A 72,089-nucleotide genomic window follows, 5' to 3' on the forward strand; every position below is an offset into this window, starting at 1 on the left:
ATCAACTGGACATCTACAATATACTAGTGCATAGTTTGGCGTTATAAATATTAATCCCTTCACACTATGCGTGTCTATCCAGATAGTTCGTCTGAAACATTGCTTTAAATCAATATTGAACATTGAAGAAATGTTCGTGCATAGTGTTGGTCACACCAACATATATTTAAAACCAAGACCTTATTACGCGTTACACACATTAAATCAATATCTAACAGAGTAAATAGTAAATCGGTGTAGTTGCTCGTCATATTTACATTCATCAAAAACAACTGATAAAATACCATTGAGTCAATATTTAAATGCGTAAACATTAAGAGGGACGGATGACCTTTTGCGTCACATTTGCATATATCTAAAGATGGAGAGAAGTACATATACATATAAATATCTAGATGAGTGTACAATTATGTCCCATATCTAAAATACAAGAGAAGTACTTCAGATAAAAACTTATGAACAGGACCAATTCCATTTTTTGCATCACATCTACATGTATCAACATTGCGATTTTTACATTGAGTTAGTATCTAGATGAGTGTACATGTTTGCGTCAGACATATATGACAAGAAAAAAATTATTCAGATAAGTCAACATACAAGAACTACCATGACAGTTTGCATCATATCTACAGTTACCTAACGAGATAGAAACGTACATTAAGTCAGTTTTTAGATGAGTGTACATTTATGCATCATACAACGTTTTTATATCTAAAGAACAAGAAATATACATGAAATAAATATTCAGATAAGTCAACATACAAGAACTACCATGACAGTTTGCATCATATCTACAGTTACCTAACGAGATAGAAACGTACATTAAGTCAGTGTTTAGATGAGTACATACATCTATGCATCATGTGTATATCTAAAAAACAAGAAAAATACATTAAATCAAATTTGAGATGAGTCAACATACATGAACGACCAATGCAAGTTTTGCATCATGTCTTCATATATCTCAAGATAAAGACACGCACATAAAGTCAATATCTAGATAAGTATACAGTCATGAGTCATAAGTATATGTGACGAACAACATTTAATCAAAATGTAATTGTGTGAACATACAAGAAGGACCAATGACAGTTTTGCGTCTTGTTTACATATATCTAATATAAAAAACAAAGACAATATCTAGAGGAGTGCACATTTATGCTTCATATCTAAAGACAGAGGAAATACTATAATTACTTTACATCAACATAATTAAATGAAAGAAAATATAAGAAGGACCAATGACAGTTTTGCGTCATATCTACATATGTCTAAAATCAAAACAAAGACAGTGCACATAAGTGAACATTTTGTGAAGTGTCAGCACTGTTTTGCGTCACACGTTAAATCAACGTGTAGATGATGGAACACTGAATTAGTCACTTCAGATCGTGTATTTTTTTATGTCATTTGCTGCTCTCAATATACATTTTGTACTGGTTTTCAACATATGTCCTGCAGAATCAACACATTATTAATTTGCAAGCTTAACTCTTTCGTGAAGGTATAGTTCAGCATTTGCCCTCTCGAATTCATCCAGATTCATTTCTCCCTTTCTTTTATTTTCATCATTTTGTGTTTCTGTTCCTTCTTGACTTCGAGCGTATTCCATGTCCATGTCATCGTCAGAACAAACTTCCGAATCACTTCCATAGTAACCATAGTAGTCTGAAAATAAATTTCGACTTTCGTGGATAAGGATCAGTGAATTAGAAGCCAGTGAATTGTCTAATGGACACAGAGTCAGCAAGCAAACTGATGGAGATGATTGGAAGCCAGTGGATTAATTGGTTGGACAAAGGGATTTAGCAATTAGGAGATGGTAAGCAGGCGGGATGTAGTAGCCTTGATCTCTGTTTATTGCTGGCTGGATCCTTTTGATGTAGACGGCTTTTAGGAGTTTTCTGATTTTGTAGTCTGACTGATTGTTGGCCAGGATCTTGATGTTGTTCCACTGGATGTTGTGGTCGGGGTGGGTTTGGGTGTGGTCGGAGATGGATGATTTTGAGTCATTTTTTTGTACTGAGGTCTTGTGTTCTTTTATTCTAATGGGTAGGGGCCTGGATGTTTCCATCACCTAATTGCTAAATCCCTTTGTGCAACCAATTAATCCACTGGCTTCCAATCATCTCTATCAGTCTGCTCCAGTCACTCCAAAACAAACATTATGGATGCATTTCTTTGTATCAGTAACAATGAACAGTATGGTTCATATCAACTCTTGAATTACACCAGACATACTATTTCCTATACTATTTCGGCTGTTCGTGCATCTACATGATAACCGCCAAATATGGATAGATTGTATTAAATATGAAAACATTAAAACCTAGATTGTCCAGGTTTTCGGGATATTGAACAGCCTTTCCTACGACTGTTTACTTGTAACTGTGCTTGTGTTAACTGAGGAGGGTCAATTATGAATTTGACCAAGATGTACAGCATTTAATAATCTTTCGGATACGTTTCCGTTAAAATAACTTTCACTCAGAATTTGTTCCCACCATGTCTTCACGTGAGAGTCATCTGCACTCTCTGGACGCTTAGAAATAAGTACTTAACCAATACGCATCACCTTGATCAACTGGGTATCAGCAGAACCGGGATTATGCACTCATTATGTTGTATCCGTGCAAACAAACAGTACGGATTCATCAAACGGTTCATATCTGGAAGTATATTGAATGATTGGAAGACCAAATTTACCTGTTTTTGAACCTCTGTCAGTGACTCACCATTGTTACCCCCATTATCATAGTTTTCATCTTGCTGAGCCTCCGACGTCTGCTGGTTAGAGTCATCTTCGTGATCCACTTGAGCATCCACATCTTCGGCTGTGGCATCGGTTTCAGTAATTTGAGTATCTACACGGTACCAAAAATCACATGTCAGGACTTTAGGCTTTAAACCAAACTCACTCACTCAATTTCAGGACATTCTGACGACCATTGAAATAAGCCTCATGCACATTATACCTGATTGCTCGCTGACGCCTTCCTCATTCAGTTGACTTTCCTCATCACAACCAACATCTGCAGCTTCCAGGTTTTGGTGGTAACCGCCAACACCATCTCCATCAGATGTCTCAGCTAGAACAATTATCCGACGTATTTGTTAATAAATAAACGTAGCACTTGTCGATGACTTATTGGAATAAATATGAAAACTTTGATTAACATTCAGAAAAAAATGTGCTGCGGTTTTATCTTGCGGTTTTATCATTTCAGCCTCACTCTATGGTCACACTAAGCGACCTGTCGCTTATTAAGGACGATAAAAGCATGGACACATCATAAGCAAGAAAACTTTGGGTGAAGGGTTATTAGATAATATTATTAATAAGATTATTAAATACACTGCATTTTAATTATGTAAAACTAAATATAACAATCCTCGTCAAAATGCATAAATAAACAACATGAAGATATGATGATGAGTCACATGGGTAGGAACAGGTTCCCAGCAACCTACGCTAATCGTAAGAGAACGACCAAATGGAACGGGTTGTCAGGCTCGGTGACTTTCTTTGAAGGCGTGGATAGTTGCTCACAATATCAATCACTCGATTATTCACAGGCTGCAGCCATACGGCTGGAATACTGCTGAGTGCGGAGTTAACCAATGCAATATAATGACACATATATATCTCTGACAATCCGCTTAAACATACATTGTGTTTATGACATCAATACTTACATATGTTGCACTGGCCTGGAAGTATTGTAACAGGTGGTTCAATTGGCCCTTCCCCCTCGCTATAGTCTATACTGAGCTCTTCCTCTGAAAAAAAGTGAGTGAGATGACGCTTTCACCAATATTGGAGATATATCGCCATTTGTCACATTGAATTGAACCCACCGGCATTTGAAATGGTTGAAAAACAAGAAGCTATTCTCTGCTCAGCAGCAGCTAAGGGTCTAAATCTGCCTACGTTGGTAAAAGTCAGAATACAAAGGATTGGAGTTTTTATGAATTGGCATTACTTTATACATATTCTTTCTTTGTATGTGCTATGTAAATAATAAGTGCCTACTGAACCGATGTCTTGCACCTCTGTGATAAGCAGCATGCCATTCTTGGAATGAGGAATTTCGAAAAGGACACAATCCCCTCTCAAAGCGTTAACCACGTAACATTACATTCATACATTCACCAGTTTGCCTGGATATCTATCTTCATGCATCTATGTTAACAGTAGCCTGGTGTTCCCGTGGAACTTATGATATATGTTAATAATAAAAAAGGGATAGGGATATCAATTCTTCTTTGATCGGATCAACTCGGTGGCCATTTTGTAAGGGGATGTAAGTATATTCTTGCAGTAAACATGAATCTTACATATCAGTGACATACGAAAAAGAACAGAGAAATGTTTCAGATAAGTAGAAATAGTTTTGATTCTTTATTGTTATAATGTCGACCATTCTCTGAACCAGGGTTGATGCGGATGAGTAAGTTCATCTTTTGTTGTTTCATGCATTACGCCAACCCTAGTGACATAATTAAAAGCACTGTTAGCGAACTTTACTTTTACCGTGGGTACCTAACCACCGGGGTGAACACGCATTTAGGGCTGCATGCAGCAGCAGGGATGGACATTGACCTGAGAAGACGAAACCAAAAGAAGACGACTATGTTACACATTGCTATCTGGTTAATACATTCACGAATGATTTGGGTTTGAAGGCAAATGCATCTACATGTACTACCATGATTTGGAATGTTTAAATCTGTCGTCAGAGTGTCACAGTTGTCTTCGTTGTAATCCTCCTGCGGAGGCGTTACAGCAACATCCGTCTTATCGTCACCTGGGTGTTGTTTCATTTTTCCACCTGCAACATACCGGTTCTATATACCACAGTCACATGGTATCGAGGACAACATTGTTGTTGCTAATAATGTCTGAGATATCATGAGTGAATTGAGTTTGAGGTCGTTTTAAACACTGTATAAAGTATTTCAGTCACACCACGGTCTGTCGATCGAAGTAAAGCCCTATGAGATGCAGCACATGTATATTCTCTTTGGAACATCATAAATTTATATCATCTATCTAAGGTTTCTCTTTACTTCTGATGGCAGTTTACCACCTTCGTGGTCTCGTGGTAGAGTGTCCGCCCTGAGAGCGGAAGGTCCGCGGTTCGAGCCTAAGCCGCATCATACCAAAATACCAAGATGGTACTTGTTGTTACCCTGCCTGGCGCTCGGCACTAAGGGGCTAAAACAAGGACTGGTCGGCTCGGAGTCAGTTTACTGTGTCTGATTAGGGAATTGATGTTAAACTGCGTCATGATGTCTCAGTGGGCTAGTACTTCAAAATCGGCATTAGTCCGGACTAGTACAAGCAGCCCCCCACCCCCCAGCCCCACCCCCCACCCCCCCACCCCCACCACACACACACAAACACACACACGTGCATGCACGTCGCTATGTAAGTGCAATAATCTTGGAGACGACGTTAAACCCCGTTTCACCTCACCTCTGATGGGCTTGACGTTCGATCGAATGCCTACCCTTTACATTACGTTTACAAACTACGGTGATAATCCGATCTTAATCATTTAAGCTATAGTAATCAGAAATTTTCTGCAATTTCCTTTCAGTTTTCCCACAACAACATTCACACAGAGAAATTATTGAGATATCGTATTATTGAAATATTCCGCATTTAGCGTTTCAGAAACAACAACAGTTTGGATGAATGTACTTACGGTTGCTTTTGCACCGACAAGAACAAAGGCGAGAAATCAGCCTCCACAAAATGGAGAAGGGAATAGGTACAGGTGGTTTACTTTCATATTCCAACATGAGACTGCACCTCTGTCTTGCCCATACTTCGTCCGTGTTTCCTCTTACTTCCTCGAAAATGTGGCTGAATGTAAAGAAAGACAAACACATAAGTATGCAACAATTTACTTGGTAATTCTTTGTAAGGTGAGTTACAAAAAGGAAATTCAGTAAACGTGTTCTATCCCGATGTTCACAAAATATATACCCACGCATATATAGTGATGCGTTAAAACAAGTGACCCTGAATTGATTTCATGAAACTGGAAAGGCATATATAACAAAATCCCTGTGACAAATTATTGCCTACACTCCCCCATGTACATAGACAGAAATATGAGTAGAATAGAAAGACATACCAAAGTATGTGTGTATGACAACACTGCTGTGAAAGCAACGTAACAGCGAGAAATTGGCATGCCACTCATTGAAACGACAGGCCACGATGCATTGAGATAACGCAGCTACTTTTACTTTGTACAGTAATGGGTAACACATTTTCTAAAGAGTAAATATGAATTTGTGATCAGTGTTTCAAACTAATCGCCAATAATATATCCTCATTATGTGATATTTCAAAGCACTGATTTGTAAATGTATACTCACTTGAATCGTGCGATTATGAGGTTCAGTAACAAGACGTTGGTCATAATCATGTACACTGCCGTGAAATATGGAACCCATCTTCTTCCAATGTTCGAGGGACATATTGGTTTGGTACAGGCTGCAAATAGGGGGAATTAGTTATTCATTTTGAAGCAAATGGTCAATCATTTTTGTTTCGGTATATCTAAAAAAGAGTGATAGAAAATGTGAGATTCCACGATACACCTAGTCACACACAATTAACTAATCATACTTTCAAGTTCTCCCAAGAAGTCCAATTCTCCAAATATCAACCAGAATGCGGTTACGGGGATTTGAAGAACAAAGTCGATTGTCCAAACTGAATTCGGGTAAAGGATAGCTTCCGTGCAAACTGCATAGGAAAATAGCGCCACACACAAGATCACCAGGAACGGCAGAAGGTCTTTCACCTGTAACATTTATCGTGCAGGTGGTTAGTCAAATAATATTTATAGTGGGTATTTTGTCTCTCAACAAAACATGCTCCCTCTTTTAAGATGTTAAGTCGCGCTGTATGAAATTTTGGTCACGTTGAACTGATAGTCGTTTGATGAATGCCTACCATTTTGAACATCATGTATAACATTGGACCGATCGTCTTGCTCAAAGTGAAAGTTTGAAAGAATCGCCAGATAAAACACATGCAGTTAATGCTGAGGAATAAACGTCCATAATCGTAGGTGGCTGGAACGCAACGCAAAGTGTAGCCAATGATGAATCCAACAACACAAACACTGTCCAGAATGTTCCATTCATCTTGAAAGTAAAGTCGGATAGCCTTGTTATAAGACAAGCGGCTAGATGATTTTTCTCTACGCTTTTTCCTTGATCTTTGCTGTTGTTCTTCCGTGAGTTGTGCAATCTGTGAACAAGTATAACGCCAGACTCACCAAGAGTTTTCAATAGTTAATGACATACGATAACTTACATTTCAGTGATTATTTTACTTGTGTAATCATCACTGGATGCACAGTGGGGACGCAACAAAGTTAAACGTTAAAGTTCACATCTTTTTAAGGGACAATTTACGAGCGTTACTGTGTGTAACATTGCGGAAATATGTAGAATTGTGACCTAAATTTGATTAGATCTTATTATTTATAGTAATTCAATAAGTGAGTATGGTTTTACGACGCTTTTAGAAATATTCCAGCAATATCACGACGGGGGACACCAGAAATGGGCTTTACACATTGATTGTACCCATCTCGGGAATCGAACACGGGTCTTCGACGTGACGAGCGAAGGCTTTAACCACTAGGGTACCCGACCGCCCCTATAGCAATTATTAGTAATTGTGCATGCCATTAATTGTAAGATGTGTAGTTCACCATTGTATCATACAGAGGATATGGCTAAATGTCTAGAAAAGATAATATACTCTTGGTTTCATTTTAACAAAATTCATATTTAAGCGTATATATAATTGCATGGTAATGCATATTTCCCCATGCAACTAATCTAGATATCGTATAATCAGCACATTCGTACATACTTCCTTCCAAAAGGTTTAAACTAACGTGAGACTATAGATCCCGCTTATATATTAATTGTTCTACTCATTACACCAAACCGTTGTCCATGACCATTTACTCTTGTTAACGTATTTAGTTTATCATCATGTATTATCTTGTTGAATGCCTTCATGACTATAACTTGTACTGGATAGGTATTAACATAAACCTTTCGGCTTGTTTACCGATCCAAATTCATTGAATAAAAATATGTTAAATCATATTTAAGCGGCTATGAAAGTATCGTAATGGCTAATTACAATGTCGTCAGCATACCTGTATGACTTCCTCCACAAGAAAAACTACCATCCAAAAGAGCAGGGGGATCTCCCAGTTCCATTTGAAATCCATTGTGAGTACAATCAGCATGAAATGGGCATACAGACCGAGGAAAATACAGTGGATCAGCTGCAAAGCAACATGTTACATAAGTTTATGTATTGTTCCAAATATTGTGTCAGGAGGTTAACATGTTGAGCTCCAGGAAATGGCAATATTGCAGGATGATATCTGTTACATTCATAACTGCTGCTGTTTAACAATCATTGTTCATTAACGTAGACAGGAATTATTCGAAACTACACTTGTTACGCCATCCAAATGCGTACACCGTTGTGGTATTACTTGCATGCTTATATGCAGGATGGTATAGCTTGTAAATGCACTTTTGTTAACAAAACCTACATTTGAGGGTGAGAACACGTTAAAGCCAAATCTTCACTATTGTGACAATGACATGTCATTTATTTTTCATATCATATAAAATGTTTGAGGCGAAATCCATTAACATCACCAGTGATGTATGACATATCACATACAGACAGAAACCATAGTTCGCCCTAAACAAGAAGCTAGTACTTTATTATGTTCAGTAGATAAAAAGTGACAACTCCCTTTCGACAATCAAAGGAAATCGATTGTGCGATTCCAACAGTTTCACGACCATAATTACTCACTATTAAATAGCTCATGATATAATCGCAATCATAAAATGGACTCTGCTTTTTGAATTTCGAATGTTTATGATAATGTATTTGTCGCTCTTATCTTCAAGGAGATTGTCTCTTCAAGATCTGATTATTTATATAGGTAGAATATCGTTGGGTGCAGCGTTAAACACACACACACTTACAAGGTTCGATGTGTACTTGATCACTGGGGTCGAATAATATGCTCCGAGACGAGAGCAGCCAACACACGCTTTCTTCCTTGAAAGTAAACAGCCTATGTTATATATAAGAAGACATGCAAATACAGGGCAGGTAGATCTTCATTCACTTTACCAAGGTAAAACTATCACCAATTTTGAAAATGGTGACACTACTCAGCAGTTCACCTGTAAATGGAAGTTAGCAGTCAACAAGGACAGTCACCAGTTGCTGCCAGCATCGATACTTTTCTACGCTATAACTAATGGACAAATATTGAATAAATAACATGTAGCAACGTTTCCAAACGAATGTTTTGTGTAATATTGTTTGACATTCTTGCAATACGCAAGGGTTATATCTACTTCAAATATTCCACATCTTGGACTTATATGTCATCTGAGGAGATTTGACTGACCTTGACAAAAGTCAAACCTTATCAACCCTAGAAAACTGAAGTTGTTTCAAACAGACTTGACCACTTATTGTCCTTTCCAATGACATCAAGTTTTGAAAACAGTACATGGTGCTATACATGTCATTACACTTTGTTATGAATATCTCAACTGATACAAATGTTTCTGTGCAACAAGAGAATAACTATTTTTGCAAAGTCGAATGCCAATCCTAACGCCTTGAAACAAAAGCAAGATGAGCGAAATATCAATTGTTTGGTTAACTTGGTTCAGTGAGAGTACTCAAAAACGAATGTTAATCCTCGATGCTTTTATGTGCAAACGTACGTGGTAGAAGTCTTCTCTGGCGCCCCGGGTTGGCCCTCATGGCTGTCATATTTTCTGTCTGTGTCTGATTTCTTCTTCAGTAAGCAAAACATGAAGGCTGGACACAACGTACATACGATGAGCTGTAATATGGTGAAAGATATTCAATGATTAATGCTCGATGTGACAGAAATATAGCACTTTTGAGACCTCATTCACGAGTACATTCCACAAAGAAGCGAAATATCCAACACACTCTGTGCTCACATGGCCCGCTGTATGGCCCGTAATATGTCGTCATACTATTTCACAAACTTATGTTGTAAACATATACAATTGTTTTAAGGCCAATTAATCAACTTTTTCTAGACTACATAGAAAGCACATTGTGATGTTCTATATCCAACATGGTTGACTGTGAACCTCTAATGCTAAAGGCATTCAAGAAAAAAAGCTGAACCAACCTTCAGTATAGATGTAGATTTGGGAATGTCGCCATACCACTTTGATAAGGTATAGAACACAATGCCTTCACTTTTGAATATACTCGAGTTTTTACTTTCGAAGGCGAGGGCGAGGAAATCGATATTCCAGATGTTGTCTTTGATTCTCTTTTCGATAAGCTTCACCGACGTCTTCTTGTGATCCCAATAACACGCATCCATTGTCCCGATTGTCAGTGATCGGTAGAAACTATAAAATAGATGCGCACTGATTCATATGCATTCGTTATGATAAATGTTTAATCATACAATTTGAAGTGTACAATTATGAAGCACTTAAGGTACACTCCACCACTATTTTGTGCATAATATTCATCCGTTCGTGGTGAATATTGCTTCTGTATTACCAAATATACATTAGTCAGTATGTTCACAGCTAATGCTATCAGTTGGTTAGAACATTTTACCAACAAATACACCATTAAAATACCGTATGTGTGCAATCTCTTAAGCATGTGTATAACTGATATGTTTCAAATCCAATGGGTATTTAGAGGAATCTTGAGATTGCGTTAGGCCTCTAGAACATGGTGAATGGTTGTATCAAATGGTCATGGTGAAACGATAGATCAGTAAAACATAGAAACGGCTTTACGCAACCTGTGAACCAGACAATGATTCGCTCTGATAATAAGTCTCTGTGTGACAGCATCAAACAGATGGTCCTCGAACATCATATAAATAGCTGACCTTGCATTTGCCTTTCGTATAGCTTTCTTCTTGCTGTTATATGTTTTCTCTGCAATGGCGTCCATGATGGTGCCAGCTATCAGAGCGGACACCATGAGGTCCTTGATACGACAAAATAAAATATCAATTTTACACGATATGTCTGACCTAAGAATTGTTTTAAATGTTTTGTGACATATGGAATTTGAGATACGGTCTGAACCATGATGCAGTGTAAACTAATTGTTTGAAATAGAATTTCATAAATTGATTCTCAGATCTATTTCTACCCGAAGCCGATGAGATAGAATTAACATACAGAGATAACAATATAATGATGAAGCCAATGAGATTAACAGAAGAGAAGTAAACTGAAGGTATAGTGTTTGGGCTGGATGTAATAACGAGGAGTTGGCTATGGTGACACAAGCAATAAAGCAATAAAATGTCCATTTGTGGTTGATGATCTGATTAAAGCACAGTTGAGTACACGCTGGGTAGGTAGATAACATGGTGTCTGTGAACGGCGTGCTTCTCTCTTTGGATTTCAATAGTTCCTGAATGGTTGGGAGTTACTCATTTTCTTGTGTCTGAAGTTGGTGTCGAGAATCTTGGTTTACAATCGTTCAATCGACTCTGCTTTTGCCACATATTTCTTGTATATGGAAAGGGTTTTGTCGCTCTTATTCACTCATATTAGCAGTACAAACTTGCATTTACACTGATGCGTTTATAGTCTATGTCACCAGATATCCTTATGAATAAGACGCAAGCGTCAAGACAATTTAGTTTAATTCACAAAAAAAACAACTTACAGACGGGAAGAACCGCTAATATCAAAGTAGTCCATTCAGTATTTAGCATTTAAAGGTATTTCATTACACAGCAAGTGCGGATCACTAGTCTAGGACTAACTTTCTGATTTTGGTCTCCATTCCCTGATTGGATATACGGAAAACACTTGAGGATTTTATGACGCTTCCTTTTTTCCTCACAGGCTCTATGTGGACATTATCTAAAATGTATGCTATTGTGTTCAAAACGCTGTGCGCACACTAGTGTGAAACCCCCTAGTGTTTTTTTGTTTTATCTTCGATAACGCCTATGTTTATCATCCGATTACATGGATTATTTAAGGATTAACCTATATGAGTGTAAGTAATTTTAGTTTACTTCTTAAGTCTGCAATTAAGATGCTATTTACATGAATGCTTATATTACCTCATATCTTTACTTACTGATATAAATCAATAATTTTATGGCCTTGTTACCAAACTATGCGGAACAATATAGCAATTTCCACAATCCTTGAGCTGCAAACATCGGTCTTTCTTTGTTTTCATTCTTTCCTTTCCTTTTATTTTCATGTAAAACCAAAGAAATCAGTCATTACACAGACAAGATATGTATCCCTTGTATATTCTGTTGTTAAAACTATAACTCCAATATGCAATGTCAATACAATCTAAACTATCCTTGCTATCTGCAAACTGCAGAGGCTTAGCTGATAAACTAAAAAAGAAAAGAGGTTTTAATATTTGGCGCAAACGAAATTTTGATGTCATCTGCCTTCAAGATATCCATAGAGATAAAAATCAAGTGAACATTTTTAGGAATGACTGGGTCCTTGAGTGTATTTTTGCTCCCTTCAAGTCTAATGCCCGAGGGGTCGCTATTCTTTTCAATTCCATTGAGATGTCTATTCATAAGGTTATGAAAGATGATGGTGAAAATTTTATAATTGCTGATATAACCATATGGGCAGAAACTATATGGGCCGAAATCTGATCTCCCAAAATTTTATCATGATATCTTAAATGCCATCGATTATAATTTGTGGGGATTGGAATCTCATTCTTGATCAATCTATAGATCTGGAAAAGTATAAAAATATTAACAACCCAAAAGCTAGAAAAACTGTTTTAGATTATTTATCTCAGTTTAACCTATATGATGTTTGGCGTGAACAGAATGCAGATGTTAGAAAATTTACATGGTGGAAACATAAACCCAGACAGCAAGCTAGGCTAGACTTTTTTTGGGTTAGTGAAGATATTTTAAACCTATCCTCTGCTGCTGACATTCTCCCAGGTTATAAACCTGACCATTCGGCTATTTCTTTATGCCTAAATGATTCTCAGATAAATAATAGGGGCCGTGGATATTTTAAATTTAACACTTCCCTTTTAAGAAATAAACAATATGTGGATATGGTTACGACTGTTTTTGATGAAACAAAACAACAATATGTTGATCCATCTTATAGATCAGACCATTCTGCTCCTTTTGATGATTTGGATTTAAACTGAATATACCTCATTCCCTATTCTTGGAAACCTTTTAATGAATTTGCGGGGTAAAACAATCTCTTTTTCCTCATATTTGAAAAAGAAAAGAGGAAAGAAATTGGGCGATTTAGAAAAAGAAATAAACCAATATGAAAGTAAAATTAGAGAGGATTTTCAAAATATCTCTGAAGAAGCTTTAAGTAAATTATCTGAATCAAAAAAGGATTATGAAAAAAATAAAGAATAAAAAAGCAAGATAAATGCTTTTAATAAGAGATTACAATGGTATGAAGAGCGAGAGAAACCAACTAAATACTTTTGTCGTCTTGAAAATAGAATTTTAACAAATAATATCATCTCCTCCTTGATCGATAATGATGGTGAGGAACTAAATGATACAACTCTCATCATTAAAGAACAAGAATCATTTTATAGAAACTTGTACCAAAAAAATAGTTCAGTAGATACTGATCCAAGCTTGATGTTTAAACAATATTCCAATTCCAAAACTAGAGAATGATATGCAACAGGCTTTTGAGCAGCCGTTATCCTTAAACGAAATTGGTAAAGCTACACTTGCAATGAAAAAAAATAAGAGCCCAGGTGATGGCTTCCCAATTGATTTCTTTACATTTTTCGGGAAAGATTTAAGAGTCTGGATATGGAAATACTTTAATCACGCTTATCATTCTAACTCTTTGACTTTTACTATGAACTGGGGCGTGATTACTTGCATTCCAAAAGCAAATAAAGATAGAAAAAGATTAAAAAATTAGCGTCCCATTACTTTATTAAATGCTGTATATAAGATTTTAAGCTCTTGTATTACTAATAGAATCAAGCAATCCTTAAACAAATTATTTCATTGTAATTAATCAGGATTTATCCCTGGGAGATGTTTAAGTGAAAATACTAGATTACTTTACGATATCATTTTTGAAACTAAGATACTTGACAAAAAAGGTAAGTTGATACTCATTGATTTTAAAACCGTGATTAAAGATTTTATTTTCCTCGTTCTGGAAAAAAATGGCTTTGGGCTCAATGTGATTAAATGGATACATATACTCATATCAAATGCCTCTTCTTGTATTGTCCAAAATGAACATCTCTCTGAATATTTTATGAATGAAAGGGGTTGCATACAGGGTGACCCAATTTCCCCCTATTTATTTCTTTTCGTTTTTGTCCTCACTTAAAGCTAGATTGGCATGACGGCAACTTTGAAGTTTTGGGCATATGTTTTAATGTTGACTTAAAAGACCTTTGGGTAATCAACACTAAAAAACGCCTTGATAATATCTATGGTATTATAAGCAAATGGAAAAAAACGTAATTTGATGCTGGGTAAAATAACAGTTGTTAAGACTTTAATTCTCTACCCTACTGCTTTTATTGATCAATTGAATAGAATTCTTTTTAACTTTATTTGGAGTGGCAAAAGAGATAAGATTAAGAGGGATTATCTGAAAAGGAATAATAGTCTAGGTGGATTGAAAATGACTGATTTACCCAAATTTATATCATCTTTGAAAATTTCATGTTTAAAAAGATATTGCGAAAAAAACATTAAGTATGACCTTGCTAGTGTTCAGCTAGCTCATATCTACATTTTAGGTGCCAGTTTGTAATTGTATTAATGAACCATTTGATTGTAGCTGCTAAAGATTTATCTTTATCCAGTCTATTCAGAATGAAAATGTTGACTTTGTTGCTTTTAAGAACACAATCAGAAGTATCTATGACTTCTCTGCCTTTAACAGTAGATTGGATTTGTTTACTCAAATTGTAAAATAACTTATGCACTTGATGCTTGCAACATAATTTGATGTACCATAAATACCGCACCTTCTTAAATGTATACATAAATATGCCTTCATCTGTACCATGCTGTGGATTATGCCTTATGCCTCCTCTGTACCACATCCTTTTGCGAATTACCTTTATACATGAATTTGTACTGTGGTACATGACTGAAGAATAAAAAAGAAGAAAAAAAAGTGCGGATCACGCTCTCATTAACATAGCAAAGCTCAGGAGACTTGCAGGCTTGAAGTGCAGGGGGGCATGTATCCAGAAGTGATTAGATTGGGAGAATATATCCATTAAAGCCTTAATGAGGGTCATACTGGATTATGGAATTACAAAATAATCCGTGTATTAGAGACGATTTTGTGACTACTAGATTTTTCTATACGGTTCAGAGGCAAGCACATTCCGTAACATGAAACACTGTCAACAGACAGGAAGTGTTATTATTTTACCCTTGAGGAAACTGTAGTAGTTGTTTTTAAAGGTATTTGCCCATACCTTTCTCAATATATGTGAATGAGTATGTTTGAGACTGCATTTATTAATATTCCAGCAACATTACGGTGGAGGACACCAGAAATGGGCTGCACACATGTTATCAATAAGACAAGTCGACCCCGGGCCTTCGGCGTAACAAGCGAATACTTTAATCACTAGGCTACCCCTCCTTGTTAGCGGGTGGTTGAATTAATGTGAACTTAAGACAATACTGACCTGTCCTCGAGTCCAAAACTGTTGAGCCACCACTTTCCTGTTTGTTAAAACCGCCCACAAGAACAGCTGTGTGAATTTTTCTCTTCCAGCTGTTTTCCCTTCCCTTCCATCGTGATCAGTGTCAATTTCCGTTGTGCTCTGAAGAGAATTAAGATACAAGATATTATATTATCATAATTTTATGACGACACATATCAGTTTACACTTCTATATCATCGATCTAAACAGGATTCCTCACTTTTTTTCATTGCTCTAAATCTCACTTGACTGGTGTGTTGAATCATGCGTATCCGGTTTGGTCAAATACCTTTCGTGTGCTGTCGGTGTTCTGTTCGTTGTCAACAAAAGCGCTTGGTACAAACTGCTCGAGAAGTCTATCCGTGAATGAGTGTATTATCTATAAGAGACAAAAACAACACAGAAAATATATGTCCGACAGTGACCTAAAATAAACAACATATGACAAAATGTATAATTATTAATGATCAATTGACATCTAGAGATAAAACATATTTTGTAAACATATATTGTTGATTAATAACATTATATCCCACCTACATTTCTTCCGTGGAGTATGGGTGGCTAATGTGCTGCAAATCACTCTGCAGAGATGCGTCCCTGGGTCGTGCCAGAATCCTAATATGATCGTGGGTTCAAATCCGATATTCGCCCTGATAATGATTTTCTGTTTGCCAGCACCATACATGTACCTGTGCTCATTGGTATTACCAAAGTAGTAAAGACCTGACTAATCTTGCGGTAAAATATGTAAGTACTATTAAAATCGGTCAATTATATCAAATCTGTTGAGCCCAGTCGTGAATTGCCTGCCCAAACCATGACCTTTCTACCTCCGACCTCGTCCACGTATTTAACACAGGCATCTTGGTTATGTGTCCAACCTGACGGTAAACTCGGATACTACTGATATGTTCATGTCATTGGGCATCTTCCTGTGTTATTACTCCTGAATTCTTAGGAGATACTCCATCATGTATAAGTTTGTAACATAGATGGCCACGCGTACGCAGTTCCTCCCAATGTGATGCTCAGAACTTATCCACCAACCCTCACACACACACACACACACACGCACGCACGCACGCACGCACGCACGCGCAAAATAGCGATTACAAATATCTGTAACACACCTCATCAGCTTCTTGCTGCCTTCTGCTGATCTCTGAAGGATCTACCTCTATCTGAAAACAAAAAAAATGAAAACGTATAACTTGTAAAATGTTTGGCTCCACATTTTATCACTTTGGTAAAGATCTCAAAACACCTTCAGATGATATGTACATGTAGGAGAAATAACTTACTTCTGTTCAAAATATGTTTAATGTTACAGGAACATATACTTTCTAATTATAACACATTTCCATTTAGTCTATATGTAAGATTCCGACCATATCAGAGGCATGTGTTTATGAATTGACAACTTCATCAGCCTACGTCTCATTCAATAAACGAAAATAATGACTATGAATCACCTGGTTATCTTTCATCTCTGACACCTTCCTGTTATCTTTCTTCTGTTGCTGTGAAAGACATTGCTCTATTAAATCTATGTTAAAAGAAGCAGAATTATCCAATATATTAGTTATCAATTCTTATGAAATAAGAATTTCATGACATAAAATTATGCTACAAATAAACCGAGTTTGTTAACCGAGAAAGAAATCTGCCAGACCCATGCATCTGTACTATCAACCTTTGGCGTGACTCTAAAACCTGTAGAATATCCATTCTTGTTTTGTACTGGATTCCAAAGCTTCATAAATCCGTACAAAGAGATATCTATAGGTCCAGTAAATTTACCACCCAATCCGCGCCAAATTAACTTACAAGGCCTCCGTAAAGCTAATTGTTTGATTGGCATTCTAGAAGTTGATGAGTTAATTAGAAAACATACAACTATGTGGAGAACTTTGGGGATTTAGCATTTAGCGATGTTTCGATGAAGATAGATTTTTTCACCGATATTCAGTTGGAGTGACTTCAACCAAGTAATGAGAGGTATATACACGATTTGTAGTGATAAACAGCACACTAAAATTAACAGCAACAGGTAATGGATAACAAGTTGCACACAAATACTTGGAGGAAGTAAGAAAAACAAATAGCACAAGGGAATAATGCCAAATATTCAGTATGACTAAGAATTTGAACAAGCTGAAAGGAAGGAAGGAAAGGAAGAGTATATTGCTTGATTCGATCTTCATAGGCAGACGTTATGTAATACTCTTGATTTCTGATGATCAAAGGTTTGTGAAGGCGGATTTCCCTGGCTTCCGTGATCTTCTTTTTATGAAGTCGTGATGTTTGTCAAACTTAACTTGATGGCTAGGCAACTTTAACTGATGGCCTGAGAGGGCTGACTAACTGTTGAGGTGTTATGCTGGTTAGAGTTGAAGTGAATGTAGTGGTAAGAATGGGTAGGCTTCCTGTAGACGGTAGTTTTGGATCTTGTTGCTGGGGTCTCTGGATACCAGGACGTCTTGGAAGGGGAGTTGTTAATATCATCCATTTACAGAACTCACTTATAGAAACAGTCACAGGTTGGTTTGGTTGAAATTCATTCACCTACAAGTGATGATGTTATCATGAACCATTAATAGATTTCAGTTGGGGCAGTGATATCTTCGTATAGATGGAATTCATATACCATCAAGTGGTGACTAATGCAGATTTTATTTGAAGCAGTGACACGCGTACGTTTGTCTATTTAGAATTATACACCAAAAGTTGATTTTGATAGGATTCGGATATCTTGCCATAGTGATAAGTTTATTTGAAATTCATACACCGACAAAACGATCCTCCATGGTTCCATCGTGGTTTAGATAAACTTGTTCGACAAAAAAGGGACAAGATACAATTACTAAGTAAAGAAATACACCTTACTTTAGGCAAAATTCCACCAATTAAGAAATTGAATCTGTTTGCCTGGCTAAACAGAACTTAAACAAACGTGACGAAAAAATAAACCAAACTACAGGGACGAAATTGTGGACGCTACTTGTTAAATATTATCCAAAGAAAAACATCGAAATATAACTTTTCCCGTAATTCTTCACCAAATTTGTGTCCATTCAAACCGGACACAGTTGAATATGCTTGATATAAGACCACCAAGGTATATCTTGTGTAATTATTTTGACTACACCTTCGATTGTACGAGTCCGACTATATCACGAAAATGTGTTTATGAATCACTATCAAATAGTGATGATACCAGGTGTTCGCGAAAAGGTGAGCGTATCCGGTGGCACCTGTCACAAACACATGCAAAGGCAAAGTCCCATGATAAACTGTTTTAGAAGTTTAATTACCGCATCTCCAGGAAAAGTCTAAAAATCATGTATAGACCACATTTATAATACCAATACTCGGTAACTGTAATATTCTTTGGTATAATTGTACTAAAGTAAAAAACTTGATACTAGAAAAAACTATCTGGACGCTCTAAGAAAAATAAAAAATGTATACAGAAACAAATCTGGAACCATTATCACTTAGGCGCAAAAATCAATATTTATCTTTATTCTACAAAATATTTTAGCACCAGCTTCTCTCTGCAACTTTATCCCAGGCCAAGTAAACGCTCTCAGAGATTACAGTCTCAGAAACTCCTCAGACCTAATTCTACAAAATTATGAAATATTCTATCTGTGGAAATTAAATCTACGGGCTGGTATTTGAAGTTTCGAAAAGTATTATCATGCACTTACAATTACGAACATTTCTTTAATACAAAGTTTGGAACCAGGTTCTGTCAAATTATCCACCTCCACTTCTGACTCGGATGTAATGACTTATTAGGACATACATTCGACAGATTCAAGATTGTCCTTGTCAATATTCGGAAGACACGCCACACTACTTCTTTGTTTGTTGCAATGTAGATCTAATGTGTGTTTGTTTGTTGTTTAACGCCGCACTCGGCAATATTCCAGCTATATGACGGCGGTCTGTAAAATAATCGAGTAATCGATAATGTGCATCGATCCACGCAATTGGGATCGATGACATGTATCAACCAAGTCAGCGAGCCTGACCACCCGATCCCGTTAGTCGCCTTTTACGACAAGCATAGCCGTCTTTTACGGCAAGTATGGGTTGCTGAAGACCTATTCTACCCCGGAATCTTCACGGGTCTTAGATCTAATGATCAAAAAAGAGAGCATTTGAGTATATTACATGAAAGGATATGATATTATGACAGTACTTTACGGATGTGAAAGCCTATCATATGAAACAAATGGAGAAATTCTTTTACCTGTCCATAAACTTAATTTATACTCTAAAAACTCATATATAACACATCTGCAGCATGTGTACATTAAAACCGGACACAATTGATTATGCCTTATAAATGACCACCAAGGTATACCATATGTAATTATAATGAATACACCTTGTTATCTGTTGTCACTTGATTTCCATATAAGGAGAGGTATTAAAATATGCTTTTTCATCAATCCCAATTTTCAGTTGAAATTAAATATGTTATAACTAATTTGACTCCATGTTGTTGGGAGTTGATGGATTGGAGTAGTGAAATGGGGCCCTGGTCTTTTCTGAGGATGACAAAGGTGTCGTTCTTCTTCCTGGACAAGAAAACGGGTTGGATTGGGAAAGTTGAGTAGGCTTTTCTTCAATATTGGTCATGTAGATTTCTGTAAGGGTCGGGGAGAGAGGGGGTCCCGTGGGATGGCCATGGGTCTGTTCATAGATGTCGTATCCCAAGGTGAAGTAGGTTGAGGTTATGCAGGATTTTGCCAGGCTGATAATAGAGTCTATAGAGAGGTTGGTGTCAGGTGGTTGATCAAGTGTCTTGATGCCCAGGGAGTGGAACTCCAGCCTGATAACAGTTTAAGAATCTACATCGAAACGTCGCTAAATGCAATAAACCAGAAGTTGTTATCCGCTGGTAGGCTCATATCAGGCTCATGGGCTCATACTTTTAAATTAAGAAAAGTATCTGGTTTTGTAGCTGAAACTGAAAATATCTAAGCTAGATACAAAATACCCCCTCCCCTCAAGAATATCAAATGGTCGGCCCCTTCGTATAAATACATACCTTTTCGTAACCATCCTATCCAAGAAGAAAAGAAATAATGAAAAAGGATTAATGTGGAAATGATTCCATTACATTTGATTCTAAACTAACGAAGTAAATGCAGAACAAGCTGAAGTGATGAAACAGTTGAAAGCTAAAACACAAGATGATGGGATTTTTAATGACACATTGCAAACACGATCATAACAAGGATACTGACTTTACATTATTACATTATTGATCAAATTGTTGCTAATAGTGTTACAATACTGTACATGTGAAGCACCTGGATAAAATTTCATTTTTTACAGTGTCGATATACATACATCTTATCCTTAGCCTTAGCTAAGGTAGAATAAACTAATTATCAAGAGCAAGATGTGTTATATTTTACAATGACGATTTGTAGATGTAATCTTTTAAACTTAGTTGCAAAAGTTCGAATATTTTAAGAGATCATGATTCACTAATAATTTTTACAAAACGCGAAAATTTCAATTCCATTCCTTTCGCAAAACTATTTATTCTTATAAGTAAATATGGGTCAGCTGTGTCTGAGAAACCAGATACCAGAAATTTAATTCTGTTACAGATTTAAATTATATAATTGTTATCTGACAGAGGCCAAACAATCTTTTGGAACCACAGCACATTTTATTTCAGGGATTCGCGCAAGTTCAGTAAACAATTATTTTCGGGGTTAACACATGAGGCAAATGTATACTTTCCAACATTTTCTAAAAACAATAATTAAAAAAGATTTGATTAAAACCCATGATCATATATATGTGCCCAACTTTGCACAGCGTGTTACCTAAAACGACTCGGTCGACTGGGCAACCTGTCCAAACTAACGCGTAGGATGACACATAATCAGTCCTGTAATATCATGATCCTGCTTTAAGTCGACTCCTACGCCAAGCTGGAGGTACAAATACAAAGGTTTTGATAAAGAATTGAGGTACAATTCATTTCCATACAATGACCATTGCATGTGCTAGCCTACAACCTACCTTGCACTTGTTAAATATTTCTGACACGGTCTTCTGCAGCCCATTCTTTGTCTGTAATGATATCAACATGTGTTGACATATAGTCAACGAGACCATATGCGAATACCTAATAACACAGCTTATAACCATAACCTACAAACACTTAAAAAGAACCCAATGATTTGAATGTTCCAGTTACAATCCTGTCCCCATTTAGAAATAATGAGGCGATGGGCTGGTATTTCCGAAAATGTGATTTTAATGAATAACATTTATCTTTTTAAAAAAATCATACGCTGGGAACATATTTATTCGTGAACAATTTGTGACGTCATAACAACGAATGGTATCATTTCGTTCAACAAGGAAGGCTTTTGAATTTTGGTTCAACTGTGGGTGTGTTTCTGCCTTCTGACCAAATTTCAAATTTAACTGGCTATAGATTTTAACCTGTCTTCATTTTTATGTCGCTACCATTTTAAAACAAGTTTAAATAAATAATTTAACAAGTTAAAGTTATCATTCAAACAATAAATTCGAAGCAATAAGTTATTGGATTGTGATCAGATGTTTTGACTGTATTGACGCCAGAGTAGTAATTATCCTGAACTTAATGTACTTGTTTTCATTTTACATTTTATTGTCAATATCGTCATAAATATAACGTTTCAAAATAGTCCTATGATGATTCCAGTCTTTACTATTTGACCATCAGCATGGCCAGTAGTGACTGAATTAACCCATAACAGAAGAATCTAATTGAATAAACGTACAATTATCAACTTTGTCAGTATGAAGTAGTTTCATGAAATTATCATGAACAGTTCTCTTCGATTCTGCTCATAAAAGCAGCATTTACTTTTGTTTGTGTCGAGAAATCTTTTAGATTAAATATTATCAATGACAACGGTACCATTTGATCGCTCACATAACACATTCATACACGTGCACATACATTGAATTATGGCCCTCAAAAGTTTGGTCGTAACTCGTTTATAAGTGTATAAGACTCATCGAACATATGCATGAATCCGTTAATCTTTTCGGATATGAACTTTATTTACTCACTTCTTTGTACAGTTCCAACATGTCAAGATCTTTCACTGCAGAAACTCCACATTCAAGTAGGAATTCAACGCATTCCGACTTTTCTTGTAGAATTGCTTCTTTGAAAACCATTTTAACAATGTTTTTAGAATCTAATAAATAATAAATTAGACAGATATGTTATGTGTATCTGCTTTCCAAAAATTAAACAGTGCATAGTCATCTAAATTTGTTATGACAAATTCGAATAAGTGCCAACTTAATGCTATATCATACTTTGCCATTGAGAAAACATAACATTTCTACCCAGAACAGTGAGTTTATTGTATGCAACAGATAGCAGTTGTGTCATTTAGAGATTTTTTAGGACATAGATATGTGAAACAGAATTGGTCAACTACACATATGTTAAGTGTTTGGCAACTCGCGGAACACTACTTAAGCATAACTGCAAATTGTGCAACATATGTCCCGATGCCCATGCGCATAAACTCACCAACGTAGCCTTTATAGGTGAACGGGTTCTGTTTTTCAATATGAAATTCAGCTTTATCCTTTGACTTTCTACTGTACACTGGTGTTGGCAAATAATCATCCACCATTGATATCAACTCGGTACTTGTTTTCGCTAAAATCAAATGAGATTTATATATTTTACAAACGCGTGAACATAAGGTATTATTCAAAATAAGGAATAACATAGGACAGACCTGTAAAGTATATGTATCGCCCCACTTGGGAAAGCGGTGTCACAGACTTAATACATAGTAAGAGTGCAAAAGTTGTGTGCAGATTAGAGGGCCCAAAAGTAAATAAAGAATATTTTTTATCTACACAGAGTTTAAAACTCGACCATTATCAAAAACTATTTTCATTTCAGTTAATAAGAGAAACAAGCATTTTCCTATCTGATTAAATCTAAACCCAAAAGAGATAAAATCTATTTATTTCTGTGCATATAAAACTCAAACACTGACCACTATCGAAACATGTATTTCATTTTTAAGAAGCAATAATTAGTGGGTTTTTTTTAATTCCATGCAATGATCGGGAGCAGGTGCAAGTCATATTATTGCCTTGCTAAACGTAGTAAATTAAAGTTTCAGCTCCCTGGACCTTGTGGTCTTGTGGAGGGGCTGATTCTAAAATAAAGTTTGAATCTTTACTAATGTGATTTTTTTTTCGTAAATATGTGTTCCGTTTTACTGGAATGAACAATTATCAACCTCATTTTGTTGAATTTATGTTCCAAATGTCTAACCTAGTTGTTCCATGATAGCATACATCAGGGTTAATGAATGACACTAAATAATTTCCTAAAGTTTCAGTTTCATCCATCCGGTTCATATCTCGACAGTCAACGGACGGCAGACTGACAATAACGCACATGCCATATGCAGCCGGACTTTAAAACATAAAGCCCCCTTACTCCAATTACCTTAATAATAACGTTTTATGCACTTCCACTTTACTAAAATCACTTTCGGTTTGAGAAAATATACTCAGCAACAAAAGTTTCTGTGACACCAATATTTTAGTGTATTTTTCAAACAAGTAAAGTTTGGTTTACAATATTGTAGTACATGTATGGAATCAAGTCACAAAAACGCAACTGCTACAGAAATGCATGCATTCCATGCAAAAGTTGACTTTTATGCAAGCCCCATGCATCTCACTACCCAAGAATGGGTATAAAAACATGTACGTTAACGGGATTCCTAATGCATTGTTTAGCATCGTGCTGACAACAACCACTCAGAACAAAATTACGCAATTATTCAACATTATGAAATGCCACGCCTGTCCGAAAATGAGCGTCTGTGAGCCATTGGTATGCTTGAAGCAGGATCGAGTCAACGTGATGTTGCAAGACAATTTATCGTCCACAGAAACACCATTTGGTGTTTATGGCAACGTTGGCAACAGACGAATGTAGTCAGAGCCCATCCTCGGAGTGGCAGGCCACGCGTAACCAATAATCGACAAAACACATGGAATCGAACAACACACCTACGAAATCGATTCTAGCCAGCAACAGTGACTGCAAGAAGCATCCCTGGCCTTCGACGAATATCTTCACAAACCGTACAAGTTCTATTCACTGACGAGTCTCGTTTTAACCTCAGCCACAGCAATGTGAACATTACGTCAATCATTGTGTCATGGAAGAAGATCGGTTCGGGGACGGCAGCGTTATGGTATGGGGTGTGATTACAGCAAAAACAGAGGACCCGTTTGATAGTGGTAGAGGGAATTCTCAATGGACAGCGCTACCGCGACGAGATCATCGGCCCTGTTGTTTTACCGTTTTTGCATCGTCATGGCCGAGGCATTACAACGCCCGGCCTCATATTGCTCGACTTGTTCAGGATTCTCTTCAACAAAATAACGCAAATGTCATCCACTGGCCGGCTCGCTCCCCAATCGAGCACATATGGGATGAGATGGATCGGCGCATTCGACGTCAACCACGTGTTCCAGGAACTTCGAAACATGCTCCAGCAGATATGGACAGATATCCAACAGGACTTTGTGCGACGCCTGGTCCATTCCATGAGACGAAGATGTGTTGCTTGCATCGCAACCAGAGGTGGACACTCACGCTATTGATTTGTAAATTGACATTTTGCCATGTTCATGTTTTTCATGAAATCACGCATTTTCTGAAGTCAGTATGGCAAATTAAACCATTTGAACACTTTCAGGAGCCTTTTATCTGTTGCAAACCGAAATTGTTTCAGATTTGGTAAAAAAACATAACTTTGCATTAAATCTTATTCAATGTTGTTCAGTTTATATGTCTGATGAAATACAGCTTTAAACAGAAAGACCGTGCTGCTTTGTTGTTTGTTGTTTACCGCCACACTCGGCCAAAAAAAGACCTTTCAATCTTTTCTCTGAGCCAGGGCATGCAATCGCTCCATACCATATATGCGATATATAGCATATACGAAACGTGGCAGAAATGTTCTGAACCAAGGGATATATAGTACACCTCTAGTCCAACAGAACTGTATTTAACACAAACACTACTGACCATGCACCAGAGTGCATTTGAACCAAATTCACAACAAGGCAGTATGTTACTGCAGGCATCAAAATGCGTGGTATTTTCTTTTGAGGAAAATGAACAAAACATATCGACCGCTCTGTCATCAAGTAACTCCAGCTGAAAGGGCTCATTCAAACAGCCATCCATGAGGGGATGCCACTGTTCAAGTGGAATTCAACAGGGAAAGAGAGTGCCCCGAAGATGATCTAATATCAGAAAGACCTTCATCTGCCACCACTAAGGAAAATGTTGGTACGATATATGATATGATTGAGGATGATCAATACGTCACTACAATACAGGAAGCATCTCTTATGAGAGGGCGAAGAAGATTCTGAGGAACAAACTTGATTCGACAAAGTTTCATCACGATGGGTTCTGACGCTACTGACCCCTGATCGGAAAAGCTCCAGGTACATGATTTTGTTGAGTGATTTGTAATTATAGATGTATTTTGGGGTCACCACTGTCAGTCAAAGTTGTGGAAACATCGATCATATCCTCCTCTGAAGAAAGCAAAATCTGTTCCATCAGCTGGCAAGGTGTTGGTTTCGTTTTTCTGGGGTTCTTAAGGAATCCTACAGGTAGACGACCTCCCGAAAGGTCAGACGATTATTTGCCAATATCATATGAGTGAGTGAGCGAGCATTGGTTTTGGCTGCTTTAAGCAATATTAGAGAAATATCATGGCGGGTCACCAGAAGTGGGCTTCACACATTGTGTCCATGTGGGAAAACGAGCCCGTGTCTTCGGCGTGACGAGAGAATGTCTTAGGCACTAATATACGGTTTATCTTGTTCGGCAACTGCATGAATATTAAGGCTAAACGATAGGGAAACCCACTAAACGCTTAGTCTTCCATCAGGGCAATGAATCCGAGCAAAAGTCTGTTGTCGTCACGGCTTGATGCCAGTCTGTGGCTTTGAACTATGAACATCCTCCATGTTCACAAGTTTTGGCACTGTCGGATTTCCTACTCTTACCAAACTTTAAGAAAGCATTTTCCAAATGGTGATTACGTCATTTCTGCTGAGGGGGACATTTTACACCACCCCGAGGAAGCCTTCGACACAAGGGGGATCCAGGCACGCCGTCATCGTTGGCAGGAGTTGTGCATTTCAGAGGGGATTATGTTCAAACATATAAAGGATTAACCACTGTGTTCGGTTGTTACCGAAAAATCTACACACGGGTGATTAATTTGTCACGATTAGAACGAGGCTTTGCCGAGTTCTCATTGTTGCAGATTAATCACAAGTGTGTAGATTTTTTTTGTAACAACCGAACGCAGTGGTTAATCCTTTTTTTCCGATAACAATACGCCATAAAAGTCGAGCTCGTATTTGAAGATTTCCCGTGTTTAGTAACCACTCGGGATTTCCCCCACCCTCTTTTTCGAATATGCTCAGTTAGACAACTGCATCATAAACAGGTCAAAAGGATCTAGCGAAGACCACCCAAACATAACAAAAACAATTTCATCAGTATTTATACATGAATTAATTAACTGTTGCTTTAGCTGTTTTATTAGTCTTGAAAACGTCCTGTAAAGTATGTGCCGGAGTGGCTCAACTGGTCCCGTATTATGGATGCGGTATCTCGCTTCGGTTACCGTCTTCCTGCGCCTGAATCTCGTACACTGGTATATCTCCACATATCACACACCTTCCTCCCCCACAAATTTACTCTCGGTCACCAACTTTCGGAGATGGAAACATCATCACTACGTAATGTTTTGACAGATGGGAGATTTCCTGTACTAGACGACATCAGGAATCCCCGATCCGAAAATAGTGCCGTCAATTATTTTTAGCCAGCCAATCAAAACGCGACGACACAGCGCTCCACTCTCAGACAGCCAATCAGATTGGGTGAATAAAAATAAACCAATGCGAATAAACCACTGCTGGCGATTGAAGATCAAGCCCTGTTATGGTAGAAAGTTCAATACACCATTGTCAGGCTCAGAAGTTTTCGGTGGGTATCTTTCCTGAGAGTTCAGTTGTCTTAATAAGAAAGTTATCTGGTTAATGATCACCAATTTCAGCCAATCATATGCTTGAATATTTCTATTTGAAAACATGGATGATGGGTCTTACAAACATGTCATAGAAAGAAATGGGGTTTTCTTCACTAAATAAGAAGAGCAACATAACGATTGTCCTTTAGAGCGGCACGGAGCTTTTCAAATGACCCACAGGTCTTGTGCAAGAACAATATAGAACAGAAAAGCCACATGGCACAGTCAATCACAAGCTTTATCATATCTGTTTGAAAACATGGATGAATCTCATACAATTCAAGGGGTTTGTTCAGTAAACATAGAACTACCTTCCAACTTAACATGCCAGGGACCTTGACCTCCTCTATTGTACAACCCTAAGGTTGATATGTACACACAGTGAACACTTCTTGATTCATTACTAAAACATTTTGAATATATGACCTTTGAATGAAAATTTTATCATCAATATCAGTATAAAAGCGTGAGAGCGTTAAATTATAAGTCACGTTGGCAATATTTCAGCCATATTCATTTTTACAATTATGTTAAATTAAACTGTCATCGTATGATAGTAAAATGACTATCAATATATCCATTTGTCAACAGACAATATAAAAATGGAGCTATAGATCGCCGGCAACCAACTAGAGACCATTACACCTCTGCAACCTTCATAATTCCCAGCAGGATTTATCCTTTCTCTCGGGTACTGACGATTGCTGACTAGTCTAGCCGGAGATCAGAACAAACAAATATTCTCTGATTGTAATAGGCGTCACTCAGTGAGACAATACTTTGTGCTTCTTCAACCCTCATTGAGGATACAGCCTCTACCAATTTAATTTATTAAATTAATGATTAAAGAATTCACTTCATACAAAACATCATTGTTTATCAAACAATACAAATGATTAAATGAGAGCTATTATGTTGCCTGAGCTCACTACACTCGTTTCACTGGCATTTAAACGTTATGAGTGAATGCTAAAGAAACATATTTTCGTTATTTGTCCTCTTTATTATTCTATCATGGTCATGTGAATCTGACATCTGTTATATGGCAGAGCAATTTTGTGTAACATATTGTTGTAATGGTATTACATTTTTTCTGTCGATCTTTGCAAGAATTAACGTTATGCTATGTTGTAATTGTATTTCATTGTTTCTGTCGAGTCTCAATAGAATTTCATAGCATTGCTTCTTGACAAGGGTTGCCAGGAATGTGGAACTATCTAATGCAAATGGTGAGGAAGTTGCTATGATTAGATGATTTTGGAGTCATGTGTGATCTGAAATCTTTTAGAACAGCTAGATTAATCCAGCATGTTATTGAACCTTCTAGAAGGGATTTAGACTATAATATGGGCAATAGCGTCGCGTTTCTTACTGACATTACATGAAGACCAGCTGATATCCAGTCTTGGTCTATTTTGGAAGCTTGATCACTGTTGTTGCCAGGTAAATATCACTAACCTTTTCCTATTAGCACTGCTATTGTATTTTATACTGCCATCGTAATTGTGCTACCATTGAATGTACTCCCACCCGATTGTGTACTGCCATTGTAATTACTTTGCAGTAATTTGTATTGATTTGTAAACCTGGTTAATTTTATGATTGTTAATTTATAACATTTCTTTGTTGTTTGTTGGTTTCACACTTGATTCTTTAGCGTTTAGTTTTATGGGTTAACGTATTGCTTCAATTTGGAAGTCAGAAAGTAACACATTGTAAACAATAACAGTTTTTAATTATTATCGACTTGCCCTATCTCTTGAAAGGTAGATTTGCAAATATTTGGTAAAATTGTCTATATATGTTTGTTTTGTAGTCAATATTTTACGAGACGACAGACCAAGCGCCATTGTAGAAACAATGCTAGAAATGTAGACATACAAAATGGAGCTGAAAATAGGAGCTGAAATGTCATACTTCTGATAATTGCCGACATGATTCCTTGGAAAAGGGACCCGTTGAGTGACAGGTCAACGACAGAGAGAAGATCACGCCTTTGAAGACAATGCAGGATGACCTGCACGTATTCGTTAACTTGGCCCGAAGAACCCATTTCCCACAGCATCTCACTTAGTTGCTCCTTTGCACGCTGACTGATGACAATTCCGAAACTGGTGAAAGAAACAGTGATATACATGACCGTTAAAGAAGTAAATTTAAGCAAAATATACATATTGACCCTACATGCAATTTAGAGAATTAACTAACCGTTCAATTCTGTCATCTTTGATCTTTTGAGAAACACCTTTCGACTTTTCCAATGCAAAACAAAAGGCGTCTGCTATACCACTCGAATCCTGAAATCATAACCGTATTGCTTGTTGGCTGTTGCCCCTTTGGCCAGTTAATACACCATGCCAACTAAAATACTGTAGGAAATGTAGGCTTTGCTGACTTCTTTTAATAAATGAGTCAAGGGGCTATGAAGATAGCATATATCAAAGTAACGCAAATCGACCTAAAATAGCCTATCCTAAGTGACACTGTGATAAGCACAGGTACTTTTACAGGTAAAATGATGATAAACTTAGAAAATATTCGTGTGTCAACCATACACGTTTATGAAACGTCCTATAACTGTCCCGAGGTGATGACCTTACACCCGTCCGTGCATTCTCAAAAGTGCAAATGTATATTTGCTTGGAAATATGATGGAATAGTTAAAAACTATGAAACGGGATGGGTCATGTAAAGTTGCAGTTTTGAATCAAAAGGTATTTGTTGTTCTACAGATGATTTATTAGGTACCATCTGACTGATGACGTATATGAACCTGTACTATCACCCAAAAGTATGATTACTGGATAAACAAGGCTGATATCTAGCAAAGACTGATCCTCCTTTTGTCATGTGTGAATTTGAATGTTGTGTCATGTCTTGCCAAGTACCCTTTACAGTTAGCCAATATAGGCTCAACAGGGCTGAGCTCATAATGTCTGACTAGCGTACGTAAAGCCTCAGTCACACAGACCATGCGACCGAGATGCAACCACATGGCGACCGAAATATTTGACAATCTCATTGAGGTTTCAGGAGTCTCTGAAAGGTTTCACTGAAGTCGCTACAAGGTTTCAGTGCAGTCGCAAAGCCCAATTAGTCGCAACCAGTCTTTTGAACATGCACCAAAACTGGCTGCGAGAGGTCCCCAAGTGGGGTTATTTTCATCGCAGATTGATTTCCACTGTGCGGTGATCGGTTTGGTCTACACAAGGGTGTTGACTCTTTGCAACCTAGTGGCGACCTATTGCTGTTTGATCAGTGATGAGGTGGTCATCTACCGACGCTTCATCGGTGACTGGTTGTCGATCGGTTGCAAAGTGGTTTCCAAACGTGCGTCGATCATTCGCCATTGGGTTTGCAATCTGTCACGTCTATAAAAAGACCTGTGTGTGCATTACAGCAGCATCTTGTCATAAGTACTCAGAGAGTTCACATCAATTATTTCCATTCATTCTCTCAGATTTCTTGTTAAAAATGGCTTCATCAACCACGTACGTAGGGAAAAGGCACCGTCAGCAATCAAGAAATAAGGCATTGGCTCATCGTCTTTGGGGAGTGGATCATCTGAAGGAAGACCAATGTTCCCATCATCTAGAGGTTCTCTGAGATCAGATCGGTTGAACACGGCACAGTCAGAGAATCATTGTCACCCATGCCACCCCAGATGAACCTGTAATCATCGTCCACGACACCAAGCAGGATGATGGAGATAAACTCCTTATAGTTGTAGTAGAAGGATCCAGATTTACTGGGTGCTCTAATGGCGACATGCTATCCATCTATGGCCCCTGCTGCATGTGGTAAGATCCATCTTGACTCAAATTTGTCACTCAATTAGCGCCACTCTCCAGGTGTTGAGGGTGTCTTCACTACTTCATCACCATACTCTACGATGATGGTTTCACAAACTTCACGAACAAATACTGATATTGTGTTGTGTGACACTCTGAATGAGAAGGCCTAGCTGTGATAACTGTTTCCAGTTGCCAGGAACCGAAGGATGACAGCAAGCTTCAGCCCGGGACTCAAAGATCTTCTCCAATTAGTGTCTTGTTTGGTCCATCTGGGTGTGAGTGTTTGTACGAGTTGGTTAAACAAGACTCCATTCTGAGATAGCCCACGAAATCACCACGACTTTCTCTCATCAAATCTGGCGGTGAACAGTTGCCGACCAATCACTGACAAGTTGCAACAGTTATCAATGATTGATCGGTGATCATACCCTAATTCCAAATATGGGCAGAAGTAGTTGCACCGGTCTCAACGATTGCCAGTCAGTCGTAAAGAAATCAGTCGCCAAGAGGTTGCATCGAGGTCGCATTGTCTGTGTGACTGTAGCTTAAGACAACGTGATCGTGTTGTGTCGCCAGGATATCTGTCTTTTACTTTACTGGTTTCTTATTCAGGCGAATTTTCTCCATGAGTTGAAGTTTAATTTCAGATGGTCTGAAGTCGACATTGCAAGATGTCATATATTCCTGCATGGTCGCCTTCAGACTATTCATGGTTGGCAACTTGGCATGACAATATCTTGTTCCTGATTCTTATTCACCCAGGTTTCATCGAGGTAATTTGTATATATTCCATGACTGCGAAAGTCATGATTGGTGTGACATTCATCATGGGAGCAGTGCTGACAAAACAAATTCAGCGTCATTTTGTTATTTTAGAAGATGCACATCTAGAACATTCTCCAAATGATTTTTTGTGTGGATTAGATGTTTTATGGAGACTACATTAATAGCTTTATAACGGAGTCAAGTGCGTATTTCTCTATGGTCCGCTTTAGACTTAGGAAAATGTGAACTAACTGTTTTCTTTCGAATTTTTCTTCTGTAAAATTGTTCTTAGGACTCCATGTGACTGAAATACTTTAAACTACAGGTAGGTCGATCTGTAGTTGCTCGATATTTCAGTAGCAACGGTCTTTCTTTTTATAAGGGACAAAAAGCAGTTTCTACCATTTTCAACAGTACTTTGATTTTTTTTGATTTTTTCCAAAGTCAGTATCAACCCTGACATGTCTACGTATACATGTATACAGCTAAAATACCATTGAAATTTCGGTGAGATCCGCATAAGTTCAAGGTCATCAGTGTTCATATGTTTGTTTGATGTTTACCTCTACACTCAGCAACATTCCTGCTAAAATAGCAGCAGTCTATATACAACTGAGCCTGGACCAGATGTCAAGTGACTAATATCATGCATGAACATCGATCTACGCAATTGGGATAAGATGTCATGCATTAACTAAGTCAGAGGGCCTGACACTCCATCGCGTGAAACATCGCTCAAACCTGGGATAAGTAGTATTGAACACAAAGAGCGTGAGTGCCCTGGCCAACTGCTCTTAATTCTTATACCAATTAAGATTGCTAAATTGCCTTACCTTCACAATAATAACTGGAATGTTCTCTTTCACACAGTTTCTGATACTCTCTAATGAGTACAGTTCACCACCAAAAAGGATCGCAACTGTAGGAATGGCACGAGATCCTGTTGAAAGAATGACATGCCACTTAAATTGAAACATAGATCCCACCACCCTCGCTCTTCCAACAAGCGCTTATCTTCACCAGTTATAATGGGGGAGGGGTTGATATAATTAACGTGGGAGCTCTACGTGATAGAATTGAATTGTGCACTTTTGCACACATTTATTTTTTACCTAATAATAAACGTTTGAAGCATGTAAAATCTTATGATGAAAACAAGGCATTCCACAGTTGTCTTAAAAAAGCCAAGGATGTGGGATATATATAAATATGAATGTATGTTGTTATTTTCAACAACATAACATTAATACCACTTTCTAAGAAGCACAGTTAGTTTTCCCATTGTATATTACTCTTTCCTTTTCTTTTCTTACCCAAGTTATGAGTTATTTTTTAATGGGACGGACTTTAACAGAAATAGTCAGTTTTCCCATATTTTTCACAAATATCTTACCATCTTCAGGGACTGATAATCCGGCAATTGTCTTCGTGAAAAAAGACGAGCTCGACAAGGTGCACAGATATTGGTCGACTGTTCCATTATCAACCAACATCAGATGGCTCATTGTACTTCCTATCTCTTCCCAGAGAGTACTGTATGTAAAACTGCCAGAATCATTTCCCTTTTAATGAAAATCAAAATCAAATGACGCTTATGCTAAGACGTAAAGAAGTTAAGCCGTATCTTTTGGGGGATTTCTACTGTGTTTTCATTGATGTTTTAACAGTATACACTCTTGAAAAAAATAAACGCACAGGTAGTGTGTAGTTCATTGAACCTGTCTACACAAAAAAATCCGGTATATAAATTGGATATATGTTATTGGAAAATGTTGGTGGCCTGATATTCGACAAACGGAGCGTCAAAACGCCGCCATTGTCGTTTTGCAATGTCTTTAACGGCATTGTTTTCACACTTGTTCAAAAATGTCATGAAGGAAAACAGTAAAGCAAAATGCACGTGCAAGTTATGGCATTAGTGACTCGTGGTAGTGGCTATAAAAAGGCAAGCATGAGCCAATAATTTGTCTTTCAATTGTCAACATTTTTCAAGTTGGAAATGTCCGAGACTCAGCGCTGCCGATCGGAACATCGCCATAAGACGTATCCAAAGAGGGGAATCGCAGTCTTCTGTTGCACGCCACTTCAACGTCCACCAAAGCACCATTTGCCGCCTTTGTGACCGATACACACAGTTCAATTCCACTGATAACCGTCCGAGAACCGGCCGACCAAGATTTACCACCCCTACACAAGATCGCGACATTCGACTGTTCCAATAACGTCATTGCAATGACACAGCTACGGAGACTGCAGGACGCATCCCTGGTTTGAGGAGGATATCGACTCCACGAGGCTGGAATCCGACCCAGAAGACCAGTTATGGTCCCTGTTTACAACATATCCATCGACATCGACGCTTGCGTTGGTGCCATACCTTACAGCCTTGGAATTTTAGACATTAGAGACTAGTGTGGTTTAGCGATGATTCACGATTTCTACTACATCAACGGCGAGATTGAAGACAACGTATTTATCGTCGTCGAAATGAGCGTTTTGCCCCATATTGTGTATATGAATTCGACAGTAGTGTCGGTAGTGTCATGGTGTGGGGGGCCATATCCTACACCACGAGATCTGACTTGGTTGTGGTTCAGGGACATTTGACAGCAAATCGCTACATGAATCAAATCCTTTAACTTCACCTTCTTCCAATCATTGACCGCCAGAGGGAGCTGTTTCAACAGGACAACGCTCCACCACACACAGCTGGTGTCACGGTAGACTACCTTCATAATGCCAACATCAACGTCCTTGCCCTGGCCGTCGAGATCTCCAGATCTCAACCCAATCGAATACCTCTGGGATGAACTCGATCGACGTGTACGCCAACGTCAGAACACGCCGCAGGCACTCCCACAAATGGCCAACGCGTTACAAGCAGAATGGCGCAGAATTCCGCAGGACTGAATTCGTAGACTTATCCAGTCAGTGCCGAGGAGATGCAGAGCCGTGATTGCTGCCTGGGGCGGTCACACGAGATAATGAGTTCAGCGCAACCTTGTGGCCTTATGTGACATGCCAATGAATAGTTTTCAATGATTTTGTACAACGACAACATGTCACTATCGAGCACCAAAATTTCATATTTGTATAGATGGTATTAAATTAAATATATTGACTTTATTGGGAACAATAAATTTACTAAAAATCTACCTGTGCGTTTCTTTTTTTTTTGAAGAGTGTATTTGACAGTGCTGAAAGAAAGATGAAATTAAACTGAACACCCCGGCCGCGATGTTTCAACTGTTTCGCGCTGTCAAACATCCATGTATTACGTCTATTTGTTTGTTTGATTGTTGTTGAACTCAACAATATTCCAGCTATATGGCATCGGTCTGTCATTAATAAGGTATGGATCTGACATTCAAATTCAGCTGATCACGCGGACAAATTTACCTTGAAGTGCTTAGCTTACTGAAATGATATCACAAACACCAAGCTTTTAATCATATTTGTTAACAAACTAAAAAGAACTATACAGAGTAAGTCAGTAAAAGCTACCTTTTCCATCAGGCCTTCCGCCCAGGATGAACATCCGATTGAAGTGATCCTCTCTCCAAGAACATCACAGTCTGCTTTAGCATCTGCTATATACCCGGATAGCCCATCATGTAAGCCATCAGACAGAATCCACAACTCTGCGCAAAATGGTAAGAGAAATGATACACAATACTGATAAGTCAGTTGACGTGTTTGAAGGGTGCTTTGGGGACTAATTTCAAATGGAGACAACAATGTGGCAGACACAAGTGTTAACATACAGTTTTGTTGTACCTATGTTTTATCTATTTGAGGTCCTTTAGGTTTGTAATATTATTTTAAGTTGTTAGGAAAGTAGGTTCTTAATTCAAAATCTATTATGGGCTTCTGGATTAGTTTACTTATAATTTAGAGGGTGGTTGGGTTGGTCCATGTTTGTGTCGTTGTTTCTTCTCTTTGTTCTAACCCAAGCCTTGTTTTCATTGGCTTGTTCAAACTGTGCACTTTTCATTCATATTGCACTTGCCACTACACCAATTCAGAAGTCAGTCAACAATTTGGACTTGGACAGATCTGGGATAAAAAAATTGATTATTAAGGTTAGTAATCTATAAAATTGCTAGCTAATATCTATGTATGTATTTGTATAATAATATAACTTATGTTATCTAAGTTATGTGGAATGTTATTTCAGTATTATTAATATACGATCTTTGGTATGGTGATTGTGGCACCATATTGCTTAGTTAATAATTAAATAAGGCTAAGTAAACAATATAAATGCTTTTCATCCTTCTTCTTTCTGTGTGCGAATGTTTGAGTGAATGCGTTGATTTCTATAATTGTGTAAATACGGTATTTGTATGCAATCTCAATCATTGTATGATAGTGTGTAGTTAGTTACATTTCCTACAATTCTTCAATTGTATGCTTTATCTTATATTTATTCATAGTTGATTTTATAATTAGGTGAGGTGAGGTGAGGTGAAATTGGGTTTAACGTCGCGTCCAAGATTATTGCACTTATATAGCGACGTGCATGTGGCTGCTAGTACTAGTACGGACTGATGCCGATTTATAGTGCTAGCTCACTGAAATACCATGCCGCAGTTTAACATGAATACCCCACTCAGACACAGTATACTGACTCCGAGCCGACCAGTCCTTGTTTTAGCCCCTTAATGCCGAGCGCCAGACAGGGTAACAACAAATATCATCTTTTAGCGTCTTTAATTAGGTAAGACGCGGCCGGGGATCGAACCCCGGACCTTCCGCTCTCCGGGCGGACGCTCTACCACAAAACCACGGAGGCGGATCTATGATTAGGAGTGTGCTGATAGATACATAACTTCCACGCAAGGCGGCTGCCTGGAGAGGACAAACACCCCAGTGTCACCCACAGGGTACGGATAATTTACATGTTTGTCGTGTCATGAAATATATTTTGTAAATAGTGTATCATACCAAATGTATGATCAGTTAATGAATAAATATAGTAGTTTCAACAAAGTGGTAATTGTATTTGAAATGGTCATTGTATTTTAGAACCATGGACCATCTATATATTGTAATCTTATCAGTAATGTCGGGATCGAGATATCGCCCTTGATAAATCGTTTGTTTACTTCAGGGTTAAGATAATGAATCATACATAATTGATTATTAAGTTCATGTTCATGTAATGAATATAGACTATGTTTATATTAAATGAAAGGTCCCTTTGTATTGTATTAATATATGTGTGCATCAAACCTGTATTCTACTGTTTTTTATAATCTTATTGTTTTGTACATTACAGGGTGTCATTATATTATTGAGGCAATAAAGACTGACACCCGTAGCCTGTGTTGGACCTTCTTTTTGCCATCAGAACCCCGGTTACAACAAGATCAGGGTTATTTTGCTACAGGCATACACTTCCGAAACGAATGCAGTAAAAGGGTAATTTAAATTGATAATGATCGTGTTCTGGTTTGTATTTCCACGGACATATATATAGTTATACAAAGTATTTCCAACTCCAGTTTATGGAACATGTTATCACAAATGCTAAAAGGCATTCATGACATTAATTCTCTGAACATAAATTAATAATAAACATTTAAGCTTGAATTTAAATTCAAACATAGTGCAATACAAATACATCTGGTGGCATTATTTGCTAGGATGACATAAAACGTAAAGATTACCTGATACTGTCGACAGTTTTTTAAACACAAACGAGATTGCCTGTTTCAGCTTTTCCTTCATTTCCAAATCATTAGCTTTGGTTCCAATCAGTGGTAAAATCCATTTCGGCTCTTTGATATTCCATACTTCTAAAAGCAGATGCTTGATGTGTTTGAATGGAGTATCCTCATCTATTCTGACAAACTGAAAATAATGATCCCATCATATCTCTTCGTATCATCGAGTTTCAGCCTTGTCCAATGTACACGTCAAGCATGTGAGTACTTGTGTATGTTAGATAATGGCTTATTGTATGCATACTTTATAATCTTACGTATAATCATACCCATTCTGCTAACCTTAATTTCATGAGCACGTGAAGTACATATACCACAGCACTTTGCCAGTGCGATACAATTACCTTCGGTTTGGTTAAATAAATACGTTAACTATGGTTTAACGATGACTGCAAACAACCTAGGTAGGCCGGGGAAAAGGCTGAGCATAACTCCGTCATCATCCTGTGGTCCACAATTTAGATGCATAAAAATTAAACGCTCAAGCACGGCGTACATTTAAAAACATTATTAAAAGCGAATATATAAGAAATCTCTGCCAAAACCAGGGCTGATTGCACGATTCCGTAAACGCCGTGTCTAAAAATTAATTCACGAACGCCCATGTCCAAGGTGTGGAAAATGATCCAAAAATCAAAGCTAAGGGCTTTAAATCTAGCATACACAATAGGGAACAAATATTAACTAATAAATCATATATTTCTAATAAACCTGGTGAAAGCTTGGCTTAACCTTTATCCTCATCCAACTATGTACCTTAATTCCAAAATTATCAAAAGCAGCAAGATTTAATTTTAATTCAGATAATCGGAAAAATCATAATGAAATATTTTCTATTCATGAGCTCCATACTGCACTTGGACCAGCTCCCGATACCCTACAGTAACTGATAACATACATTATCAACTCCTGAAACTCTAACCAGAATCATGTTTAAAAACACTATACAACATTTTTGATGACATTTGGACGTCATGGAAATTTCCTCCTTCTTGGAGTGATGCTATAGTTGTCCCAATATACACATGCCCGGGCGAGATCACACTGACCCTTCAAATTACCGACCAATTTCATTGACAAGTTTGCAAAACCATGGAACGCATGATAAATAATAGATCAGTTTGGCATTTCGAAATAAACAACCTTACTACTAATTTACAATGTGGTTTCCAGAAAAACAGAAGTACCTTATTTACATCTAGTTCGCTTAGAATCATTTGTTTAACATGACATAATAAATAAACAACATGAAGTGTCTTTCTTTTTCGACCAAGAAGAAGCATATGACAGTACATGGGAACTTGTTATTTTAAAAGATTTACATGATTTTGGATTGCGAGACCGTTTGCCTCTATTTATAAAGAAGTTTTTAAACTGACAGGCAATATCAATTCCACTTGTGCTCCATCCAGTCTGGTCATTGAAATCAGGGTTAGGTTGTCCGAGAAGGCAGTATTTTTTCCGTCACGTTATAATTAGTTTTAAATAACTCAACTGATGGATCGCTTTTTTTTTAGATGTTTCTAAATTTCTTTCTGCTAACTCCAATCCAACGTTTGACTCTGTTTTTAATCCTCTGTTTAAAGAACTCTACTCTAAAAAATAATCTCTTATTCTACCACTTGGAATAAGAATACAATCTGATATTTCTGCTGCTAAAATATATCTTGAATCCTCAGCTCAGCTTTTGTCCTCCCCACCGTGGCAGTTGGTTCAGCCAGAGGTGGACCTAACATTAACTAAACTAAAACAAATCTTAAAACAATTCAACTAACTTATCAACAAGAATATAATAAATTAAGGAACACATATGATCCTTACAAATCTATATTTACAGATGGACGCAAGGATGGTGAGGCAGTTGCCAGCGCCACTGTCATTGGACCCAATACTCTGTCATCCACATTACCTGATAACTGTTCCATTTTCAAAGCAGAAACAAATGCCATTTTGCCAGAATGTCGTGTTAGCCATAGCAGATATATTGAAAGGTGGGGATTCTCATTCCTGTATACATTGTGATGAAAAAATTACTGCCAAACATGTACTGATTGACTGTATTGATTTTCCATCACAAGGGATAACAATTTCGAAAGTTTAATCCTAAAAAGGAACTTTTTAATAACATAAGTTTTTATTTGCTTATCATGTTTTAAAAAGAAATTGAACTTATTGATAAAGCCTGATGTACACAGTTGTTTCTTAAATTGGTAGGGGATAATTATTAACTGAGATTGTTTGTGACTGCCCTTTTATGAGGATTGAAGTACCGTATAATAGTAGTCCCCCTGAGAGGGTATCGTAAGACTTAATTAAAAGTATATTATACCTTCCTTATTTTGACAGTATATTTGTAAATTTTAATTGATGGCTGAAATAGCGTACAATCGCCAACAGCGGAATAGATGGTATAAATCCGGCTGTGGAACCGTGCAGGTGGTAGAAGGGTCCCTAGTATGGTGGCCTAACTTTTGTTGCTGACAATCTCGAGCCCATTTTTATATTGTGTTGTTGAATCATAGGTTATTGTTTTATATGCTATTACTAGTTTTAAATAACCTCCGTGATAATCTAATTATTTTACTGTCACTTGCTGACAGGTTTTTATTTAGTCATCCACTGGCTTCCAATTATCTTAATCAGCTCTCTCTGTCCATCAATCATTTACTGTATAAACTTTGATGTCAATAAGTATATATACCTATGTTGATAAGCACTATCCATCACTTGCTTGATAAAGGTGATGTAATAAATTGTAATAAAGAAGTTGTTCATCTATAGAACTCGTCTTATTTCATCACACCAACTTCTAAATGCCAATGAAAGAGGTTTTTATTTAGTCGAAATGTATATATTGTTAATGTACCACTTTCTATAGTCACGATATGACTGAAATACTTGTGATGTGACTTTTTACATAACTCACTCACACTCTCAACACTTTCTGAATGAAACTAATTACATTCATGTGTGACCTTGACATTTGACACCACCATGACAGGTAATGGGATAATCATAAGTAACTCATAAGTAACTGATAAGAAAATGCTAACATATTTTAATTTGTGAAATGTGTTCCATGTTTCCTAATTCGACCTCTAGTGACCTTGACCTTTCTTGGAGGTCACCCAAAAGTTGATGGAATTGAAACCCCAATCATAGATAAGCTAAAGTACGTTTCATACAATTCAGTTCTGTTTCTTGGCGTAATGTTTATACTGAGTGACCTCGACCTTTAAACAAATACGCGGGGTTATAGCAGTGTAGATGGTATCTCAAGTATGAAGTCTCAAACATCTTTCATTAGCGCATAGTTGTGAAAAACAATTATGTTTGCATAGTGACGGAGTTCAAATTCGAGCAAATAAGGGGGTTGCTTTAATATATTTTTAAGTGTCTGATCTAGATAATTAATTGAACTTCAATATCAGTTGCATGTATTGCAAGATCAATTTCATGCTCTATCCAGTGCGTTAACAAAAATGTATGCCCCTTGGTGGGACGTACATATTGCACGTAAGCTGGTATGACCTGCTACTGATCAGTAGATTGTCATCACTTGTAGTCTATAAAAATATTCAAATGGTATATTCCACATGCATAAGCTATCGCACCGTAGCCCACCTGGGTATGTACTCAAAAGTTTATAATGTCATCAAAAGTCATGCATCTTACAAAAAAGTTGCTCTCATCAGTGATATGCATTGCTTGCTGCTGAGGACCAAATGCTATCACTTTAGCCCAAATGATTTGAACAAAATATGATATCATTAAAAGAAACATAGAATTTAGTTTCCTTGCACAAGGGTCGAAACAAGGAACACTTGTGAAAAGTGGAACAGATTTGTTGAGTTCCATTGCAAACAACAAATATATAATTTAAACATATTTGGACACACATTAGCTAAATATTAATAAACATAAAAATGATATTCAGTATGAGCTGAGGGGAAAAATATGTGAAGTTACAGCTTTATTGATGTGATGTCTGATGAGATGATGCTTACTGAGACTAGACAGCTTTTTGGAGACTTTTCAAGAGCGTTGTCGATTTACAAAGGTCAAAACTTAAGATATTGCAAAACAACGAAACATGTGTAAAGCTCCACTGCTACTTACATGTATAACATATTTCATTACATTTCAAGTGAAAATGTCTGAGTAATGGCCATAAATATGTTCTCCATTGTGTTCCATTGGCGGTCTTACTGAAAATCAGATTTAGAACTACTGCTCAAGTTAAGGTGTCATCATTGGTGGGAACAAGCAGGTGCTTTTTTTTACATCATTGGTCCAGTTCACATTGGTTCATTGACTTGCTCATCGTTAGATTTTCTCTTGAAGTGTATAACCCACATTTTTGTGTACTTTATCATGCACGTCCGACACTGGCAAGTATAATAATGAAAAAAGGACTATAGATATTTCAAAGGATTCTGTAACTTCCAAATTTGACATTTTCCGTAGGGCAAAAACTGTGCTTGTCCAACCTTGTAATTTGAGGTAAGCAGTTACCAGTTTCAACCAAACACAAAATTGTTTACCTGTACTTCATCGCCATCTCCAATCTCTGTGGTTCCATAAAATTGTGTGGCGCCTGTTTGTGTGCGAAGTTCTTTCCTCCATTTTCCTTGCTCTTGACACGTTTTATGTTCCTTTTTGGATTTTCCACACACACAGTCGAAGCCATTGAAATGATTGCTTTGTAGTGTATAAAACTAAGGATCATGTACTCATTTATAAATAAATATAGAGGGTTAAATCTATCAAGAACGCACAAACCTATAGACATTTCCCTTTGACAAGAGCCATTTTAGTTTGATTTGTTTTACATAGATTTGTCAAAAAAGTAAACATCATGCTTACTTTGATTTGTGTCCTAATTCGTCATACCATTAATCTGCACAAAACGTATTTTAAATGCAGGACAAAATATGTAAGAAACGCTTTATCTGCTTTAAACATCGATGCAATAAAAGTTGACACTTGGGCAATCAATGGCTATCTTGTATTCCTGTTCTTTTCGATGTACATGGTATTTCATGACTTTGCCTTATACATATTGTGTTACTGACCTTATGTAAGTGTGACAGTCTCGCTGTTTGATGTTTGACTCAATCCAATCCCCGTGTTTCAAAAACCAGTCCTGTGAACCATCACCCTGGCGAGAAAGGCGTACTGATGATGCAAGTGTTAGGGCTTATGAAGAAATAATTCATTCTAGATACATCATACAGTCATGGCTTCGATTTTTATTGGATTAGACTGTTGTGTACATACTGATGCCATGACTAAGTAGAATATGTTGGCTGTCTTTCTAAGCAACGAAATTCAAAGTCAATGTATTGAGTCTGAAAGATGCCGCCACAGCCGTGGACACAGGGAAAGACGAGGGCAACAATGATGCGATTGAATTTGAAGATCTGTTGCCCCTCCTTCAGAAACCATTGGGACTGCACTGATTCATTAAACTCCAGCAATGTTCATCTTCTGGATTCATGTTTCAAAAGTAAGAACAAACAGTATCGGTTGGAGAGTACAGTTATTGATGTTACTTTTGAACGTTTGGAGAAACTAAAATGAGACTGAAAACTGGGGAATTGATGGTTTTAACTTAATGTAAAAACGAATAAATAAAAATAGAAACGTATTGCAGAACGTGGACTTGAAGCACATAATGTAAATTCTACGATTGTAGCTCCGAATACTGCGAATACTGCTATATAATCACTGGTGAATGATCTATTGTTGACAATAACAACCCTTGACAAGTATTCAAATATGGACCAAATTATTGCGGGCTGCCTCCAACCAATTGGAAGCAAGGCATTAAATTCAATAGGGATGCCTTAACATTGTTGTCATAGAATACACAAACTTAAAAGGAGGAAACAGAATTAAAATAATCCCATTGAATTCCAGACAGCTGTCATTCAGCGTCTACATGAGCAGTTTGTATACTCAACAACAAAAGTTCCTGTGACACCAATATTTTAGTGTTTTCAAACAAGTAAAGTTTGGTTTTCAATATTGTAGTACTTGTATGGAATCAAGTCACACAAACGCAACTGCTACAGAAAAGCATGCATTCCATGCAAAAGTTTCCTTTTTGCAAGCCCCATACATTTCACTACCCAAGAATGGGTATAAAAACATGTGCGTTAACGGGATTCCATATGCATTGTTTATCATCGTGCTGACAACAACCACTCAGAAAAACAACAAAATTACGCAATTATTCAACATTACGAAATGCCACGCCTGTCCGAAAATGAGCGTCTGCAAGCCATTGATACGTTTGAAGCAGGATCGAGTCAACGTGATGTTGCAAGACAATTTATCGTCCACAGAAACACAATTTGGTGTTTATTGCAACGTTGGCAACAGACGAATGTAGTCAGAGACCATCCTCGGAGTGGCAGGCCACGCGTAACCAATAATCGACAAGACACCTGGAATCGAACAACACACCTACGAAATCGATTCTAGCCAGGAACAGTGACTGCAAGAAGCTTCCCTGGCCTTCGACGAGTATCTTTACAAACCGTATGTTGTCGCCTCAGATGCGCAGGGATTGTCGCCAGAAGACCCGCCAGACGTCCCATTTTGACAGGAAACCCCCGTGAAGCACCTCTACAGTGGTGCAGACAGCGTCTACGCTGGACGGCCATGCAGTTGGGACAAATTCTATTCACTGACGAAACACAGCGATGGACGGATTCGAGTGTACCGACGTCGAGGTGAACGTTACGTCAATCATTGTGTCAGGGAAGAAGATCGGTTCGGGGCGGTAGCGTTATGGTACGGGATGGGATTACAGCAAAACAGAGGACCCGTTTGATAGTGGTAGAGGGAAATCCCAATGGACAGCGCTACCGCTACGAGGTTATCGGCCATAATGTTCTACCGTTTAAGCGTCGTCATGGCCGAGGCATTACCTTTCAACGACAACGCCCGGCCTCATATTGCTCGATTTGTTCAGAATTCTCTTCAACAAAACAACGTGTATGTCATCCACTGGCCGGCTCGCTCCTCTGATCTCTCACCAATAGAGCACATGTGGGATGAGATGGATTGGCGCCTTCGACTTCAACTACGGGTTCCATAGACGAAGATGTGTTGTTTGCATCGCATTCAGAGGTGGACACACACGCTATTAATTTGTAAATTGACATTTTGGCATGTTCATGTTTTGTTTGTTTTTTATGAAATCACGCATTTTCTGAGGTCAGTAAAGCAAATTAAACCATTTGAACATTTACAGGACTCTTTTTTTCTGTTGCAAACCGAAATTGTTTAAGATTTGGTAAAAAACATAACTTTGCATTAAATCTTATTCAATGTCACAGGAACGTTTGTTGTTCAGTATAGTGAATGAATGAATGAGTTTATTCCGTAAAGGGGCCACCGGCCCATTATACAAGGTACTTTGGATTAGTCAGTTCACATGTACAGAGAGCGCTGATTATTACATCAGGGAACCGATTCACAAAAGCGCCCGAGAGCCACGAGCAAGCGGTCAACACTCATCAGAGTGCTGAGAAGGATGCACAAAAGGTTACTGAGGCCGATCATAACCCACAAACGCCCCGTGGATCGGGTCCCAACACATGTTACACACACTAGCAACAACCAGTCGCACACTGTTACAGTGGCATAGTGCTACATAACAGGCACATCTTTAAGAAGAGTGTTCCTTTTCTTGAGAGCGAGAAATACATACTTTGCAAATCTTATAACATAGAGGTTGCAGCCATATAATTGTTTTAGTTTATCCAGAGTTGGACTTATGCAATGATATTTAGGAAGTAACTGTTCCTTTAAATTCGAATAGAATGGACACTCGAGACAAAAGTGGAATTCAGTTTCTATATATGGCACAATACAAAACGGACAAAGACGTTCTGGCCTTGGTATTTTATAATGCCTACCTGCCTCTGCCAATAGATTATGACTAGAACAGCTAAACCTAACAAGTGTTGTTTGATAGATGGCTATATCAATACAATTAGTCAGCTGTTCATAATTAATATTTTCCTTGACAGAGCAAAAATATTCCAGCTTAGTGTAACATTCTAAATTATTATTCCATGTTTGTTGGCAGATATCTTTACATCTTTGCTTAAAACACAATAGAAATGCATTTTCATTTCCAACACCTTGCTGTAACCAAACTTCCCCAAAGCCATATGTATTTAACAAAGATTTAACATCAGTAGCCAAACAAGCTTTACCTCTTTCTGCCCTTCTATACTGAAAATCATAAGAACCTTTCATGATAACATTAACCTGTTGTGACAATGACCTTAACCCGAATTTTATAATTTTTAAGTAATGCAAAACCATGATTTATATTCTATTCACAATACCTCTTGCAGTTATGTTAGGGGTGTTTCTATTCAAGCTCAGAACAAGTTTACAGAAACGATCGTGTACATTTTCAATATCGGGTGAAGGATGAAATCCCCAAACCTCTGCTCCATAATTTAAAATTGGCAATACTTTTAAATCAAAAATATGAAAACAGACACGAGCTGGGATTGCCGAGAATGTTCCCAGTGTTGATTGTAGTATTCGAACTACTTTCCATGCCTGTTGTGCCAAAGTCTTTTGCGTAAGACACCAAGAACCAGAGGACGATAACTGCACACCTAGATATTTATAACTAGGGACTATGTCAATGACAGAATCTCCAATCCTAAAATTTTCATAAGATCTAAGTTTGCCGCCATTCCTGAATACAATCTCGACCTCTTTGCTTTTGTGAGTATTAATAGTCAATAGGCCATTAGCTGTTACATCTATAGAGAATACTACACTCATTCTCGTTAGATACCATTTTTACGAAACGAGTGGACTTTCTATGGTATCTGACCGAGCGAAAGCGAGGTCAGATACCATAGAAAGTTCACGAGTTTCGTAAAAATGGTATCTAACGAGAATGAGTGTGGTATTTTATTTATTACCCACGTTAAAAATATATTTAAGTGTAAATACATAACAACTTGCGTTCGTTGACAGACCAAACTGAAACCGGTTGCAAAATCTGGTTGCGCATGAATATTGATATATGACCAAATATGGGCATTGTTGACATGTTTATGCATACGCATAAACAACATGCGCCTTCTGATCTGTTTGCAAACAAACCAGCACCGACGCTCAAGATCCTTTTGGAAGAAAGTCTTCAACTTATGGTAATTCAAGCGCCATGTTGTTAGTACGCAGGACACCGATAAGAAAATTTGAAATGTAACATTAGCGCCGCGCTTTGAATATCGGACCAACAGTCACACGCATCACATTGCCGGGGTCCCGTCTGTGCAATCAAAATGGTTCGGTTTCCTTGATCTATCAGCTGAATTTATATCATGTCCGTACCATTTTGGAAGAGGGAAATCAGACTGTTCGCCAAAGACATTCATGTTAACTGTACCACCCTTTACTGAAGACGTGAAAATCAACAAACTCAAATCTGCTTGCATGTCAGTGACAGGTTCGAACGATCGAAGGGCAAGGTCGCCACCGGAATAAGAAAAGACAACCGCGATCCACTCACAGCGTTTTACGCTAGAGATAGGGAATGTTACTGTTCACATTTGGGATGTTTGGGGCCACAAAATCAGAAGTCAGGCACACTTCCACGGAGTTTTCGAATGATTTGTATCGGAACTGTGAACTTTAAGTGATCTGGTCGTGCTGTCGTGTTCGTTCATTTATGAACAACACCTCCCGAAACAGCGCCACAACATACGCTTCAAGGGGGACACCGATGGCACAACCGGATCATCCCAAGTAAGTCAAGATATCTGTCCAGATAGTTTAAACAGACTTCATTTCACCACGCTTATCCTTTTACGTTAAATCAAATTGAAAGTTGCGAAAATGGTCGGGTGCGTCACGCTCAAGGGACGCGCTCGATCTGCAGTCGTACATTTTTAAATCGATTTATAGATCTAGCTCGATTATATGTCTGTAGGAGGTCTATGCATAACTTATATAGAATGCAAACCGAATTTGATGCGTGTGACTATCTTGTTTGGTTTAATAAAGTGTTTGTAAATTTCTCTCGTTCTCATGAATTTCTTCAGTTCTGCCTTGTAATCGCAAAATGAATGACGTCTCGCGAATTTTTATGAATGAAAAAAGTAGTCCCGGTGTGACAGAGGTCACGGTTATCCAATCAAAACAAATAAAACAAGGTCAACCTTGTACGACACACGTGTGACATACGGATTTAGTATCTTACCACCTGTATCTTCACCACGTGGGTAATAAAACAAGATTATGCCATCTGCAAACAATAGAAAAAAAGAATTCCAAAGGACTTAAAGTTACACCATGAGCTCCCTCACAATTCAAAAATTCCACAATATCATTGATGAAGGATGACAACAAAAAAAGGCGACAGTTGGCATCCCTGTCCAACACCAGAGTAGCACTCGAAGAACAGAGTATATCCACCTTCTTGAGAGATGCAGGACTTTACAGATCTATATCTATTACGAATTAATCTGAACATTCGACCATTACTACCTCCTTTCCACAATTTGAAGAGTAAGCCATTCCTATACACAGAGTCGAACGCTCCTTTCAAATCTATAAAGGCACCATACATCCTGCCGCGTTTTAGAGACAGATATTTATCTAATAAAGTATCTACAATAAAGATATTGTCGGAAGTTTGGAATCCCTTTCTAAAACCTGCTTGCTCGTTAGTTATAAAATGTTTAAGAGCAGACCACTTTGTAAGTCTGTTACAAACAATTTTTGCACAAATTGTGCCTGCTAAAGTGTAATTGGTCTATAGTTAGAGGGATCATTTGGGTTACCTTTCTTAAAGATAGGAAGTATAACGCCATAAGACCACTGATCTGGATAAGAGCCACTTATGAATACTGCATTAAATAATTGTAATAACATGTCCAGACATTTAGGTGGGGTAATCTTAAAGAAATCCACAGGTATCCCACTATAACCAGGAGCTTTGCCACACTTCATATCTCCGAGAGCTTGTACCAATTCCTCTAGAGTAAAAACAGTGTCTAGCTCACTTTCGGGAATAACTGTGTTTTCTATCAACTCATCACCAATGGAGTTGACAAAGTCATCTACACATTTATAAAACTCAACAAAATCTGCACTTGTCGGCTACCTTGAAACATTGACTCGAAATGTTATATTTTTAAAGGGGGCACAAGTCCTTTTTGAGACTAAAGACCAAAATGTCTTATTATTACTTATTTCTAAAGAAGACACCAGTTTTTCCACCAAAACTGATCTGTAATACTGTGATTTAATTACACAAATTTCTTTATAGTATTTCCATGCCGATGAATACAGCTGTCTATCAACTTTACTGTTGGAGGCATGAAATGAAACAACCTGCGTGCATCAGCTCGTGCTTCAACACATTCCTTGTCATACCAGTTACCTCCCCTTCTATCATCACTTCTACGTAAGCTTGACAGGAGCTCTACAGCCTTCAGCACAGGCTGTCATAATATTTACAAATGAAGTTACAGCTCTTGTTGTACAATTGGCAAGAGAATTCTGAGAATTCACTAATTTTACAAACCGGTAAAGTATTCCAGTTATGATTAAAGTTTGTTTTCAACTCTTCTTTCCAATATAGTCGACTTTTCAGTGTTAAAGTTTTTTCTGCACATTTCTCATTTATTATTGTAAATTCAAATGCGAATGTCACAGGTAAATAGCTCATTCTACTTGGTTCGCAACCGAGAAAGATGAAAACAATGGGAAGGAATGTACAGTCGCTAGAACATAGTCTACCAAACTGTGACCGTTGTTAGCATAACATGTAAAAGTACCAATCCCTACATCTTCACCAATTCGCCCATTACAGATTCTAAGGCCTGTGAGTTTGCAGAAATCTAATAGGGCATGGGCTCTTTTATTAATAATGCTATCCCGTGAAGACCTAGGTAAAAAGTTACTATCTTCCACATAATTAACGTCATCATCGATGGGTAGATGTGTGGAATCATCATTTACAATATAATCAGGGCGACAACTGGTTCTAGCATTAAGGTCACCCATGACTACATGACAATATGGGTTATCTGACCTGAATATAACAATATCATTCTCTAGGATATCAAAAATAGGTTCAGCTGAGTAAGCACTTGGGTTGGGTGGCGAGAAATATAAAAGACCCCAAAAACATATTTCATTACTCATACTTTCAGGACTTTGGATCTTAAGCCACAGTATGTTCTCAGGTTCTGTATTTATAACGGTGCATAAATCAGAAAAAGCGTCTTTTACTAATACAAGTAGTCCTCCGGAATTTCTGATGGCGTGTTCATTTTTGGCTCTAGAGTTCCATAACTGTGTATATCCAGGGAAGCAGAATACGTCATTTTTATCAGCCCAGGTCTCTACTAAACCTACAATATTATATTTGTAGATAAAGTCACAAAATGACAGTTTGCACAATTTTGATTTTAATCTCACAATGTTTCAACAGACTACAGTTATCCCTGAATGTTCATTACGCTGGCCTTGGCCAGAATGCTACACTACTGGTGGAGTTTCTCCTGGGTCATGAATATTTTCACTGGAGGCTGGTCTGGGTTTGGACCGTCTAATTAGAGTCAATTTGGGAGTATCTGGAATGGCTTCATCGAATTTATTGAGTTTGTTGTCTATCTGCAGCTTGGTGTATCTCATCACAGAGAAACATCCATCTTTTCTGGCCTTGTCAATAAAAGGTTTTAATTTTTGCCGAGTATTCCTCTCATCATCTGTGAAGTCATATGACACACTGATCTTTTGACTTTTCATATATTTAGCCCCCATCATTACTTTCGACTTGTGGTTAGGTTGGGCAAATGTGACGAGCACTGGTTTGGGACTGGATGCCTTGGATGGTAGTCTTCTTACATTAAGCACTGCAAAATCTTCATATTTAATGTTCATAGTTTCGGTCATCACCTTGGTTACGGCATCGAGGGTATCTTCATACGATTCATGACTGTCCTTCCACGTTATAGAAAAACACGTTGTTTCTTTTGGCCTGGCTTTCCATAGAGTTTATTTTGCGTGTAAGATGTGACACCTCATCTTTCAGTTCTGCATTTTCACTGACTAACGACTGGATATCTTGTTCCATGTTATTCATTCTTCGTGTCAAATTTGCAAAGTTTCAGACATTTCTTTCCTCATATTTCGAATTTCCACCAAAGTATCTCGACTGCTAGGGTCAACCATGCAGTCCAGTGTACCGTGTTTACCTCAGGTGTTTGGTCCGGGGCCTCTTGCACGTGTCCAAGGTATGGCCCTGGCAGGTAGATATTTACTTTGTTTTTATTCAAACAAGTCGGAGTTGTTTGTCTGCATGTTCTATCACCTTGCCACCAGGCGGCGGTCCCGTTCAGTATAGTTGTTCCCACTGACAAGGAGTGAGTGAAACAACATAACTAGCATAAGTAAGCATCACTACAATTATTGTTTGACCAAACAGTTTGTTATAAGTGACCCGTCAAATACTGATAACTAACACTTCAAGAACTTAAAGGATATTTAATTGTTTGATCAATGGGGCATTTGTCAAGAAAAAAACAGTGACCATATATAACTATCAACCTCAATGCAGTTTAATGCATAGAAACACAGAAACAAAGAAGCCAGAAAGAGTTTTATTTCTTTATATATGCAATAAATGAAAATTGAAAGTAAGCGAGATAGAATGGCCTGCACTTGTTACGGATGTCTGGAGTGACTTCTGTGTTGTCTCTGAAGTCGCCCTTTCATGTGTTGCCTGAATAGGCACACTTTCCTGTGTTGTCTCTAAAAGCGCCCTTTCCTGTGTTGTCTCTAAAAGCGCCCTTTCCTGTGTTGTCTCTGAAGTCGCCTATTCCTGTGTTGCCTCTGAAGTCGCCCTTTCCTGTGTCGTATCTAAAGGCTCCCTTTCCTGTGTTGCCTCTTAAGTCGCCCTTTCCTGTGTTGTCTCTAAAGGCGCCCTTTCCTGTGTTGTCTCTGAAGTCACCCTTTCCTGTGTTGTCTCTAAAAGCGCCCTTTCCTGTGTTGTCTCTAAAAGCGCCCCTTCCTGTGTTGTCTCTTAAGTCGCCCTTTCCTGTGTTGTCTCTTAAGTCGCCCTTTCCTGTGTTGTCTCTAAAAGCGCCCTTTCCTGTGTTGTCTCTAAAGGCGCCCTTTCCTGTGTTGTCTCTGAAGTCACCCTTTCCTGTGTTGTCTCTGAAGTCACCCTTTCCTGTGTTGTCTATGAAGGCGCCCTTTCACAAATCGTCTGCTCACCAACAATTCTTTGATAAAGGCGGGTTGCTGCAATAGCCCACGAAGAATGATTGATCTTCACTTAACGGCTCACCAAAAAAGGAAACAGGAAACCGTCGTCGTTGTTGTCAGCTTCTTGGGTGTTTTCATGGTAATTGGAAAACCTATAGCTACTTTGAGCCAAACACAACTGGCAATCTGTCTCCGAGCCGCCAATCTCCGTCTACTCCTTAGCATAAAGACATGTGCTCAAGTCAATTCCGCTCGGCCCGTGCACCTTGTGCAAGCCACTCAGTTAGTAGTCACGTGGTTTTAACACATTTGCTTTACCAGTGTCAGTTCGGTATCGCTTAGAGAAGATGAGAAGTTTTGATATCGATATAAATATCTTCCTGGAACATCCAAAGACGGTTGATAAACTGGGGAAACCACCCTAGCACACCCCATTGCCACAGTTGTGTTCCCCTTTTTGCTTTGCTGATCTGCTTTTTTATACATATGAATCGGAATGTCTGCTCGGATTGGACAAAATATAAACAAAGGAACTTAGCTAAGAAATTTTACTTAAGTTAAACGCCAGAGAATAACTATTCTCGATTATACAGATTAACAAGCATGCTATTGCCTGAAACTGAGGGCCAGTGTTATTAAACCGGAAGCTCACACAACTCGTTTAAGGTCGTTATAGGTATGGTGCCCTGAGTAGAGAATATAGTACATTGGAAATGTGTATATTAAATGTATTTAACAAGGTTGCAACGGGTTTTCCGTGATTGTTCAATTGATTCTCAATTACCACAGTCAGGCACAATCAGCTACAAAGGCAAAAGAAGAACCGACACATCCTAGCTTTGAATATGAGAATATTTTAAGAATATACTGGAAACAAATTCGGATTTTGTATCCCACTATTCTGCATCACAACTGCCATGCTTGTGCGGACCATTTTTAGCTGGAGGGTACAAAATGTCGGTCGTCACTATGTGCAGAATAGAAAGGTGCATAGATGATCAAGTACATATTGCATCCATGTGTGTTTTGTGTTTTGTGTATTTGTGACATAATGACAAACTTAACATGAAGTAAATACAATTTGTCTGAAATTTGGACTTACCTGTTGCTGGGACGAAGTGTCTTCTTCCGCCATTGCTTTACACTTCCACTCCGGGACCATACCTGTCATACATATAGATATAGATCTGAGTGAGAAGTGATGTAATTGTGCCTATGCTCTGTCTATTTATGCAAGAGTCGTGGTGGTGAAACCCTTCTTTCGTATAAAGGACACCTCAGCAGTTCTTTTGACAAATAATACATAAATCAGTTTAATCTCAAAGCCGATGTGTTGCATGCTGTTCACAGTGTTCTTTGCATTCCCTGCCATAAACTGCAGCTGTCTTATACGATCAGCATGAGTTGTCATAGTTTCTCTATTTATTCGTATTGCTTACCCGTTGTTCACATTTTGTTAATCTTCACCTCTAGCTGTTGTATTTGTATTACCGACTCTTGAATATAATCTTTGACTTTGAGCTAAAGGATAAATGTTAATTATACTTATCTTTTTAATATATTTGGGCACTGTGAATAATGCGTGCGCATCCAAGATGGCGGCACTTCCGGTTCCGTTGGCTCGCGTATCCAAGATGGCGGCACTTCCTGTTCCAATGGCGCGTGCCTCCAAGATCGCGACACGTCTGTTTCCGAGGGGCCATCTCCCCATCCAAGATGGTGGCATGGCGCCTCCAAGATGGTGGGAGGAGAGAAGTTGGGAAGGCGGTAGGGCGGAGGGTATTTTGGTTTGGTGGGTAGGTGGATGGGTGGATGGTGAAGAGGGTCGTCAAAGCAAGGATGAAAGCGTTCTTTCGGGAGAGATGGGTGGCCCTGAAAAGGGCCGTTTGAAGAAGAAGAAAACTTTTGTGGCGCTGTCCATGAAGCAACATCATGTCCAATCTTATTGACACAACAAGGATCGTCGAAGCGGAAATTGCTGCCATCTATGTATGCCATCTAGGTGCCCTTCATTTCACAACTTGTTGGAAACAGGAAGCGGAAACAGACTGGATCATCCACAACACCAGCAGCAATAGCAACAGCAGCAGACAGGAAAACGGAAGTGACAGAAAAAAAAACGGAGATGAAACCTGCAACACCTGCTACTTTGACTGTGGATCTTGAAGAAGATTACTCCTTCACTCACCTTACTGCAGTGGTGCATAGGCACAGATGGACTGACATCTTTCGTCTCACAGGACACATGCTGGTGTGGGTTAAACGCCTCATGTACGTGTCCTTCAGGATGGTGTTACAATACACGCACTGGAATGTTCCATCACGTGCCTTTGTCCCAAGAGCATACACAGGCAGGCAGCCTTGACACTTGTCGCATGGCCATGGAGGAAGGGGTGGCAATGCTTCTGTCTCCATCCCCCACAGTGGCAAAGGCTGTGCAACTGGAGTCAACTGGAATTCAGAAGGCTAGGCCTCCAAGGGTATAGAAGACAACACCTGTCTCCGTCATGGAGATCGAGGAGAGCCTTCCCACTACCCCCCATTTTTTTCATATTATTATATTTTCCTTTATCATCCACTCCCACTCAGCCAAACCCCACATCCCTTAGCTTTAATAGATTAGGGCTGTAAAGTTTATAATTTTTGGGTTGCACCTCTTTATTTATTCATTACGCTTTTTTCCCCCAAAAGTATAAGTGCAACCCCGTGTGCGAAATACGCTATGAGTCGGAAAGCGCACGTTAAATCTCCAATGTGATGATGATGATGACGTTCATCAGGCACTCATCGCCATCATGACGAGCAAGCAGAAATATGCGTATCGTCTGGAGAAGAAAGACACGACATGATCAAGACGGTTAAGAACTGCTAACCATACTTGTCGTTTGACATTTAACCCAGACTACTTGAAAACCGTACTACTGGACCGCGTTACAATAGAACTACCGTCTTTATTTGATGGGGTGATCGAGGACTTCTATAAACAGATGTCAGGCCAGAAGGGGGATCGTATTGGTCTAGGTATCAACCATCCCGCTTTGAACACTCCCATACGGATTCCCTTTCGTCGCTTTGAAGATCTCCATGGCCTAGATATCTTGAATGCCATGGAAAAAGTCCAACAGTCCAACAAAGCCCTTAACATTGATGCCACCATGGTTGTGACTTTAGTACACGTAGCAGATCCCGAAAGGCTAGGATCAGGCAGTGGTCGAAGGGTGCCGAACTGAGGGTAGAGGCTGAGTTGAGATGTCGTCTACGTTTTCTGTCTGTCTGTCATGTCAGTGCACATGCTCGTTGTAAAAGTAAAGAAAAAAAAGATTAAAGAGAAAGGCCATGCTTGAAAAATCAGCTGCCTGGTGTCAGTCATCCCAGTACACAGGATAGAGTCTTATCACATCGTCAGTGACATGCAAGACGTCATGGAGTCCACATATGACGTCACGTGATGATAATGATAATAATGATGATGATGAAGAGGTCATGACCTCCCCTGTCCGTCATGTCTGTGCACATGCTCGTTGTGAAAGTTAAGAAAAATAAAGAAAAAAAAAGATAAAAGCCAAAGGCCATGCTTGAAAGATCAGTTGCCTGGTGTCAGTCATCCCAGTACACAGGTCGTGTTCAAACTGTGGGAAGACATTTTCTAGAAGAGATGCCTTACTTTGTCATAAAAAACACGTCCATGTGACCAGTGACATCACCGCCACCACTGCCACCACCACCACCGCTGCCGTGTGTCAGTCAGCCCAAACACAGGATGGCGTCACGTGGTAATGATGATGAAGAAGAGGTCATGACCTCGCCTTTGACCCTACGTCACCCTTTTACGATGTTCATTGCGGGACCCACGGGATCAGGAAAAAGTTCCTTTGTGAAATCAAGTAAGGAGCAGATGCATCGCCCCGAGGTGTTCGACACGTAACCCCATCGCCTCGTGTGGGTGTACAGTGAATGGCAACCGCTCCATCATGAGCTGGAAGAGATGTCAGACCGCTTAGAGGCCGCTCTTGAGTTGGTGCACAGCATGAAAGAAGCGGATCGTGCCTTGCCTGAAAAAGGGGTGGCCCGCATTGGCTGGTCATCGATGATTTGCTGGGGGACAATACGAAAGAAGAAGAAACGGAAGTACTGCGATGGTTCACCAAGAAAAGTCATCACTGAAACACATCCGTGCTGTATCTCACTCAGAACTTGCTTGGCCAATCGCCGCAACATCGTATCATTAGTTTGAATGCTCACTACATGGTCCTCTTTAAAAATCCGAGAGATGCATCACAGATCGACAGTCTGGCTTGCCAGTTGTTTCCGGGCAAAGTTCTTTAACTGCGTGAAGCCTATGAAGACGCCACCCAAGAGCCTTACACTTACTTGTTCTTTGACCATAGCATACGTGCCCGCCTGTTTTCGAGATCCGAGATGCCCATCGTGTATGTGCCGAACCTGAGATGTAGAGACTTTCATAAAAGCAGACGAACCCCCACATGTTCCTTCAGTTGAGCCACAGTCATCATGGGGCAAAGATGGTCTATGAATGCCATGCCATCATCCCGAGATGTCCCTGATACCGAGTCGGTGTCTGAAAAGGCGAGAGAACAAACGAAAAACACACACTCTTTATGGACGACACATGGCGACTCAGTGACATTCTGGAGGGACCTTCTCCTTCTTACACCTTGAGTCATCCTTCTCATCCTGACTATGATTCATTTCAAGAACGTCTGAGGTCTTTTCAAAGGTGGCCTAAACAGATCACCCAGACCCCTTATGACATGGCCAAGGCTGGTAATTTTTATCAAGGACGAAGTGACTGTGTTATCTGTTATTGCTGCGGAGTGATACTCTGCCAATGGGAAGCCACAGACAAATCCTGGAAAGAACATCTGAAGCACGCCAAAGTCCCTTGAGAACACTTGTTCGAAAGAAGACTTCAGCAGCGCCGCCCATGTCGACACAAGTGACACAAGTGACACAAGTGCTTCATCTCATAGAAGCCATGCATATCCATGTCCTTGCCCTAAAAGAATGCATCGCACAACTCCATGCGGACGTCACACCACGTCTAGGCAAAAGAAAACGGGACCGAAGTCCCCTAAGAAAGCACCCCTCAAAGCGCCGACGACGTCATCAGTCAAAGGAGGAGGAGGTGGAGGATGAAGAAGATAGATCATCTGGGCAATGTGACTACCGCATGGCACATGCTGCTCCACTGTTTTTCCAGTTTCCCATCGCTTCCAGTTTTCCTACAGATTCCTACCTTTTCCAGTTTCCAGTTTGTTTTCCAACGGCCCTTTTCAGGGCCATCCATCTCTCCCGAAAGAACGCTTTCATCCTTGCTTTGACGACCCTCTTCACCACCGACCCAACCCCCCACCCACCAAACCAAAAAACAATCCGCCCTACCGCCTTCCCGCCTTCTCTCCTCCCCCAATCTTGGAGGGGCGCGCCACCGGAACCGTTAGGTTTATTCAGGTATTTGATATTACAATGTTCAGATGCATTGCGCTACGTTGATCCACCTAACCGTGATCATACGCCCAGAAATACTGTATAGTGCGGGACATCTACACCCGACTTGACAGTTTTATACAGAGAATGACTGTCAACTTATACGACCTGTTCGTCATTGTGATATACTGAACAAGCCCATGTATTGAACGTTATTCCAAGAACCGTCCCACCAGGCGGGACTGAGGTTTTCTGAGAACAGTCAGTGAGGCGAGAGACTATTACTTCGATCGGCGAATACTCACCGCCCGTTTTGCAATGTTGGTATCTTTTAATACCATTACCGTGTCTGTTCAGGTAAATTCGTGACTTGACTTTGCAAGATTTTGTCTTTGTGACGTGTGTCACTGGTGGGACAGGATACGCGCACCTCGTCACCTCTACAGCTGCCATCATTGCTAATCGATAGTGATTCATATTAGTCAAGGACCAACCTGTACGCCCCGTGACCAAATCATGAAAACAAAGGTTTGAAAGTGTTTTTGAGTTTCTTGATGTATACTGAACAATTTTGACTTGGGCTGCCCGGTTGAAAATCCCGGGAATTTTATGGGAAGGGTCAACAAAGGTCAAACAGGGGTCAAAATTCAAAATTGTGTTGATATGCCTATTACTCGTCCAGTCATAAGAAACCCAGAAATATATAGTTTGTTATACTTCCGACCTTAAATGGGGGAGCTATGGCTAAAAACGTTGAAAGGTCAACACACTTTTGGCAGTCGGTGAAATTCACAAACACAGTTAACACTGTCCGATAGTCATGATTTTAGTGTCTAATAATATGTTTTCTGACATGACAAATTCAACCAAGCAACTTTTAAAAGTAAAAAGGGTTACCTTGACCTTGAAAATCGAAAATGGTTGGCTGCACGAAGAATTGTAATGCTTCAGCAAAGTCACAGTATCCTTTGTCAGAATCCATTGTCCAGAAATGCTTACTTGCCCAAACGGTATTCTCAGCCAGCACTGCCTGAACATCTGACTGATGCCAGAGCAAACTGCTCTGTAGAATCGGACACAGATTCAGATACTACTGATTGTGACTCTGCATCTGATGGGTATGACTCAGAGTAGGATTATGAACTGTGCACTAAAGTAAGGTTAGAAAAGCATTTCTGGACAATGGATTCTGAAGTATGCTGCGTTATTGGCCAAGGATACTGTGACTTTGCTGAAGCATCACAATTCTTCATGCAGCCAACCATTTTCGATTTCCAAGGTCAAGGTAACCATGATTCCATGATTTTGTCACGGGACCTACAGGTTGGTCTTCTAGTATATGTGTTTGTTTGTTGTTTAACGCCACACTCATCAATAATCAAGCTGTATGACGGCAGTCCGTAAATAATCGAGTCTGGACCAGACAATCCAGTGATTAACATCATGAGCATCGATCCACGCAGTTGGGATGCGATGACAATGCGTTTCTAGCATAGTCGCGTAGTCGCTTTTTACGGCAAACATGGGTTAATGAAGATCTATTCTACCCCCGATCTTTAGGGGTCTAGACACACACTTTTCATATAGTCGGAATCGCATAAAGGACGAAGTAGTAATATGTCAAATTTAAGTCATATTGTAGCTGGTTGTCTATGTAAATGCTATGAAAAAGAATTTACATTGTCTGACATGATATGAAATAACTACTTGGACAGTACATGTCCATCTTACCTGCTATGGAAAACGCGTGGCGTACCACCAGGAAAGGATCTGCTGCTTAAAGCACATCATTAGAATAAAGGAAATACTACTCAAATAATATTCTGCTGTATAACCGTTCCACAGATACTTTGAAAGATAGATCACTATCAGTTCCTTGAAACGCATTGCAGTGTGAATATTGATTCCTCACTAGCCTGCAATGTAACTATGACAGCATCACAACAATTGATGCTAACAGCGTTCTATATAATGTCTGTATTGATTGTTCCATGTAACCAGCTTACAAATCCGGTTTTTAACATAATCATGTTCATGCAATGGTTTATTGTTACTTGTTTGTGGTTTGACGCCACACTGGTTTGACGCCACAAGCAGCAATGCTTCAGTTATTACGACGGCTTCGACAAGATTTAATGGTTGGTATCATTACCAATAACCCACGCTGCCTTGTGAGGATAGCACCTATATACCCCTGTGGATGATTTGTGACATATTATTGTCTGACGTTGAAGGTTTTAATTCACTCTGTCTGAACTGAGCGTAAAAATAGCTTCTATATACACCACAGAGTATTAGTGAATGGAATTAGATGAAACTCACAGCGGGGACTCTATCGTATAAACGTTTGGGTAACCTCGGTATACCTGGCATATATCGTTGTTGTATCAAATGTCAAAGCAGCTTTGAAGGTCATTTATGTATTTTCATTAAGAATGCATTGGTGGTGTGATATTGTAACTTCTTATTTGTAACAGAATCCTTGTTTGCAAGAATATCCACGGCAGTAACGGCTGTTGACCGGTTCTCGTTGCTTTGTGTGCCATAATAACTTTACTTTTGAGAATAAAACATCAAAGCCATGATGGTTGGCTGTAAAACATACTAGTGTCTCTGACAATACATCAAGGACGAGATATGATAATGACCCTTGTCATACTGTTTAGTTGTGGAAGTCATCAAATGTCTTCATATGAATGAGAAAGGACTTTGTTCTTTTCAACCCTTGCTTGTCTTGGACCTATTATGAAACTACACAAAATGCCTAAACGTAGGGGTTTGCAGGAAGTGCTTTCTAATATTTTACATGAGCAGGACTTTGGACCAATCTCATTTAAATCAGACCTTAGTTCTCCCTATCGCTAAACAATATCTGAGGACATCCCATAACGGGTCACGTCAGAACGACCCTTCATCCGACCAGTCAAATCGTCGCTTACCAGATTATGAAAGTGACAGTCGGAATGTGTTTTCTAATCATGCGACCTCCAAAACGACAGTTTCGGCACGTACGACTGATTCCGTCTCAATCATCGTCTATCTCTCGCTTCCACGGGATAAACATTTGAACGGAAGTGGCGTTTCGCAGTACGTGGGAAGCACTGCCATACAATCTCAACCATATATTAGACATTCCGGAATGGTTGTTTGTTCAGTTTTCAAAATTTTATTCGAGAACTGTGTCAACATATTTTTCAAGCGTAGTCTGAAATGGAAGTAGCCAGGTTGAAACGAGTGTCGTAAAGCTCGATCGAGAAAGCTGCTTTCTGATTGTCGACTTCTTGTTAGTCGTTTCACTGGTCGGTCAAAGTTCGCGAAAGGCCATTCTGACGTGACCCGTAATAGGATGTCTACAGATCCTAGTTTTGCGGCAGCGAGAACTTAGATCTGATTTTAATGAGATTTGCCTTTGGACCAAATTGATTTTCTAATAAGATGTAAATACACATATTGTCCCAAATGCATATATTCCCCGCATGGCCAAAACTTGTAAGCAACTGATGGAAACTGTTAGGCATATGAACATATAAAATATTGTCCATTACGAAATCCTTTTCAGTGGGCAAAATATGACTTTTTACATATGCATATGTTCCCTAAGCGCCAGAGTTAAGCAACCTCACCCGTTTCAGGTCGACCCCACAATACCTTTATGTTAAGTGAGGTTTAAAGTGTTGTAAAATATCGATATTTGTTTTTTCAAATTGTTGAATGGATCTGTATACCCTGTGGTCAAGTCGCCACAGCTACGCACTTTAATTGTGACTGGAATTTGATCGTAGGTTCGAATCCAAGATTCGCCTCGATAATCTGGGCCACGCCTGGGCGATGCCTACATCACTTTCGGTTTTCTACCAACGTCCAACTAACAGGTTGCAATATAACTGATTACCGTTCAATGCGTTTGAACATTTTATTCATTTGATACCAGAAGCTTTATATTAGCTGGTATAATATACTTCGGTAAATTATAAGTATCGAATCACTTTACAGAGGCTTTTGCTGATGGGTGGGTCTACAAACATAAAGAGCCCACAGTATCCACGAGAGAGTATAGTTCTTGATATCGCTTTGAAACATTAAGCTAATCCAGAAACAGACCCAACTAAATCGGTAATGGCTGCATGTTCTTGAATTTGAAATTTGCAAACAAGGGAATTGATGCCTTAAATATATTCCTGAACCAAATTAAAAACTTCACAATTCTAAAATTTTTAACATTTTGACCAGTTATCATTGTTGGCCATTATTGTGTAATTAAACAGTAATGGCCACGTATTGTCTTCAGATAACACCCGTTTTTGTGCTTGTGAATCGATCAAAATCGACACTTACGATGGACTCAGAGGAATTGTGATCAAGTCGTCTTCAATGATGAATCCCGATTTAATCTTCGATTTGCTGATGGTGTGGGATGCTTTCTGTGGCAATGCACGTTCCAGGCTTCTTGTCATCCGTGGCAATCTCAACGCTGCTGCTTACCGAAACAGGTACTGGCACCAGAACTTTTAAGGCAGCACATGGACCCGGTTTGATCTTCCAACACGACAATGCCAGACCCCACACAGCAATTTTGACAAGGAATTTCCTTCAGAATGCGGGAGTCAACGTCATGGACTGGCTGTCAAGGTCTCCCGACCTCAATCCCATCGAACACCTCTGGGATGCTAATGGCAGAAGTCTGCGCACTCTCCAAAACCAACCACAGAATTTGCAAGATCTTGGCACCATTTTGCAGCAACAATGGCATCGTCTTCCCAATCATGTGTTCACAAGCATCACAAGGTCCATACGGAGGCGTTGTGTGGCAGTTGTCAACGCACATGGTGGCCATACACGCTACTGAACTTGTGTGCCATCATATTCTAGTGCTTGGGACTTATGATTTAAACTGTTGATGTTATTACCGAATACCGTTGATGCTTGGAACAAATTAAGGTTACCACCGTTAATTAAAATCCTTCTTTGGACATTAATGATTAAAAAGTACCTTCTCTGATACATTTGTCCGTTGTATATCATATATGGGATTACTTTAAAAAAGGGGAAGTTTTTAATTTGACTCAGTATATAAGTAACATTCTCAGACAAAAACAGTTTCCCAAAATGTTCCACAATATTTCAAATTTCAGGAACCACCAACAATTTCATTTTCCTATACGAACACAATTCCACACAGGTTGTTCAACTGTAGAAACGTGTTGCAGAACGTGGACTTAGCAGCTCATGATGTAAATTCCATTACTTGTGGATGTCAAGATTCATCATACTGCTATCAACCTGTAGGTCATATAATCACAGGTGACTTCTCTATCGTTGACAATAAGAACCTTCGTCAGTTATTCAAATATTGACCAAAATACCGTGAGCAATCTCCTACCAACAGAGAATACTACGTTAAAATCATTATTGATCCTGTCGAGGAATATGCCAAAGAATGGGCCAAAAGAGAAGAGGAACCTGTTGAATGTCTTTCAGAGTGGGTTAAGTCAGTGCATGATGTTCTCATTGGTAGAATGCACAAACTTAAAAAGAGAAAACGGAATTGGGGTAAACCCATTCTGTCCCAGCCAGCTGTCATACAATTCTGGCTGAACAGTTTGTAGATTTTCCTACTGACAAGGCCTCAAATTACATGACCATTATGTGGAAGCATCACTACATTAATTGTTTGACCAAAGAACTGGGTATAAATGGTATATCAAATAATGCTACATATAAGGCCAGTATGTAAACTGAGTAAGAAATCTGCCATAACCATGTATCAACAACCCGTACAAAGAGAGATAAGATGCTGGGTCAAGCAAATGTACCACCAAATCCCTGTCTGAAAGACTAGCCATAATCCTTAATACAACCAAGGAAAGACTTTCTTAATATTCACAGAAAGTATTTGAGACAAGAAGAATTAATACCCTGTCGATTCTCAAAAACTCCAAGGATTTGCTTGACTTTTTACAATCACAGAAAAGAACCAACTTCCATTCTGTTAAAACAAGATCACACATGAGAAACTTAAGGGAAATCTTCATTCCTTCATCCTCGGGGATCTTGTTACAAAACTTGGTGACCACAGATACAGTTACGTATCTATATTCAGAGGTTCAGGACAGTTCATACAAAATGAATGCAAATGCCATCTGGAGTTTACTGAGGAAGAAATATGTGAAATGTTGGACTTCCTCATTAATAACATCTACGTACAATTTGGGGGTAAAACATTTAGGCAAGAAATAGACATCCCCATGGGCACCAATTCCCCTTCTTGCAGATCTGTTTCTTTGTGCATATGAATCGGAATCTCTGTTCGGATTGGCAAAGTCAAAACAAGGTAATTTGGTCAAGAAGTTTAACTTAAGCTTAAGCTATATCGATGATCTGATATCATTCAATAACAATCAAATAGCTAATTCCCTTTCACCGATTTACCCACCTGAACTAGAAACAAAGGACACCAGTAAGACCGCCGCATCTGTTTCATAGTTAGATCTATGCATAAAGATTCAGTGTGACAAAACACTCTCCACAAGGGATGACTTCAACTTTCCAGTTGTCAACTTTCCCTTCATATCGAGCAATATTCCAGCAGCTCCGGTCTTTGGTGTCTACATTTCGCAACTTTTGTGGTACAATCGAGCATGCTCTTTCCTCAGAGATTTCAAAGAGCGTCTTACAACGCTTACTCAATTCTGTGATTAAGGTTACAACATTCAAAGCCTCAGTAAAGCTTCAAAAAAGTTTTATGGTAGACATGTGGAGGACATTTCCAAATTTGACGCATCAGTGACAAAAAAATATGTTCGACTTACCTTTGCACGTGTTTGTGAAGCGTGCCACCGGTAGGGCAGGATATGCTCACCTTTCCGCGAACACCTGGTACCAACACTATTTGATAGTGATTCATAAACACATTCTCGTGATATAATCGGAATCGTACAATCGAAGGTGTATTCAAAATAATTACACAAGATATACCGTGGTGGTCTTTTATCAAGCATATTCAACTGTGTCCGGTTTTAATGTTCACAATATAATGTACCCAAATTTGGTGAAGAATTATAGGAAAAGTTATATTTCGATGTTTTTCTTTGGATAATATTTAACAAGCAGCCACCACAATTTCGTCCCTGTAGTTTGATTTATTTTTTCGTCACGTTTGTTTAAGTTCTCTATAGCCAGGCAAACAGATTCAATTTCTTAATTGGTGGAACTTTGCCTAAAGTAAGGGTGTATTTCTTTACTTAGTAATTGTATCTTGTCGGAATCGAATCGAGATTTCTATTGGATGTGGAAAGGGTTTTGTTGCTTTATTATTATTATTTTGAACTGTTCGTGGACAGTGAATATGACACTGAAAAATAAGGAAAACAGATTTTAGGGACTATCTTATCATATGAATTATCTTTGAGTTGCATTTATTCAGTGCACTTCTTTACTTTAAACTATATGGCATATATTTGCATCTGGACTTTTTAATTTGCTTTAAGCCACACTCAGCAATATATGACAGCTTTATGACGACGGCCTGCAAGTTATCCTTGTAGTCCAGACAAACCAGTGATTGATATCGTGAGCAACAATCCACGTCACTGGGGCTCTTTGTCATGGTGTCAACCATGTTATCCGACCTGACCACCTGATCCATAATGCTTGGCATATATACGAGTATCAAATAATCACCACAATGCATACATAAACGTCAAGAAATATTTTGTTTAATTACTGGGCTGGTGGAGTAGCCAAGTCTCTGAATCGTTTGTTCGTCATGTCGATGGCCGAGGTTCAAGCTTCCATCATCTTACCCTCCATCAAGATACTTGTTTGTGATTGGTTACTGAATAACCATGTATCCCTCTGACAGATAAGTTATTCACTTGATATACCACGCTGGGATAAGTGGAACATCACACCAATGCTTACACAATGATATGATCATAGTGTTTCGAACTGAACACCTTCAAATGGCATTAAGCGAACTCAACCGAGCATATCTGATTGCAATGCATCTCTGGACATTTTTACGTTGTCTGCGAGCTATCAAGATCTCCGTGAAACTGTTATCTAGGCATACTAATTAAGACACTGTAGAAAAACGGACGAAAATTATGCCTGTGAGATAAATCCATTGTCACGCGGGCTCTCGGTGTATATGGTGTGATGAGCCCTGTGTTCGAGTCTATATACTTCTCTCGGGACTGGGTACACGGGGCCCATCATGTCCCCATCGAGACCGGTAAACAACTTATAATGTCCCTGCCGTCATAGTGCTTGAATATTACAAAAGGCGGCCTTAAGCAACACTCACTCACACGACAAAAGCTTTGGGGTTCATTTGAATTCCCGAACCCTCTATCCCATCAGCTGAAATATCTTGAAGCCGATCTCCAAGTAAATGTCGCTTGTTTTCAACAGATATCTGCAATGAACGTGTTGTCAAGTTAATGATTCTGGCTGTAACATGTGCCTGGCTGCAACACAGTATCGACACATAAACGCTTTAACGCATATCCACTGACATTTCGTTCATAGTTACAGCACACATTTCACGCACGATTTTTTAAATTGCATTTTTTTACCTCTGCCGAAATAAAAGGTAAATAACTTACTGACCACATAATCTGTTTTGTTTCGTTCAAATAGAATCGCAAACGTCTGCTTGTCGTTGAAAGGAAAGTCTTCAGACAGTTTCGATCGTTTCTTCCCATCAACAAAGAAAATTCGGCACTTCGTACTCTTTGGCGTGTCCTTGATGTATCTCCATTCCATGTACCCAATGATACCCTTGTCCTTATAGAATGAAATGGATATCGATATCTTTAAAATAAATACCCTTGCATGTAGCACCAAGAATGTATTAATCAATAGTATTCACAAGAGCAAAATCGGCGTAGAACTATTAAAACCTTACTTTGTAGGATGCATCAGTTGCAGATGTACCGTGACGCTCCTTCCAGTGGAGTAGGCGAGAGGAAGTTTGTTTATTCCACGATGCTACAAATGTTATGAATACTTACAACAAAACGACATATTTCAAATTCAAAGATAAAAGAAAACATATCAAATCGGATTTCTTTCCTGATGCATGAACATACAAGAGAAAACCCTCGGCCACTATTCGTTGGGGATACATACAATACTAAAGACGTGTATACAATGAGAAGAGGACACTCATCACTGCTGCATGCACCAGGTCGGTTTTGTGCTCTTGTCCAGGTAAAGAAACATGACTGCTGCAATGTTGCAGACCTCACTAACCCTTACAAATGTTTTTTTGTGTTATGTCAGTCAGCTATGTGCTTTCTTACTGTGTCAGTCCATAAAGAAACGCATGGTGTTCTTGTACGCTGTAATAATGATCACAAAAAACTTCAAACATTTGCTTAAACGAAAAATACTTACTATATACTTCAAAGACAGGCTTCCTCCTCGACACCGGACAACTGTATCAGACCATTTTCTCATCTCGTCGCATTTCATAACTTTGTTGTGACCACCGAGAGTGAATGTTAATAAACATGCATACTCCGCCCTTCTTTCATTTCCGGTGATACGCACGTGTCTCTCAGCATTGTTCACTTGATGGATGTTTTCACAACCAGTGATCTCTTAAATGAAAGCATAGTAAGTGTACCGAAGATATCTTTGCTATGGCGAAGTTGTGTGTCAATGGCTAAAGTGTTACTTGTAGACGTTTCTATGGAACACTCACACGCACACGCACACGCACACGCACACACACACACACGCACCCTATCGTTGTTGTGGATCGGTGCTCAACCTCAGTCAGCAGTGTTTCTGATCCAACAAGCTAGACCATTGGTGACTGTGGCGTTCAACGAATTGGTGAGGGAATTCAGACAGTGTTTCGTTCCAAGAGAGAAGCCGATAATAACCTATTCACGCTTGGTCAACTGATGTTATGATGATCCGCGTACCAGCATATAATTAGGTATGTCAACTGTTCCACTGCGTCATACTTTCTGTTGTCACAGACATGTACCTGTCTCACAAACTTACTGGGAAGTCTTTAATTTGGTGATACCTCGTTTGAAGATGCTTCACAAATTCAAGGGAACCTATAAATGTTAAATGATACTGAATATACACTGCCGGGCAAAAGAAAGTATACACATATGTTTGATGGTCACTATAAGTGAAACAAACAAGAAACGGTTATTCGATGGTGATGTATTTGACACGGGTATCATAGTTGTATTTTGGAGCTTAAGTTTCGACGACAAGTTTTGTTGTTTTCATCCAAGTAAGGTTTAATAACGTTTGTGCTTGTTTTGGTGCGATCCAGTTTCCAAGTGTATACTTTCTTTTGTCCGGCAGTTTAGTTGTGTGCAGATCAGGGAAACATGTTAAGGATTTACCTTTGTAAACAAATATGTCCTGCCCTTTGCGATTTGTCAATTTACCATGGTTATGTCACAACGTCTATCCTCCAGATCAATATGAATATGAATATTATTGCGATTCCACTCAAGTACGGTAATATTTGAAAGTAATAAGTAATTTGAGTAAGCGTTATATTCTTAAGTCCATCTTTCTTTATAAGTCAGCCTAATTATGTGTTGGTCATGCCCGACGGCACGTATCATTGTTCATTTGCCTGGTTCAGACTCCAATATTTACATTCATACATACGTAAGCGCGATCCCACACACACATATATATATTAATATATTCATAGTGTGTGTGTGTCTGTGTGAGGACACGCAACCTTCACAGTTTACCGTGTTAAGGTGAGCTGGATCATCTCCAAAGTTGTCTGCCCCAAGCGTCAACTCACACTCCAAGAATAAATGGGAATACGTCACACTTTGACAACCACAGGTCAGCTGGCATTGCCACTTAGACCCCTCTGTACCAAAAAGTCGCAGAAGCACCCGCACTGGCAATAATCATGGACACTCTGTCTCAAGTAAAAGAAATGTGTACATCTTTAAATATACATATATATATATATTCTGTGTTGGTGACTTGGATTCACCATTGATATCCCTTAATGTCAGCATGTTATACTTTGAATATGAAACTAAAGCTCATGAAAAATACTTACTTCTCCCATTGATTGACTCTCCGTTCATGGCTAATACAAGTAGACCAAAACAAGCTAGAGAGTGTGGCAATGCCATCGTGTCCGTGCAGCGCTGGTATACCGCATATATGCTTCAGGTAAGACTACGCGTGTTAATAACACACGTGGTGAGAATAGTTTCTGGCTGGTCGAAACTTTGCAGATATCGTTATTCGTCCTTACTTAATTTCATATTAATATGCACAATAAAGTCAACGCTTTATCACCCATCACAAAGCAGGAACACTTACAAACTTCATGTCTATGACGCCGTTGTGTAATTGCAAGTATATGACCTGTTTTAATTGTCTTTGATAATTAATACAAGTGACAGAAAATGCCAGCAAATGAGTGAGAGCATACATTGCCTTTTGATTCTTTCTGCTGAGATATTTCACGAAAAGCTCCAATGTAATTAGAAGTCTTCTGTTAGGAGATTATTTCTTTTAAGTAGTACAATCTCGTGGTTATTAATGTCAACATAATGATTGTTTCATAGAAATACTGCCGTGCAAGAGTAGTTTCTCCTATTCACATGTTTTATTGGTCTATATTATTTTGCAAAACCAATTATATTCACTTTAATTTAAATTATTGCATATGCGTTGAAGACCGATGAATTGCCACATTACATACACTGAGTTCATTCCTCATGTAACCATGCTATCCAACCGAGTAATTATTACGATGCACGTGTATTAATACATAACCCATTGAGATGACTACATCCTCCGTTCATATTCGATTGTAATTACAGTTAAGCCAAATGTAAAATTAGATTTATGTTAAAACGCATACATCTACGTGTCTCTCGTTTCTAGCCTCCGGTTTATCTACCACTCCAGTTAATTCGTTATATTCGGATGTAAGTATACTGTGGGTGCGGATACTTTTACACATTACTGCATGTTAAACCATACAATGAAGTTACAATGCTTTTGGTATACCATGCTTGGGAACATTAAAGAAAACAGTAACAGCGAACTAACGAGAGGGGGAAATCATGTCATCCATCACGAGTCAAATCAAAATGTTTACTCCCGACCTATTTGAATCCCTTGTTGTGAAATCGCCATGGTAAACAACAGCTAGAGGGCACTTCTTCTGTTAATACGATAATAGGGTTTTCTTCGCGAGAATAGGGGAACCTGCCAGAAAAGTAGAAGCGGGTAACCATTGTGCCCGCCCTGTGCATTACAACACGAATGGTCAGGTCAACACAATATGAACTGGAAGAGGGGTAAATGGATTAGCGATTCTAATAAATATTGGTCATCATGCCATACACTTTTTGGTAACATGGAAGACATTGTTTTTTTCTGTATTGCAAAAACGATATGAAATGCAACAAATAAAAAATTTAAAAAGTCAACATATGTCGATCATTGGATTGACGTCAATGGTGACGAAGCTAAGTGGGTTGCAGAGGTGTATATCATTGTGTATTGTCCTAATAACCTTAATATGTATAAATAAAGTGCATGCCTTTGAGCTTTAAGTAAAACATGAATAAGATAAGACCCATAACACCGTTGTGAATGACTAAATAATTCAGGGCATGCAGGTTCGTATACCGAGGTTCTTAAAATGTTATATAACAAAATATTTCTGTCACACAGGAAATGAAAGATGGAAGTATGTCTGATTACTACCATAGACCCCGAAACATGTTTAGATCCTCACCATGGATTCAGGATATGTTTAGGATTTAATACATTTTGTGTTTTGAGAGTAAACACAATGGATAAGGTATTAGTCATGAACGGAGAGTCAATCAATGGGACAAATTAGTGAGTGAGTGAGTGAGTATGGTTTTACGCCGCGTTTAGCAATATCACGGCGGGGGACACCAGAAATGGGCTTCACACATTGTACTCGTGTTGATATTTATATATCTGAAGCTTTTTACACACGTTGTTAACGTCAGAGAAAAGAGTGATACCATACAGTGTACTGTACCATCTGCAATCTGATGTTACAAACACTTGCAACAATGTAATTTTTGTGGCAGATAATTATTTCTTCAACAGTCTGAAGCATCATAATGTTTTCAAAGAATTTTCTGAGACAATTTTTTTTCTCGATAAAATCCAAAATATCAAATGGTGGTCCCTTAGTGACATTAAATTTGAATAATGTTACCAAATTAAAATCTGCTAGTATGAACATATATATGGATGACCATATAACCTGCTGATGTACATCTCTTGTATCAATAATATGGGAAATATAAAGATGTACATATTTCTTTTACTTGAGACAGAATGTCCATGATGTTAGTATTAATCCAGTGCGGGTGCTTCTGCGACTTCTTGGTACAGAGGGTTCAAAGAGGCAATGCCAGCTGACCAGCTGACCTGCGATATATTCGAAATAGTATTCATATTCATATTGATCTGCAGGATATACGTTGTAATATAACCATGGTAAAATTGACGAATTGCAAAGGGCAGGACGTATTTGAAAATCCTTAACATGATTCCCTGAACTGCACATAACTAAACTGCCGGACTAAAGAAAGTATACACTTGGAAGCTGGATCGCACCAAAACAAGCACAAACGTTATCAAACCTTACTTGGATGAAAACAACAAATCTTGTCGCCGAAACTTAAGCTCCAAAATACAACTATGATACCCGTGTCAAATACATCACCATCGAATAACAAGTTCGTGTTTGTTTCACTTATAATGACCATCAAACATATGTGTATACTTTCTTTTGCCCGGCAGTGTATATCAATATCTTCGCACTGCATAGTTGTCTGATCATTTGTTTCTGAGCAAAGATATCTTCGGTACACTTACTATGCTTTCATTAAAGTGATCACAGGTTGTGAAAACATCCATCAAGTGAACAATGCTGAGAGACACGTGCGTATCACCGGAAATGAAATAAGAGCGGAGTATGCATGTTTATTAACATTCACTCTCGGTGGTCACAACAAAGTCATGACATGCGACGAGATGAGAAAATGGTCTAATACAGTTGTCCGGTGTCGAGGAGGAAGCCTGTCTTTGAAGTATATAGTAAGTATTT

At 38.7% G+C, this 72,089-nt stretch overlaps 1 protein-coding gene across 1 annotated transcript; it reads right to left on the reverse strand.

The window, feature by feature from the left end:
* Positions 1–1,387: 1,387 nt before the first annotated feature.
* On the reverse strand, positions 1,388–59,805 carry LOC139468895 (transient receptor potential cation channel subfamily M member-like 2). The gene is made up of 31 exons (XM_071251027.1): positions 59,699–59,805; positions 53,622–53,683; positions 43,327–43,412; positions 42,796–42,952; positions 38,195–38,378; positions 36,027–36,163; positions 33,916–34,084; positions 33,356–33,462; positions 30,172–30,260; positions 29,881–30,074; positions 23,388–23,519; positions 22,913–23,043; positions 21,866–21,916; positions 17,281–17,343; positions 16,939–16,989; positions 16,095–16,184; positions 15,788–15,925; positions 10,995–11,095; positions 10,266–10,494; positions 9,823–9,944; positions 9,064–9,139; positions 8,208–8,339; positions 6,980–7,279; positions 6,650–6,827; positions 6,397–6,514; positions 5,715–5,875; positions 4,713–4,835; positions 3,700–3,783; positions 2,979–3,092; positions 2,739–2,867; positions 1,388–1,671 (listed from the first exon to the last, which is right to left on the reverse strand). Exons 2-31 carry the CDS (start codon positions 53,679–53,681, stop codon positions 1,478–1,480), a joined length of 3,900 nt encoding a protein of 1,299 aa, XP_071107128.1. The 5' UTR covers positions 53,682–53,683; positions 59,699–59,805; the 3' UTR covers positions 1,388–1,477.
* Between the last annotated feature and the right edge of the window lie 12,284 nt (positions 59,806–72,089).

Source organism: Haliotis cracherodii, unplaced genomic scaffold, assembly GCF_022045235.1.
Source record: "Haliotis cracherodii isolate W230 unplaced genomic scaffold, xgHalCrac1.p SCAF_2, whole genome shotgun sequence".
NCBI lineage: Eukaryota > Metazoa > Mollusca > Gastropoda > Lepetellida > Haliotidae > Haliotis > Haliotis cracherodii.

Bases quoted from the DNA above. Each gene is read 5' to 3' on its own strand.
- LOC139468895 (XM_071251027.1), bottom strand. From the start codon at position 53,681: ATGGTCCCGGAGTGGAAGTGTAAAGCAATGGCGGAAGAAGACACTTCG. The intron at 34,085-36,026 runs GTAGCTTTTACT...TTTCATTAAAAG, and splicing joins CGGAAGGCCTGATGGAAAAG to GGAAATGATTCTGGCAGTTT. The intron at 21,917-22,912 runs GTGAGTAAATAA...ATATCATTACAG, and splicing joins TGTTGGAACTGTACAAAGAA to ACAAAGAATGGGCTGCAGAA.